Source organism: Capricornis sumatraensis, chromosome X (genome assembly GCF_032405125.1).
Source record: "Capricornis sumatraensis isolate serow.1 chromosome X, serow.2, whole genome shotgun sequence".
In the NCBI taxonomy this organism is placed as follows: Eukaryota; Metazoa; Chordata; class Mammalia; order Artiodactyla; family Bovidae; genus Capricornis; species Capricornis sumatraensis.
In genome coordinates this window covers 131,909,716-131,970,663 of record NC_091092.1, presented here as the reverse complement: position 1 = coordinate 131,970,663, position 60,948 = coordinate 131,909,716, and the positions used below count along the sequence as shown (strand labels likewise).

General features: G+C 40.4%; 1 protein-coding gene across 3 annotated transcripts; it reads right to left on the bottom strand.

Moving 5' to 3' along the window:
* Positions 1 to 547: 547 nt before the first annotated feature.
* On the bottom strand, positions 548 to 47,926 carry ACE2 (angiotensin converting enzyme 2). 3 transcript variants are annotated; one of them, XM_068962244.1, is made up of 18 exons: positions 47,741 to 47,926; positions 36,380 to 36,538; positions 34,760 to 34,850; positions 32,886 to 33,029; positions 31,457 to 31,569; positions 30,535 to 30,640; positions 27,561 to 27,658; positions 25,191 to 25,360; positions 23,257 to 23,483; positions 18,809 to 18,953; positions 16,886 to 16,984; positions 16,080 to 16,202; positions 15,496 to 15,668; positions 14,258 to 14,316; positions 9,108 to 9,205; positions 7,190 to 7,306; positions 5,198 to 5,392; positions 548 to 677 (listed from the first exon to the last, which is right to left on the bottom strand). In XM_068962244.1, exons 1-18 carry the CDS (start codon positions 47,924 to 47,926, stop codon positions 548 to 550), a joined length of 2,433 nt encoding a protein of 810 aa, XP_068818345.1. The 3 variants fall into 3 exon arrangements, with proteins under 3 accessions (XP_068818345.1, XP_068818347.1, XP_068818348.1); XM_068962246.1 differs by lacking the exon at positions 548 to 677 and adding an exon at positions 2,257 to 3,093; XM_068962247.1 differs by lacking the exons at positions 548 to 677; positions 9,108 to 9,205; positions 14,258 to 14,316; positions 15,496 to 15,668 and adding an exon at positions 2,257 to 3,093.
* Positions 47,927 to 60,948: the final 13,022 nt, after the last annotated feature.

Here is a 60,948-nt window from a genome sequence, read left to right as displayed (position 1 = left end):
ACTGATAAAAGATTCATTGTTACTGTAGATCTCAGCCACCTCAGCATTCATTTTTTTCTTTCCATATTGAGAACTTTCACCCTTTCACTTAAAGGAAACTAAAACTTTAGGGCTTCTCTCTGGCATTTCCAAATCACCAGCATCACTCCTCTGGCACTTTGGGGCCAGGATTAAGAAAAACAAGTGTCCCTTGAACACCGCACTGTGAGACGGTGACAGCAGATCTGATAACTACGGCCACTAAGCGACTAATGGGCGGGACACACCAGACAAAGGGACAATTCGCGTCCTGGGGGAGCAGAGTTGGCGTCACGAGATTTCACCACTTTAAAACTCATGAATTGTTTATTTCTGAAATTTTCTACTAAATATTTTCATATAGTGGTTGACCGCGGGTAACTGAAACCACCCAAAGTGAAACTGGGGATAAGAGAGGCCTACTGTAACCATTTAAAATCCTCCAGTCTGGAGCCTGGGGACTTCTGGCTAGTTTGATAACTGAACTTTCTCTTTCCGTCTTCTATCTTGACACAGAAGTACAGGAGTCCTATTTTAGCTTCTCAGGACTATTACTAAAAGGTACTGTAGCTTTCAAACTGTTCCTGGGAATGTCCACCTTCACGGCCTGCTGCTGAACCCTTAGGTTTTCATCATTTTGGAGTCCGTCATTGTCATGTCTGTAATGTCAAGAAGGGAGAGAGAAAGGTTATGTGAAGGGCTCTGTTACAGTGAAAAGACGCTACTGTTTTCTAGACAGAACAATCTCCCTTTAGAGATGTTCACACCCTTCCTCATTCCTCTCCCCCTCAGCTATTGTGAATGATTGTTCTTGGTTATTTGTTCCTTTTTTTTTTTTTTCTCTTAGCAGAGGCACACAAATCTCATGGAACTTTTGAAACAGCCACTAGGGCATTTATATGTTCAGTGAGCATTTATTTAGCAGGTACTGTGTGCCAGGTTCCTTCCTCCCCAAGAAAAAAGGAACAAATAATACAGCCCCTCCCCCTCAACAGGCTCATTGTCAGGAGTGGGTGCCAGTCTTTGCAGGTCTGATTCCATCCACCAGAGACTTGCACCACACAGACTTAATGCCCCCATGAGAAAGATTTCTCATGACCAAACTAGGTCTTCCTGGTCCCCCCTGCCAAAGGGTGTTTTTCTTTCTTCTTCTTATTTTTATATACTTGATCTTCTAAAGATGAAACTGAGCAGGACTCTATGGGACCTTCCTGGGGAAAGACACTCCCCCCTTTTCCCATCACCCTGCCTCTTGTTTGTAGAAAATCTTTAGCTTCCTAGACCTTCCCTGCATTCTAAAGGGCAAATTTCATAAGAGAAAAGAGAAAATGCAGAAACAAAGAAAAACAGTCAATCAAGACAAAATAATCATAGTTTAGCCATAAAGCAAAGTAAAGGAACTTTAGTTCCTCCTCAAGGGTTACAGATAATATCCTGAGCCATGTCCTTGAGCTGTTTGGCAGATACTAAGATCCCTACCAGGTGGAAGAACTTAACTGCATCCTGACCACCAGCACGTAGACCCCAGACCGGTTACAGCCAGAAGGTTGATGATGCTGACTCTTGAAATACCACCCAAGCTACCTCACCATCAGCCGATCAGAAGAATGTCCACAAGCTGATCAGGCACCCTATAACCCTCAGCTCTAATGTTGCCTTTAAAAGCCCTTTCCTAAAAGCGAGCAGGAAGTTCTAGTCTTTTGAGCACAAGCTGCTAGTTCTTCTTACTTGACTAAGTTACTCTACAGTATGCTGGTCACCACATAAAGTGAACTGATAGGTAGAGTTTGGATATTTTAATCTACATAATCCATTTTATACCAGTTTTCAGGTCTGTATTGGATTCTGTGCTCAGAACTGGGCCAGGGGCTCTGAGATTTGTAAAACCATTGCCAAGTTTGGCTCCTAACCTAAGAGTGTAGTTGCTCTTAACACAACTCTTTTCAACTGATTTTATTGAACATGATCACTTTATACAATAAAGTAACTGAACATTCTGGAATGCACTTCAAGACATGTGGGAGGTCGGGACACCCAGGCAGCTTTGTCCCTGAAAGTGAAAAGCAGAGAGAATCCACGGAAGGCTGAGCACAGAAGTACACACGAGACCACAGGAGTGTGTAAATCAAGTATTTATTGTCTTTGTGAGCTTTGTGCTCAGCACTACTCAAACATTATGGGTAAATACAGAAGATTCAAGAGATTGGGAGCCCACTTCAGAAGCGGCATTCAGTTGGGGTCCCCGTGCACTTCACACTTAGAGAGCAGCGGGAGCAAGTTCCTATCATGGCAGCTTGGGAGGGGGTCCATGGTGGCCCCTAGGGCTAGGGTGATGTCAGAAAGACGGTGGCCAAGCAGCTTGAAAGCAAAAAGGCAATGTCCTCCAATGGCTGTCTGGATTCTCTCTTCTGTAGCCCTGTCACTCTGAAGAAGGCATGTTCTGGTCCAGTCATGACTGGGGAAAATCACTAGAGTACTTAGATTAAGTTAACGTGAAGAGAGCATGTCCTCCTTTACACTTGAAGTAAACCCAAGTGAACAGTGCATGCCGGGCTCCACCCCGCAGCTCCATCCATTCACAGGCACGTCCTTAAGAGCCATCTGTCCAGATTCCACACACTTGCTCCTGCCCTGTATCCTTTTTTTCCATCTCCAGCAACACAATGGAAATTTCCATTTCCATTACCCCTGAACAGCCTGTGAGGCCAAAGATATACTGTCTCTATTCTCAAACAGAAACATCTCTTTAAGGAAATAGAAGTCAAGTCCTGAGGCAGAAACAAGTACTAAAAGTGATGCAAGGGGAGATGCCCTCTTCTCAGGCATGCCTTCTTTGGACAGCTTTTCCTGAACAGAGCCAGAGCTTTGACAGTTAATGACATTCTTATAATTGCCTATGTTCTGTATTGTGAAAGTAATATTTACATACAATAAAATCATCTCAAGAGGAAATAAAAAAGATTTTTCTAAAGCGAAGTCTGAACATCATCAGTATTTTGGAATCCTGAATTATTTTCTCCTTTATTCAAGTCCACAGATCCATAAGGATTTTCTTCACTGCTTGCTTGATTTTTCCTGTTAAATAAAGTGAACTCACCTTAATATCATGATCTTAGAGTGACACGGCCTCCCTTGGACTCCAATGGCCCGGGTATCTTTTCCATCTCAGCATCTTACCACCTGTACTCATTTGCATACCAGTCCCCTTTCAATGGACTGTGGGCACCCAGAGTGCATTGAATTCACTTCTTTAGCCCGATGATCAGTTGGCACGATGGTTGGCAGAGTAGGAGACTGGTTAGGGTATAAGCTCTGAAGTCTGAGAGTGGGGGCCTCTGTGCCTCAGTCTAACTATTCAGAAAATGATGGCAAATTTGTAAACTCAGTGAAATAATGCTGGCAGAGTACTCACAGTATCTGGCATATAATCTCCAATAAATATTAACCATTATTATTATTTTTAGGAACTCAGTGGTCGTTTAGCCAATCACTTCATTATAAAAACTTCTCTGCTAAATTACCACTTTCCAAAGTATGAAGGTCAGGATAGGCCCGCTTTGTACTACAACAACCAGCTTTAGAAACCGAGTGCATACCTTCATGCGTTACTGACTAGCTGTGCAAACTTGAGAGGGTTTCTTGGCCTCTCTGAATCTCTGTCTTATATATACATGAACATAATTACATAGTTATATATTATACAATTGCTGAATACATTAATGTAAGAAATACATAAGCAGTCTTATTTTTTTGTGTAGCTTCTATTAATGCAGTGTATAGCATGAAGGAGGAGCCCAAAAAGAATTTCTTTGATGAATGAACTTTGGAATAGCATCTCACATGCAAACCTGTACTATGAAGAAGAGCACTTCTCAAACTGTAATGTGCGTATGAGTCACCTGAGGGCCTTACTAAAATGCAGATTCTGATACACTGGGTCTCCAAAAAACTGATCATTTTTCAGAGTCACAGACTTATGGTTGCCAAAGGGGAAAGGGGGGGAGGGATAAATAAGGACTTGGGGATTAACAGATACACACTACTATATATAAAATAGATAACCAGCAAGGGCCCAGTGCATAGCACAGGGAACTCTGTACTCTCTAATAATCTCTACGGGAAAAGAGTCAGAAAAAGAATAGATGTGTGTACATGTATAACTGAATTACTTTGCTGTATACCTGAAACTAACACAACATTGTCCATCAACTATACAATTAAAAAAATTTTTTTTAAACTGACCATTTTTGTCAACTTTAGGAAGGGAACTTGGAAGCAAAGAGTGACAGGGAAACTCTATATATCCTTTTGTATTTAAAACATTTTTACTATATGAATATATTTTTGTCAATGCCTAATTTTAAAAATGAAGTTATTTGTGGAAACAATATAGTGAAGAAGACTAAGCAAAACAGACTAGTGCATATAAAAATTAAAGAACACATTTAAACAACCTAATGTGTACAAAGAGTTTTGTTAGGTGTTATAAAATATAATTAACCTCAATTACACAAGCCCAACAAAATAAACGCTGTCTCAAGATCAGAAAACAAATCTAGTGGCAGGGCACAACTATACATCAGGCCTCTGGCGATTTAAATCCACAGTGAACTTGGATCTTCAACTTGAGAACAATTTAGAGGGTGCCTGACCCATGAACTGAGGGTATATAGTAAGGCGTCCAGGCCATGGGAGGAGGGATGCAGAGGATTCAAGCATAGCAGTTTGGAGCAAACCTCAGAGCTCATTCTTGAACGATTTCACAGTTCAAATCCATCACTAATGCATTCTCTAGGATCACTTCTAGACCAAGGAGGACTCCTCAGTAAGGATAATTCCCCCGCCCCCAGCCCCTGCCCACCCCGAGCCCACTCACCACTGCAGAACTTGGAGTGCCTTTTAGCAGTAGGGAAATGATGCTGTGGCCAGGATGGAGTTTACTGGGGCATACCAGTAGTAAACCCCAGGCTGGAGATCTCCTATATGGTGGGGCCTGCTAGGGTGGTGAAGTGCTGATGAAATCTGGTGAACTTCTAGCGGGTGCACAAGAATGTTTAGCTGTGGAATTGTCCACATACGTAATTGGCTTGTACAACCTACCACTTACTGCAAATTTTCCTGTTAGTTTTCATGAAACTGTTCTGTTTTAGGATAAATAAGTCCAAGAAAGGTCACTTACTTCCTTTGATCTCGGATCCCAGTGAAGATGAGCACAACAATACCAATCACTACCACTCCCATCACGACCCCAAAGATAATCAGCCATATGGTGACAGGTGGCTCGTAAGGGGGTCCCAGCGTCGGCTGAATCCCCAGAAACTCCAGGCTGTTGTCATCCAGCTGGAAGGCATCATTGATACGGCTCCGGCACAACCTATTCCCAAAAGCAAAACACTCAGGCAAAAGAAAACGGTGCAGTGATTTACTGCCTATATCACTGTCTCCAAAAGGATTTGATAAGGCTTACCCGAAGAAGCAATGAAATCAAAAGTCAATAACCAGGTTCACTGACAGATTTGAGTTTTAACAATTATACCTCTTTCATACCGTGTGATCTAGATTAGGTTTGGAAACAGCTTCACTGGAAAATGAGGTTGCAAGTGTGGAAATGTGCAGATGGCTGGCATTTGTTCATTTGTGACTACTGTGTTGTAAAGGTGAAGTTGCATGTTTGGTAAGAATTTCCCTTCTGTTGAAGTATGTCTACAATGACTTTATATCAAATAATGGAAAAGGACAATCGGATCCACCTCTTCTACAAATGAATCAGGCCCTATACACAAGTCTCAACAGCTGCGTTTTCCAAATAAAAGGTGTTGACATTCTAATAAGTGACAGCTCTGGGGAGGAACACAGGGAAGGAGCCTTTGCCAAATTCTCCAGCACTGTGCTGGGATATGGCCGAATTTCATAGAGGAAAAAAGGATGAAGGTTATTTTTAAAACAAAAAACAGTGAAATGTTCAGTATTCCAGACTGAAAACCAAAGTGTCTGGCATCCCATTCTCCTGCCATTGAATACAGTGCAGGTCAGGAAGTCAGAGTCCAGCCAGAGAGAGAGCGATCCAAGCAGCAACCTCCACCTGAAAGAGTCTTGTCACTCTGGAAATAGGAAGTTTGAGGACTCCCCAGAGCTTGCAGGAATGCTGGGCTCCTTCGTGATGATCTCAGCTAGCACTTTCCCCCAAGACAAGTCTTGTGGAGGCAGCCACTGAGTGTGCTTGGGTTGTAAACCCCACTAAGCCAGATTTTCTAGGCCAACTCTGCCCGGCAAGTCTTGGTTCTGCTTCTAAAGACGACAAGCAGCCCAAGAGCACCGCCTAGTAGCATTCCCCATAGCAATGGTATATTAAGCCTTTTTTTCTTCTCTTTCTCCTTTTTTTAATGACAAGGGGAAACATCATCTATACAGCCTGGTGGGCTACAATCCACGGGGTCGCAAAGAGTCAGACACGACTGAGCGACTAACACTTACTTATTTAGTATCTAAGGAATCCTGTCCCTGCAGCCTTGTTTCAGACTTTGGTTAAATGAATTCTGCATCAAAGTCCCTACAGCAATGATGGCGACACCTGACCATGTACCCTCTGCATTTACCATTTTCCGGGCGTGCTGATTAGACTTCCTTCAGCCAGGACCTACTGCCTTTGCCTGAGAGCATTCTCAGGCTACAAGATTCAGCCCTATCCGCAGACCAGTAAGGCTGGGGAATTACTGTCCCCTGTATGCAGTTCTCAACCAGTGACTAATGGGAAGTGGTGAATAAATACCCCAGCTCTGATGGGACAATTCTGGTGCATCTCCCAGAATTCCCAGCAGAATGGAGTTCTAGCTGCCCACAGTGGTAACTTGCTCATAACATGTCAGGTTACCTTCCTTCCATTCTGTCTCCAGTCCACACTCAATCCATTCTTCCTGAGGTGACTTCCCAAATAAACCACTTACTTTCAAATCCTTGTCTAAGGACCTGCATCTGGAGAAACCCAATGAAGGCAATCCCCTTGCTATGCGATCCTTTTGGAATTAAAACCCAAGTTTTTCAGATGAGGAAAAACACGCAAATGACTCAGAACAGTGCCTGGCACCTTTAGGAACACACAAATCATTTCGTTACTGTTGTTGCATTGGGACCCCCTCACCCTTCTATCCTACATTTGAAAGTAAAATATCACCTGATGGCATTTTCAACTTCAGTTCTAGGAATGATGTCAGACACGTTGTTGGGTGACGTGACAAAGAACTTGAAGGAGATTCTTGGTTTCTTGTCACTCACCCACACGTTCTCTTCCCTGTGGAGAAACAAAAGAAACATTTTCCCTGGTGGCACAGAGGACACTGTGAAGAGAATGAAGACTTCTACTGCTGGAGATCGGGGGACAATCACAGGGTAGAGTGGAGAGCCCTGGAGCAGGGCCCGTCATGGGAGGATGTCACTGTCCCAATAACCTTGACACTGCCCAAAGCACATGAACTCAATTCCCTAAGGTGTGAGAACAAGTCTTGGCATGATTGGTTCTGCTACCATATAAGAACCACAGTTTTTTTCAGTGATAGAAATATTTCAAACAAAGCAGCAGAAGAATCAGCGAGGAATCACTGGTGACCCAGGATTGTGATAACATGGCGGGCAGCGATGGCTCCCTTCCGTGGACAGAGGCGGTGCCCTGATATCTTCCAACTGGGCCCCTCCTGGCAAAACTCGTCATGTTGCCCCCACAGGTGAGGGTGAGGAGTGGGGTTTATAGTAGGATGTGACAAGACTATGCTCTCACAGCTGATGAGACTGATCCTAATAAAATGCAAGGCAGGGACTTCCCTGGTGGTACAGTGGATAAGAGTCTGTCTGCCAATGCAGGGGACAGGGGTTCGATCCCTGGTCCAGGAAGATTCCACATGCCACAGAGCATCCAAGCCTGTGGCCCACAACTATTGAGCCTGTGCCCTAGAGCCAGCCAGCCCCAACTACTAAGCCCACATGCCTCGTGCCTAGCGACTGTGCTCTGCAGGAAGCAGCCTATGCACAACAACGAAGAGTAGCCCCCTGCCTGCCACCACTAGAGAAAGCCCACGGGCAGCAATGAAGACCCAGCGCAGCCAAAAATAAATAAAACAACGAATGTTTACTGAAAAAAACAAAACAAAAAAAGACCCAAGGCAGAGCACATGGTTCAGAGCGTTTCTCATGCAGAAGGAAAGCCAATGGCCTTAGAATGTCTTTGGAGGCACGCACAAACTTTCTTCTCGCCTTTCCACCCCCATGGCCCTGTCTGCCCCGACCGCATCTCCTGTCTTCTATTAGCTCACTCTGCTCCAGCCACACTGGCCTCTTTGCTGTTCCTTCAATAGGTGAAGGATTCTTGTTCCTCAGGATCTTTCTACTTGCTATTTTTCAAGCTGCAACATTTTTCCCCATGGTCTGCACCTCTGACTCTCTCTCCTGTTTCAGCTATTTGTTCAAATACTAACAAGGTCTTCCTTGACCATTTTAGTTAAAATGGAACCCTACACACATGTGCACGTGCGCGTGCACCCACCCACCCACCCACCCACACATACACACACACACACACACACACACACACACACAACTAGCAAGCACTCCCTTGCCCATTTCCTGTTGAACTGTTCTGCCTAGCACTTATCACCATCAAATTCTACTATATTTCATTTATATATTTTGTTGACTGTCTATAACACACACACACACACACACACACAAAACAGATACATTAGAATACAAGCTCAATGAAAGCAGAGATTTCTGCCTTTTGTTTGCAGTGCTGAGGGTGCATGAGAGCATTTGGGGAAAAGAAAGGGAGAGGAGAGAAAGTGTGGGGGGAAGAGGTGAGGAGAGGGCCATTTAATAATAACAAAGCTCTTCCATCTACAAGTCAAATAAGTCACAAGCGTCCCTAAAAAAAGGTGGCCCTAAAAAAAAAAAAAAAGGTGGCCCTAATTCCAAGACATTAATGAGGTTTAATAGTAGTTAGGAGGTTTTTCTCAATTTCACGTGAATAAAAGCTGAAGCATAAAACTTTCTGATCCAAGAGTAAGGGAAATACTGATTGAGAGCACAGCACATCAACTCACCCAAAAGGAATGGTCTCATTTTTTTTTAAAAAATACGTTCTCATGGCATATGCCACAGACGACCGGAACAAGTACATTTCGTTGTCATTCCATTCATACTGCAAATTCACAACAAAAACACTGCTCAGTAGAGATCATGGGGTCATTAAAACCTGATATTCCACAAGCTTTTTTTTCTTTGGCCATGCCATGCATCTTGTGAGATCTTAGTTCCCAGTCCAGGGATTGAATACACACCCTCAGCAGAGAGAGCTCAGAGTTCTAACCACTGGACCACCAGGGACTTCCCGACGTGTGTTAATTTTAAATTGTCTAATATGCCAAAGATTCTAGCTCTGCATAAAGTCGGTGATCCCCAACTTGAGTGTGCCCTGGCATCACCTGGAGGGCTTGTCAAATCACTGAATTCTGGGCCCAGGCCTCAGAGAAGACCTGGAATTCTGCATCTCTAACAAGCTCCCATGGAGAAGGCAATGGCCCCCACTCCAGTACTCTTGCCTGGAAAATCCCATGGACGGAGGAGCCTGATGGGCTGCAGTCCATGGGGTCGTGAAGAGTCGGGCACGACTGAGCGACTTCACTTTCACTTTTCACTTTTATGCATTGGAGAAGGAAATGGCAGCCCACTCCAGTATTCTTGCCTGGAGAATCCCAGGGACAGAGAAGCCTAGTGGGCTGCCATCTGTGGGGTCTCACAGAGTCGGACACAACTGAAGCGACCTAGCAGCAGCAGCAACAAGCTCCCACATGGTGCTAACGCTGCTGGTCCAGCACCAATGCTTTAAGAACCACAGGGCTCACTGGTCCTTTGAATTTAACTTAAAGTAAGCTGAAATAAGCACTCTAGGGTAGGTTTATAGATGGGAGTTATGTGTGCCATTGGTTTTGGTTAAAACATCCATATAATGTGGACAAGTATGCTGACCTTTTACTATTTTTATAGCAAGTTCTCAGATGTGTAAGTGTAAAAGAAAAAGAAACTTCAAGTTCAAAGGAAAAAATAGCTTTTTGTAGACAAGGTAATTCTTATTTTCCAGTGCTAAACCAATGGCTTGTGTAAAATTTGTGTAGTCCAGGAAAAACCTGTTCAAAGAGAAAAAAAATTCACCCTTTCCTCCAGTAGATGGCAGTAGAGATCATGAATAGCACAAAGCTTGCCTCTCTTCCCCCTTTTAGGAAAAACAATTATAGGAGATTAGGGTATATTGTCACCTTGCTTATTTAACTTACATGCAGCGTACATCATGAGAAACGCTGGACTGGAAGAAACACAAGCTAGAATCAAGATTGCCAGGAGAAATATCAATAACCTCAGATATGCAGATGACACCACCCTTATGGCAGAAAGTGAAGAGGAACTAAAAAGCCTCTTGATGAAAGTAAAAGCGGAGAGTGAAAAAGTTGGCCTAAAGCTCAACATTCAGATATGCAGATGACACCACCCTTATGGCAGAAAGTGAAGAGGAACTAAAAAGCCTCTTGATGAAAGTAAAAGCGGAGAGTGAAAAAGTTGGCCTAAAGCTCAACATTCAGAAAACGAAGATCATGGCATCCAGTCCCATCACTTCATGGGAAATAGATGGGGAAACAGTGGAAACAGTGTCAGACTTTATTTTTGGGGGCTCCAAAATCACTGCAGATGGTGACTGCAGCCATGAAATTAAAAGATGCTTACTCCTTGGAAGAAAAGTTATGACCAACCTAGATAGTATATTCAAAAGCAGAGACATTACTTTGCCGACTAAGGTCCGTCTAGTCAAGGCTATAGTTTTTCCAGTGGTCATGTATGGATGTGAGAGTTGGACTGTGAAGAAGGCTGAGGGCCGAAGAATTGATGCTTTTGAACTGTGGTGCTGGAGAAGACTCTTGAGAGTCCCTTGGACTGCAAGGAGATCCAACCAGTCCATTCTGAAGGAGATGAGCCCTGGGATTTCTTTGGAAGGAATGATGCTAAAGCTGAAACTCCAGTACTTTGGCCACCTCATGAGAAGAGTTGACTCATTGGAAAAGACTCTGATGCTGGGAGGGATTGGGGGCAGGAGGAGAAGGGGACGACAGAGGATGAGATGGCTGGATGGCATCACCGACTCGATGGACGTGAGTCTGAGTGAACTCCGGGAGTCGGTGATGGACAGGGAGGCCTGGCGTGCTGCGATTCATGGGGTCACAGAGGGTCGGACACGACTGAGCGACTGAACTGAACTGATGGTACTAAGTGAAGCAAGCAAGCCAGACAAAGACAAATCATAAGATATGGCTTATATGTGGAATCTAAAAAAATGATACAAAGAAACTTATTTATAAAACAAATAGACCCACAGACATAGAAAACAAACCTAATTAAGATTACCAAAGGGGAAAGGGGGGAGGAAAACATTAGGAATTTAGGATTAACAGACAGACACTACCATATATAAAATAAACAACAAGGACATACTGTATAGCACAGAGAACTATACTCAATATTTTTTAATAACCTATAAGGGAAAAGAATCTGAAAAATATATATGTATGTGTATAATTGAACAGATTCTGGGCCTCTGAAACAAACACATTTTAAATCAACTACACTTCAATTTGAAAATGTTACATTTTCAAAAGAAAATTTTAGCTGTATATAAAAAAAATTTCAAAGGATTGCTACATTGAGTCCAGCTTGATACCACTCATTTATTGGGAAAGTTGCTTTAATAGTAATAATAATATTATTACTATGGCTGTGGTGTTGGAGAAGACTCTTGAGAGTCCCTTGGACTGCAAGGAGATCCAACCAGGCCATCCTAAAGGAAATCAGCCCTGACTATTCACTGGAAGGACAGATGCTGAAACTCCAATACTTTGGCCACCTGATGTGAAGAACTGACTCATTGAAAAAGACCCTGATGCTGGGAAAGATTGAAGGCAGGAGGAGAAGGGGACGACAGAGGATGAGATGGTTGGATGGCATCACCAACTCAATGGACATGAGTTTGAGCAAGCTCCAGGCGTTGGTGATGGACAGGGAAGCCTGGCATGCTGCAGTTCATGCGGTCGCAAAGAGTCGGACACGACTGAGTGACTGAACTGAACATGGCGACTGATATTCTGGTTATTATTTCTATATTAAAAAAGTAAAGGCTAAGTTCTCAATATAGCATCGAAGATCCAGGTGGACTTTGCTATGAAGTAGCTTGAACTGGACAGTTATTCTGGCTAAAAGTATAACTCCACTGTCATCAAAGCAGCCTGTTGCTCTGTGAATGGGCCTCAGAATATTACACCATCTACCCCTCTGAAGACTATTTACTAATCCCTCACTGCATGGAAAGAGAACATGGGAAAAAAACATGTCAAGAAAAAAAAAGATAATTGAAAAGAATCCTGATCTACTGGATACTTTAAATTAAAATTAAATTTTATCAGTTCAAGGAAGAGCTAATAAAAATAGGACAGAAGGAGAAATAACCCCAGAGACAATGATTGCTAAGAAATAGGAACTTGAACTTTCAGAGTTTGAGAAGTGATACACCTCCATTTTATACTTGTTTCTTAAATCTTCATTTTTTACTTCTACTATGGGCTTCCTTGGGTGCTCAGTGGTAATAAATCCGTCTGCCAATGCAGGAGACCAGGTTTGATTCCTGGGTTGGGAAGATCCCCTGGAGAACAGAATGGCAACCCACCCCAGTATTCTTGCCTGGAGAATCCCATGGACAGAGGAGCCTGGAGGCCATGGTCCATGGGGTGGCAAATAGTTGAACATCACTTAGTAACTAAACAACAACAATGACAGGTTATTTATATTTAGATGTTTTGCTTATGGAGCCTTGGACAATAGTTAACTTCCCAAGAAAAGTATGGGGGTAGAAATGCCATCTTTGACTCTCTCCAGTGAAAAGAACAATTTTCTGTAGCACCTTGGACTGTTTTATCCAATAATGCCAGGTTGTTCTCTAATCCTGCAAAGCCTCCTGGGTGCCACACTTCCATCTATGCCTTTGATCTCCATCTGCCTGAGGCAACCCTCTCCTCTCTTTTTTTCCCCGAAACAAATTGCTTCAAACTGGATAACCTGAGACAGGTGTTTAGGAGAAAGCAATAGCTGATTAAAGTAATTCACATGACAGTGTAAGTAATCTGATTTTCTGTAAAACTTTTTGTTGTCCAGAAATGCATCTCTGCCTCAGTGGTTCTCAAGCTGTGCTGTAATCAAAATCACCTGGGGAACTTTGATGACTTGATGCCAGATGCATGCATGCTAAGTCACTTCAGTGATGTCCAACTCTTTGTGACCCTATGGATTGTAGCCTGTCAGGTTCCTCTGTCCATGGAATTCTCCAGGGAAGAATACTGGAGTGGGTTTTGATGCCACACCTCAGAGCAGTAAGTCAGAATCTCTGGGAATGGGACTGAAACATTAATATTTTAAAAAACATCCTGAATGACTCCAGTGTGAGCCAAGCTTGAGAAACAGTGGTCTGAATTGTTGCTTCCCAGTCTTTATTGTGTCTACAAACCACCTGGGGGGTTGTTAAAGTGCAGATTCTGATAAAGGAGGTCCAAGGCTGGGGATTAAGATTAAAACAAGCTTCTAGTACCTAGATGATTGACTAAGACGAAACAAAGCCAAACTGCCTACAATACTTCTGAAAGCAGTCTCTAAAAATATAAACATGTCCTCTTCCTCAAATACAAGCAATGGGGACTTCCCTGGTGACCCAGTGGCTAAGATTCCAGGCTCCCAAAGCAGAGGCCTTGGGTTCAATTTCTGGTCAAGGAACTGGATCCCACATGCCACAGCTAAGAGTTTGCATGCTGCAGCTAAAGATCCCACACGTCACAACTAAGACCCAGCACAGCCACATAAATATATTTTTTAAAAATACATTTTAGATTAGAGTGAATTGGGAGGGTAAGGTATATGATACTTTAGATGTTTTCTCACTGATCTTCATAATACCTTCAGAGTCACAAGGAAAACAGAGGCATAGCCAATTCAATATGGAATGTATTACTGAAAAAACCAACTCAAATGCCAGAGGCCAGAATCTAGGGCTTTTTAAGAGAACCATGTGCCCTTTCATCTTTTCAACTGCACTGAAATGGGCTTGTTGTGCCCTAAATAAGGGAATGCACTGAAAAGTCATAGATGTGCTATCTAGAATACTCACAGCATTTTTTCCAAGAGCTGATTTTAGGCTTATCCTCACTTTGATGCTTTGGTCAGAATCTGATTAAAGAGAAATAACAGACTGTTGTTACAGACAGCAGATTGACCACATGTGTTTATTTCCTTCCTTTCCCAAGATCCCACTAAAGTGATAGTAAAGGAATTTTGTAAAGGTATAAACACTCCTTTGGAAAATGAGAAGTTATGGAGGAGTGGTAAATGCTTTCCCAAGGGTCAGGAAGTCATGGTGTAATGTGTACACACAAGCAGTAGAGACCCCCAGAGAATCCAGGAGAGGCCTGGGATTCAGGTACAGCAGGGGGTGGGAAGAAGATACTGGACTGAAAACAAGGAAAGTGAAAATCTAGGTCTGGTTATAGCCACTTAGGGGAACAGCTGATGCTCCTACCCCATGAGTTCTTGCTTAGAAAGTCACTTGTAGGCCGTGCTGCAGCAAAACGGGAGGCAATTCATGAAAGAAGATATGGCATCCAGGAGGGAGAGGATTCAGCTCAGGACAGCAGCAAAGGGGTGACTTGGGATGAAAACTGTGGTCCAGATGGAGACAGGAGGACTCCAAGAGGGAGTTCTTTAGGGAAAAATGAGACTGAAAAGAATAGATACGTTGGAATAGTTGGAGAAGAATATAGCATAGACAGCAAATTAGGCATGCAAAAAAGTGAGGCAATAGAAACTTCAGGACAAACAAAAAGCTACATTTAAAAAGATATAAAATAGTATATTACTCGGTTCTGCAGGCATAATGATGCAAATGTTGGTAATTTCTTTACTAAAAATTACATTAAATTTCATTGGGAGAATGGGAAATGGAGGCAGAAGAGTAGGCAGAAGTGCATGTCTAAAACTGAGCAATGGGGAAATGACAACATAAACAAGCTGTTTAGAAATATGAATGTAACTGCCAGAAAGAAGAGGGGATTGCATTAAAATTGTTAAACGTATTTGCCTTTGAAGGGCAGGATTCACATACAGTGGGTTAAATATGGGGCTAGTAAAGCAGATTGAAAACAAGAAGGGGGGAGTTTTCACGTGTCGGGTACACAGTAGGTGCTCAACAAATGTGTTTCCTCCCAGAGAAAATGGCATCTGCCACCACAGTACAGGGGGTAAGCAGAGGAAGAGCACACTCAATTGTGTGAGTCCCATGAGACCAGGGCCAGAGGGGACTAGGGAAGCAGAAAAAGGGCCGTTAGAAACGCGTCAACGCCATCTACTCACATGGAGTCCATTCCGTGCTCCATCCCACAAATGAATTCCTGTTCTGCTCTTTCAGCCAGGTAAACAAGGGCTCAAAGTAGTTGAGCAGGGGTTTTACATCCATAGTCTTTATGCCCACAATATTTTCCAATGCTAAGGTCCAGGGTTCTGATTTTCCAAGGCGCAGCATTTGGCTACATTAAAAAAAAAAAAAAAAGCGGGGGAAGGTGGGTTCAGGGCCTTTGGATGGATTCCAGATGCATATCTGTTTACATGTACAATCTATGGTTACTCCTCTTTGGTTTGACTAAATTTGCTCCTGGCAAATAAGACAAGAAAGCATGGTAAAAGATGTATTCATCTTTCAATCTCCCTTCCCCAGAGAGCTCTATAGTTACGACATGGGGAGAAGAGGTGGCCTGTCTAGCCATCACAGGATCCAGGTTCCTGTGTGATCACAAAACAAACATTTAATTCATGGATGAAGACATTTTGAGTCCCCAGATTTTCTTTTTTGGATCAAAGAAATCAAATTCAAACCTAGGCATGGAAATGAGTAACATTAAATAGGATGAGAGGTTCAATGTTTTTGAAGCATCTCTTACAGCAGCCTCTGCCCAGCTTCAGTGGAATTTGAGATATCACATTTGAACAGGGCACCTTCATGTTTAGCTGTTTTACAAAGGGCTTCATGAAACTGGAATTGATAAATGGTCCTTGTGTAATACCTGTAAAAGAGATAAACAAACAAACAAAAAAGAGTTGTCCCGTGTGTAGTTTCTGTGGTAAAGTCATAGATTGGGACATATATTTAAATTTTGAGGCCCCAGCAACCAACGAAGTATCAGTTAAACCTCTTTTCACTCAAGAAAGACCCAAACACAAACCCTATAGACTCATCATACTTGCATTTATGTATCAGCTGATAAAAAGGCAGCATTATCTTGTTAAATGTGAGCTCACATTTGTATTGTGTTTTACCAATTTATAGCCTTTTCACATAACTGATGCCAATCAATCCTTTTGGCAAATCATCAATATTATTTCTACTTTACAAATAAAGAAACTGAGACTCAACAAATTCAAGATCTGGAGCCAATAGGTGAAGAACATAGATTTTGGGACTTCAAGTTAAAAATGCTCTATTCTGATTACCCTGAACTCTGCCAGTAACAAGGAGACAAACAAAAACATTTCTATTGCTCCCAAGGAGACTATAAATTCCCTGTTAGTGGAGAAAAGGATCTCATATAACTTTTGTTGAACTCAATACATCATGTTCAGTTACATAGAATTGAAACTGATCATCAATTTTGAGGTTCTAAGGGGGAGGGGAATGGAGATGGAGAAATTAAAGTTGTCACTCTGTCTACAAATTCTAGAAGTGAAACAGAAGAAAACTGTCACTTACCGGATGAATGAGTAATCTTCAGCCACATGGAACAGACACGCGGGGTCACAGTATGTCTCATCATGGGGCAAAGGCTCCACCACTCCGACTATCTCTCGCCTTTGGAGGAAAAAGAAGGTATATTAGCTGTGGGTCGCTCATTGACAGAAAGTATAGATGGTGCCATTGTGCAGTGCCATCAGTCAATGGCATTTTTATTGGAATTTGTGGTCAGGTGAAGTTGAAACAGTGTAAAGAATTACAGAATAAATCCCATCACGTAATCATCTCTGTTTTTTGTTACTTCAGCCAGTCTATACCATTGAAAAATAGCTGTATCATCAAAACACCAATTTCATAAAGTATATTATGTGACCAAAACCATACAGTGAAAGTCCTAAAAATTCCTCTCCTGCACCATATTTTATGGGCTCTTGGTAGGCAGAATTTTCTAAAATTGAAACCTCACTGATTCTTCTGATTGATCTGATTCTTCAAGGCCAGCTCAAATGCCCCCTTATCTGTAAGTCCTGCCCCTGACCCCAAGCACCTGCCACCACAGCAAGCCCTCCAGTTCGCTAGGCCTTCTCTAGCTCTGCCTCCTTTGCCATTTCTCTCTCTGTTTTATAATTATTCACATACAGCTCCTTCTTGCTCTGGAGACTTGAGCACCTAGCGGACAGGGCTGTGTTCTGGTCATCTTTATAGTTCCAGGGAGCCACAATGCCCAATGCTAAGAAAAGACTTCATGTGGACTTATTACATGAATAGAGTACAATGAATCATTTTAAGGGCCCGATCCCATGTACTTTTGGAAATAAACTAAAAGGGGTCAAAAATTTAATCAGGATAAAAAGGTACAGAAACCATGTATTTGGCATTGTTTGAATACATTTGTCCTTTCTGATTGTGGGATCATGATAGACATAATTTTGGTAATACTTAAATGCTAGAGACAGTTATTAGAGATGCTGTTTCCTTCCTCCCAAGGAGGATTTATGTCAACAGAAAGAATCTTAGCAGAATAGTGGCACTGACTTCAACTTATGGACATGGGGCTAAATGTTATAATTGTAGATCTTCACTCCAAAAAGGAAAAACAAAGAAAAATCATTAACAGGAGTCTGACTAATATGGTGGGGAGGTCGCTTTTCTTCCTTCCATCTTCTTCAGGAGTACTTTCATCATTATTTCATACGTGTCTGAGCCAGGCCCTGTGCAAAGCACTTGGGATATAGTGATGAATGACATAGCACTGAAACTATTGAAAGGCATCACCATCTGTTGCCCAAACAGGGCAGGCTTTCACTTGCTTGGAATTCTCTCCCTTCCCTTCCACGTACACCTGGTTAACTCCCACATTGTTCTCAAACCTCAGCTTGGATGCCTCTCCTCATCTGACTCACTGGCCAGGGCTTTGGATCCCCCCTTGGATGCTCACGGATCCCCACACCCTCCATCACAATTCAACACACTGCAGTGGTTTCATTTTCTACATCCCTCCATAAACTAAAAGCTCTTGGAAGTCAAAGAGAACATCAAAATCGATCAGCCTCAGATCCCTGGTGCAAACGATCAGTCTTGGATCCCTGGTGCTTTACCTACAATATGGGATTATTAATTTTTGTTTCAAAGAATGGACAAAATAAAAAATGAAAATGAACACAATTGATTACTTCCTAAATAATATCAGAGTTTAACGGGTGCCTCAACATGCAAGAAGATAGAGCATGAGAAATTTTGTCACTTGACCCTGCTTCTGAGGGGGTGGGCAAAGCCAAGGAAATGTTATCTGAGAAGAAGGCACCCAAATGGAGACTTAATAAAAAGCAAGTAGTTAATGTGAATGTGTATGTGTCTATACAGGCCACTTAGATGCTTTTAAATGAACAGCAAATTCATGAGCAAACATTTTACTGATTGCGTGCATATTCACTGACTTACTTCATCTCCCACCACTTTTCCATCCACTGCTGTTTGGGAATTTCACCCTTAAAGACCATCCACCTCCACTTTTCTAACATGTAAGTAAATGGTAGAGTTCCAACAATTGTAAGTGCTTGCTTGAGCAGGAAGTTTATTTCTGTTTCTGAAAGGAAAATGGGAAAGGATAAATATTAAGATAAGGATGACAGTAGACATTTTGTGTTCAATAATTTCCCAATCTCAAGATATTATTCCTCAAGATGTACTTACTATAAGCATGGTCACACGAGAAATATTGACAGTGGACATAATAATATGTATTTATTCATTTTCTCAGCTGAGGGATTTGAAGTAGGGTGAAGCCTTGGATAGAATAGGTTAAATAAATCCACAAGTAAACCAGGGAGGAAAAAAAAAAAGAAAAAAACAGCCTCCCTCCTCTAATTATCCAGTGGATAATCAGAAGTATCATGAACTTTAAATTTACTGATATCTTCCTTCAGTTCAGTTCAGTTGAGTCGCTCAGTTGTGTCCAACTCTGCGACACCATGGACCGCAGTATGCCAGGCCTCCCTGTCCATCACCAATTCCCAGAGTTCACCCAAACCCATGTCCATTGAGTTGGTGATGCCATCCAACCATCACATCCTCTGTTGGCCCCTTCTCCTCCTGCCCTCAATCTTTCCCAGAATCAGGGTCTTTTCAAATGAGTCAGCACTTTGCATCAGGTGGCCAAAGTATTGGAGTTTCAGCTTCAACATCAGTCCTTCCAATGAACACTCAGGACCGATCTCCTTTAGGATGGACTGGTTGGATCTCCTTGCAGTCCAAGGGACTCTCAAGAGTCTTCTCCAACACCACACTTCAAAAGCATCAATTCTTTGTCACTCAATTTCTTTACAGTCCAACTCTCACATCCATACGTGACTACTGGAAAAACCATAGCCTTGACTAGATGGACCTTTGTTGGCAAAGTAATGTCTCTGCTTTTTAATATGCTGTCTAGGTTGGTCATAACTTTCCTTCCAAGGAGTAAGCATCTTTTAATTTCATGGCTGCAGTCACCATCTGCAGTGATTTTGGAGCCCCAAAAAATAAACTCTGACACTGTTTTCACTGTTTCCCATTCTATTTCCCATGAAGTGATGGGACAGGATGCCATGATCTTTGTTTTCTGAATGTTGAGCTTTAAGCCAACTTTTTCACTCTCCTCTTTCACTTTCATCAAGAGGCTCTTTAGTTCTTTTTCACTTTCTGTCATAAGGGTGGTGTCATCTGCATATCTGAGGTTATTGATATTTCTCCTGGCAATCTTGATTCCAGCTTGTGCTTCCTCCAGCCCAGTGTTTCTCATGATGTACCCTGCCTATAAGTTAAATAAGCAGGGTGACAGTATACAGCCTTGACGTACTCATTTTCCTATTTGGAACCAGGCTGTTGTTCCATGTCTAGTTCTAACTGTTGCTTCCTGACCTACATATAGGTTTCTCAAGAGGCAGGTCAGGTGGTCTGGGATTCCCATCTCTTTCAGAATTTTCCAGTTTATTGTAATCTACACAGTCAAAGGCTTTGGCATAGTCAATAAAGCAGAAATAGATGATTTTCTGGAATTCTCTTGCTTTTTCCATGATCCAGTGGATGCTGGCAATTTGATCTCTGGTTCCTCTGCCTTTTCTAAAACCAGCTTGAACATCTGGAAGTTCACGGTTCACGTATTGCTGAAGCCTGGATTGGAGAATTTTGAGCATTCCTTTACTAGCGTGTGAGATGAGTGCAATTGTGTGGTAGTTTGAGCATTCTTTGGCATTGCCTTTCTTTGGGATTGGAATGAAAACTGACCTTTTCCAGTCCTGTGGCCACTGCTGAGTTTTCCAAATTTGCTGACATATTGAGTGCAGCACTTTCACAGCATCATCTTTTAGGATTTGAAATAGCTCAACTGGAATTCCATCACCTCTACTAGCTTTGTTCATAGTGATACTTCTTAAGGCCACTTGACTTCATATTCCAGGATGTCTGGCTGTAGATTAGTGATCACACCATTGTGATTACCTGGGTTGTGAAGATCTTTTATTTGTACAGTTCTGTGTATTCTTGCCACCTTTTCTTAATATCTTCTGCTTCTATTAGGTCCATACCATTTCTGTCCTTTATTGAGCCCTTCTTTGCATGAAATGTTCCCTTGGTATCTCTAATTCTCTTGAAGAGATCTCTAGTCTTTCCCATTCTATTATTTTCCTCTATTTCTTTGCACTGATCACTGAGGAAGGCTTTCTTATCTCTCTTTGCTATTCTTTGGAATTCTTCATTCAAATGGGTATATCTTTCCTTTTCTCCTTTGCTTTTCGCTTCTCTTCTTTTCAGAGCTATTTGTAAGGCTTCCTCAGGCCTTACAAATATCTTTCTTACCAGAGTTTAAAATGCTTTAACAAATTATATTATTTCATTTATCCTTTATTAGTGGTATAAATGGAGAAGGAAATGGCAACCCACTCCAGTATTCTTGCCTAGAGGATCCCATGGACAGAGGAGCCTGGTGGGCTGCTGTCCATGGGGTCGCACAGAGTAGGACATGACTGAAGCAACTTTGTAGCAGCAGCAGCAGCAGTGGTGTAAAAGGGCAGTGGAGCTCATATCTGTTGTATAAATGCAGCTTACTGGAATGTAACTGGGGGGTATTATCACTGTATCTCTCTAGTGTCTTTAAAAATGATTTACACGTAAAAAGTGCTCAGTAAACACTTTTGGAAGAAGAAAGGAAGAGAGGGAGAAAGAAAGAAGAAAAGAAGGGATGAAGGACTTTATTTTGTCAAATATAATTCACAGATCAGGAGCAGAGCCAAGGAAAGAAGCAGGAGTTTTGCAAACCAGTGATTCAATCATCTTTGCCTGCTGTCAAGGAATATTAAAAAATGATAAAACACTTTTCTGTGAATTGATTTGAGAATGATCATTTAAAATTAGGCAACAGGTGTGGTTACTGTGAAACCCCTTTCCTTTGTTGCTCACTTCTGGGAGGATACTGTTACTTGTCTATTACCCACTGGGTCTGTGCTTACACTTTTTCAGACATGATGATGGCTTTACAGTGACCTACTCCCAGGCACTTGTGAGATCATCAAGGTCTGGAGTCAGAAGTCAAGGCAAAGTGAACTGTCCACACAAAGGTGGAGCTTATGACCTTGACCGCATTGACTAAATAGAGCTGATGTTTATGTCCCAAATGGCTAAAATGAGGGGTGAGAAAAACATGGGAAAGAAGAACATATTTGGTTCTAAGTGTCCTTTTACAGGGCTTCCCTGGTGGCTCAGACGGTAAAGCGTCTGCCTGCAATGCGGGAGACCTGGGTTCGATTCCTGGGTCGGGAAGATCCCCTGGAAAAGGAAATGGCAATCCACTCCAGCATTCTTGCCTGGAAAATCCCATGGACAGAGGAGCCTGATAGGCTACAGTCCATGGGGTCGCAAAGAGTCAGACACGACTGAGTGAAGAATCCTCACAGAAAAAAAAATCTGGATCTCGTGAATATTTGTTGGGTTCCATCAAGTCTAGGCCATCCAAAGAGAAAAATGGTGCCTCGAATGATGGCCTGGATCTGAGGGGATGTTATGGGGCAAATTCATGCTTCAGCTAGATGAAAAAAAATGTTTCAGTCTCTTCCAGTCTTCGTATTCTACCACCTGCTCCCTAAGAACTCCCATAATATTCCCATAATATTATGGGAAAAGTTGTATATTAGGTCTTTGGTTCTGGTTCTGCCATGCTGCTTTTTGGCCTTGGGCTAGTTATTTTCCCTCTCATGCCTTCAGCTTGCTTCCTCTACAAAGTGATTTTTAGAATCTTTTCCAGCTCCACCATTGAGGTTTTTACCTAGAACTGGGGGAATTCAATCTGAACTCTGACACTAATTAGCTAGGTGACCTTGGATAAGCCATTTCAGTTCTGTGGGTCTGTTTTAACGTCTTTTTAAAAATCTTCTGGGTTTCCCTGGTGGCCGAGTGATAAAAAAATCCCCCTGCCAATGCAGAGGACACAGGTTCAGTCCCTGGGTGGGGAAGATCCTCTGGAGAAGAAAACAGCACCCCACTCCAGTATTCTTGCCTAGAAAATTCCATGGACAGAGGAGCCTGGTGGGCTACAGTCCACGGGGTCACAAAGAGTCAGACATGACTGAGCGACTAAACAACAACAACAAGTAAGATAAAATAAAAGTTTTCTGCTAGATGATTCTTAGAGTCCCAAGATCATTCACTTAGTTACCTCTTCTCAAAGACACAAAAACGAAAGTTGGCATGTTATGTTATATACTGTTTTTTTTTTTAACCAGAAGCAATTCCCAGTTACCCATAATTACATTATATTTTATATGGCAAAAATTAAATATATACTATGCAGGACAATAAATACCTTTGCCCATGTCAGAATAAAGAATACCCAAAAGAAGCCATGAGAAAAATGTTCATACCATTGTCTTCATAAAAATCAGGTGCCAGAAGACCAAGCGCTTTCAAATAGTGAGGTGTAGCTGCAGACAGTGACATGATCTCCCCAACAGCTTCATGGAAACCTTCATTAGCTCCATTTCTGAGCAGGTAGGGCTGTGCAGCATACGCCATGTCATACTGGATGTGGCCCATCTCGTGATGGGCTGTCAGGAAATCATCCATTGTGACCTTCGTGCACATCTTGATCCTGAACAAAAATGGGCAAGATTAACGTGAACCTCACTGAATTTCATTTATTCATCATAATAGTTATATGGGATTTCTATAGCATGGATCACATTTCCAAGATTTATTGACCAATGAATCTTGAGGACCTACCTTACATGTTCTAGAAACTGTTCTAGGTGTTCAATATAAAGTGATGGGCAGGACTGAATCCTGTCCTCCTACTCACAGACTAATAGAAAGGAAGACAGAGTCTTCTACTACAAAAACTGAGGCAAGTGCTCTACAAGTGATCAGCAGACATGGCCTTGTCCATAATGATGAGTAAATGTAGGCCTAGTCTTCTAGAAGCACCAGGAATGGCATGACTCAAGATGCAATGAGCAATCTGGACCTTGATTAAAGCACAGCAGTTTGCCAGGTAGATGGCAGGAAGGGTCAAGAGACTGACTTCATAGAAGTGCTCAATGAGGATGGCTTGAGAAAAGAATGGGAACACAGCCAGCAGTTTGGGACAGCTAGGACAGAGAAGCAGTAAAAAAAAAAAAAAAAAGGAGGGGGGAGGGACTAGAAATTGACATTTGGGAATCATTAGCATGTAAGTAGGGGAGTGGATGTGATGGCCCATGGAGCTAGTGTAGGATGGCAAGGAAAGAGGGCCAAGGACAAGCCCCAGGAAGTCCCAGGATGTACAGGGTGGAGAGAGGAAAAGGGGACGGAGAGAGAAGTCAAAGAAGTCCAGAAGGGAGGACAATGCAGACACTAGTGAAAAAAAAACACTGTCTCATGCTGCTGTGGCCCAAAGACTGCATTTGGCAATTAGATACCAGTCCTTTTCAACTTGGCAAGAGCAGTTTCAGGTAGGTGAGTGGAGGGGTCATATTCCAGTAGGTGCTGTCATCTTCTCACCACTCTGAGCACACCATCCCCCTGATAAATACCTTTTAAGGACTCCCACTGCTCAGGAACAAACTCAATCTCTTTTATACACCCAATATGACCTCTTTTCCTAATTTTGGTTTTTCTCTATTCTCTTTGACACAATTATAACAATAGGTACTTACTTAATGTCTACTGTGTGTAAGAGCCTGTGCTAGGAAGCTTATATACACTTCCTCATTTTTCAACCTTACCCTAGTACTGGAGTCAGTAAGCTCTGGCCTGCAGCTGGCCACTTGTTGTGATAAATTAGACTTGACTGTGACATGGCCCCAACCACTTGCTTCCGTACTGTCTCTGGCTGCTTGCATGCCACAGGGCAGAGACGAGCAATTTCAACAGAGACCTGCGAAGCCTAAAGAAACGATTTAAGTACTCTCTGCATTTCTCCTATGATACATACCAGATTTTCCATCCACCTGTCCTAGTTCACTCAGAAGAAAGAAACAGGGAGGGGGGATTAATGTCTGATTCATATATTTTATCTCCCATAAATCTTTGCACCAAGCCTTTCCTAATGGGGGCACCACCATACTTATGACCATGAAACTCTAATGAATGCATATTGTTTCAGACGAGGTAAACTGTCTAAAGGTGCACTTGAGGGCCTGATGACAATCCCCTTTTCCTCAGAAACCCAGATGTGGTCTCCTGGACTCCCAGCCTCTCTTCAAGGAAAATTCACTCCTCTCTTCCGTGCTCAGAGAATCAGACAAGGAATCCAAATTCATCCTCATCCCTCCATTGTCTCCTGTTCGAATTCTGGCAGTGTGAACGTCAGTCTCACTACCTGAAGTCACCCTTCCCCAAGTCCCACGCTGTGGGGTGGCAGACCACCTTCCGGCCATCGCCTGGCTCAGTCAGCATGGAGTTGTCCCAGAATCCTTGAGTCATGTAAGGAAGGCCGATAGACACGAAGAACTTCTCAGCCTCCTTGAATATCCTTTCTGCATCCCAGGACTGGGGGAAAAAAAAGAACAGCATTTAATTGTAGCATTAAAATCACAGCATTCTTTTTGTTGGGTATGTACAAAGGCATAGCCTTTCTGAAAGGCAATTTGGCAACATGTACAGACAGCTTTCACAGTGTTTATACTCTTTGTCTCAGTAATCCAGTCTCTAGGGAACTAACCTAGGAAATTTTCAGAAATTAGGTCAAAGAATTACATTTTAAATGATTTTTATTACTGTTTTTCAACTAAAATATATTTGACAAATTGTAAAGTGTTACAAAATGATTTTTAATAGAGGGAAAAGTGGAAAAAGCCTCCAGAATGGCTAAGTAAATAACAATGCCTTTGTGGAATAGAAAACCTAAATAAATTGGATTTATAAAGAATTTGTATTGATTTTTAAAAATAATAATGAGAAGATAAAATATGTAAAACACTTATATAGTATAATTTTAAAGAAGAAGTGCATTAAAATGTCAGGAGTAGACTGCGATTATATATGAATTGTTTTGCCTTTATGCTCCAGGTGTAAAGACAAGTAGTAATGACCTTCTATTTGCTAAAAGCTGTTCAACTCCAGACAACAACCCTTGATTGAGTTCATTCAGTGAACAAGGCCCTAGTATTAGGCTGGGGATTATTAGTGTCTGTGTCAGAGGAAGACACAAACAATAAAGCAAACATGAAGTCACCTGCTTTCGAAGTCAAAAAGGCCCACAAGAGACCCAGCAGCCAATGGGTAGCTGGGCCTTGGCTTCATAGTCTGTATAGGAACCTAAACTTTCAGAATATTCTGGAACTGCAGAAGGGCAGCAGAATGTGTCTGCTATTCAGCAAATCTTTCTGGGAACCAGTGTCCCTGGAGCTGACCAAGACTTCTTTGGAGATAAGGCCCATACATCAGTCAAACTAAATTTGTATAATTGGTAGATAGTTAATGAATCACTTTTTAGTGACACAGAAAACTTCCTCTGATCTTAAAAACCAGTCAAGTTAATTTCTTCTCTCATGTCTGCCTTGAAAATGTGAAACTGGGTATAAGAGACACTATGGATTGTTGTTTTACCTTTAAAGGCTTAACGTCAGACAATATTGCTATTGGTGACTATGGTATTCTTAAGGAAAATGAACGTATACCAAAAGAGTGTAGACTGGCAAGCACAGTTAATATCTGTTGAATGAAGAACGAATGGGTAGAAAACCAGACTGCAAATTCTGTGTTCCAACCTTAATTGCCACTGACTGGTTGTCTTTGTGACTTTGGGTGAATCATTTACCCAAGCCTCAGTTTCCTCACCTACGACATGGAACTATCACAATACCTGCCCTGATAGTCCCACAGATTTGTTGTAAACATAACATTAGGAGAGATGGTGGGTGTGAAAACACCATAGACAGGCTATGGAGGTACATAAAAATGAGCCCCTGCTGCTACTCAATTGCAAAAGGGCTAGAACAGCTGCAGGAGTTTGGGGGCTCTTGAAGCTTCATGTTTTCCTTCTGCTGTGGACTTATCTCAGGAATATGTTATGCAAGTGAAGGTGTTCATTGCGTAGTTGCTTACAGATTTAAAACTGTTCACAAGCAATGCATAAATACTAACGTAAATCACAGTGCAACGATTCGGAAAAATTTTACACAGCTAATAGATGTATGATTATAGATTCTACCCAGAATTGTAGAGTATTAGCTCAGTAAAGAAAAGCACATAATTACAGACATAATATGCTGTCATCAATGGAAGGGAACACAGAGAATTAAAACAATTATTCCAAGATGGTAACAAAAAGTTTATTTGCAAACCATTGCAGACTCTTAGGGTATCTTTAACAATAATGATTTTTAATATGTAAAAATCTCCTAAAGATATCCTTTTTTCCCCTATTCATAGAGGTTACTGACTACATAGCAATGACTAACTTTAGAAAGAATTATAAGCTCACAATTTCACATCTTATTGCTTAATGGAAAACCAGGTCATCTCCACTTTTAGTTACTCTCAGCAAGATCAATGCCATACTTATTCTAGGTACTAGATGTCACTGTCACTGTAAACTACTTTTCTATGAAAGGATACCTACATAAGAAATAAATTTAAAATTGCTTGAAAATTTTCTCATTTACATGACTTTATAACATAAGAAGAGAAAGGTAGCATAAAAAGGAATGAGGCTGAGGATTTAGTTTTCAAGGTGTCTTCTCCCTACCTGATTCTTCATTTTTTCAGTAACATCTATGCTTGGTTTGTGTTCAAAGGGGACTGTCAAAGAGTACAGATTTGTCCAAAATCTCCCCCACATATCACCTATTAAAAAAAAAAGATTTGTTAATATGTGATAAAGACAGTAGAAGTATAGACATGATTTTCCATAGCACATGAGGTAGGACTGGTAAACAGGCCATAGAGTATTCTAGATTTAATTTATTGGGTGGGCCAAAAAGTGATGTTACAGGAAAACATGAATGAACTTTTTGGCCAACTCAATAGTTTCTGTGCTTCCTTTCACTACCTCTTTTCCTCTTCTCTTATTTTATATTTTCAACATTCCCTTCTTTTACTGTCTCCTCTAAAAGGTTAAAATGGCAAGAGTGATGTGGTGAGGCAAACCTTGTTAGGGAATCATCCCTGTTTCTTTCATTTTAAATCACAATTCAAAGGCACAATGTATTAAATATATAGGACATCATAGCTACTATAGATTAGAAATAGGTTTATATAGTCCCTCATCCATGGGACAAAATACTACAAGTTAAACTGTTAGTAATCTATGATATTGAATTTAAGAGAGAGTATATAGACAGATTTGCTGTTGCTAAGGGGAAGAGGGAGTGGGGGAAGGATGGATTAGGAGTTTGGGGTTAACAGATGCAAGCTTTTATATATAGAATGAATAAACAACAAGGTCCTACTGTATAGCATGGGAAAGTATATTCAAGATCCTGTAATAAACTATAATGGAAAAGAAAAGTGACAGCATATAGGATGATCATTTAGGAAACTCTGCTAGTAACTAGTAACTAAGTTCCACTTTTATTACTATACTATAGTAATCTACTTAACTGGGTGACTTTTCAAACATCTCAAACAAATGTTAAACTGGATTCCAAGGCCAGAAACCCTAAAAGAGAAAATGGGTCTGGAAAAAAAAAATCAATGTAACAGCAGGACCAGAATTCTGGCACCAAAGGAATGGAGCAAAATAACTACCTGAAGAATATGCCAACAAATTCATGTTTTAGAAGATAAAATCCGATAGAGATAGACGCAAACTCCTATGCTTCAACTGTCAAGAAATAGCTATTACAGAAATATGTGATATATGACATCAGGTTGAAACACAGGTCACATGTAAAAGACCAAAAGGGGTCCAACAAACAGTATGACGTGGCTTCCAAAATGCAAATATCACCTTAAGGTAACTGAATAGAATTACAGTGTCTAGAACAAAGGAAGTCACAGCACCATCTTTATTCTATGTTGGTCAAACCTCAGCTGGAGTAACTGCTCAGTTCTAAGCATGATATTTGAAGAGGGACATCAATAAAGTTTTATTTTATTTATTTGCTTGTCCAAATGAGAACAAGTAGAAAAGTGAGATTTTTTTAAGAATGGTTGAAAGTCTGTGTAGGATATTTAACATACAAGAAGAAAATAGTGCATACATGATGACAATAATAATAGTAAAATATACTGAGTACATACTCTTGTGTCAGGAACTATGCTGTACCTTGACAGTGGTTGTTTACAAATCTCTAGAAGGCCATCTTGTGGAAGAAAAGTGGACATACTCTGGGTAACCTCAGAGCACAGAATTAGGCAGAATGAATGGGAGGCATGAGAGGAGTGTTGGTTCACCTCCACATAACGTAGGACTTTCTTGTAATTGGTACAGTGTAGTGATAGATGAGTCTATTTTGGAAGGAAGCAAGAGCCACTTCACGCCAGGCAGGTTTAAGCAGAAAATGAATTACCAAAGAATGGTTGCCAAAGACACTGTAGAGAGTATTTATATATTGCTTTAGAGGAAAAAGTCTCCACTGCTCCTTTGTCCAGATTCCCTCATGCTAAGAAAGAGGCTTGCCTATAGAGAATCAGCTACTAGCAACTTAGCTTGCCTGTAGTAGGCCTGCTGTGTATGCAGGACATAAACTTTCCAAACACAGATATTTTCTTTGGCCTAGGCTTTGAGGGTGAGGGAGAGGGGAGGGAGGGTGATCACTCTCTGGGAAGAAATAAAGGAGTTCAGTAAAGGGCCCCAGGTCTTGCCTGGTCTACCAAAGCTCTACAGCAGGATCCTGAGTGCTCTGAAGACTGTTTCTCCTCTTAAGCTAGGCAGCTTTCTTCATGAGGAGGATTTCATTGATTACCCATATGATTCCAAACCAAGTACTTTGCAGCAAAAGATACTGTTGCAGCTGAACAGTCAACTTAGGAAGCTTTCACTTAGGCTATACCTTAATTCTAGATAGCTTTTCTCTCACCCCTGACCACTCCCAACCAACTAAGCTTCTTTCGTCTGACAACATGATGCTAAAATCTCACCTCAAGGGTCAGCCAATCAAGCTGAATAACACAATTTAATTTCAGACCTCTCTGGTGGTCCAGTGGTTAAAAATCCACCCTCCAATGGAGGGGACACAGATTTGATGCCTGGTCCAGGAAGATTCCACATGCCATAGGGCAACCAAGCCTGTGTGCCCCAACTACTGAGCCCACGCTCTAGAGCTCATGAGCTTTAGTTACTGAAGCCCACGTGCCTAGAGCCCATGCTGTGTAACAAGAGAAGCCCATGCAGCACAACTAGAGAAAGCCCGCATGCAGCAAGGGAGACCCAGAACAGCCAAAAAAATTAAAAAATAAAAATAAACCTGAGGATCTTAAAAAACAAAACAAAAACTTTTTTTCCCCATTTTCACTCTCATTCTCTGGTGATCTTAAATAACCCCTTTACCTATGGATTGAGCCCAAACAAAACAACTCTCTGTGTATAACGTAAAGCAATAGAGGACAACTTAAAATGACTTTTCTGGTGAAGACAGTGCTTTCAAAATATGATTTCTATAATGTTACTAACTTCATTCACAGAATGTTTCAAAAGTTGGGCCTCACCCCAAAATAACAACCTTATTGGTGGAAACAGCAAAGCGCAAAGTAGACAAGGAATTCCTCGAGTTTCTTACCAAGCAAATGCGCAGGGAGGCATCCAGTAGGGCTGATATAGGAAGGGTAGGTATCCATCAACTTTGCCCTCACATAAGCGTGAAGTTGTTCATATAATGGTTTAATCTGAAAAGCCCAGGAAGACAGTTTAAGACCAAGAATAGCCTATTCCAATTTCCAATTCCCAACACTAAAAATAAGGGCTTCTTTAGACAGTAGAATTACCCTAAATTTTAATTTCTCCTCCTCTGAAATATTCTGAAGAGTTTGAAAGCATTCCTTCTTACCAGATATAGATGATGACTAGTTCCACTGCATAAAATAAAGCAGTGAACACATCTGGAGGTATACAAACACCACATGGAAGGTGTGCGTGCTAAGTTCCTTCAATCGTGTCTGACTCTGTGACCCCATGGACTGTAGCCCGCCAGGCTCCTCTGTCCATGGGATTCTCTAGGCAAGAATACTGGAGTGGGTTGCCATGCCCTCCTCTGGGGGATCTTCCTGACTCAGAGATCAAACCCATATCTCTTATGTCTCCTGCATTGGCAGGCAGGTTTTTTTTTTTTTTTTACCATTTGCACCACTTTGGAAGCCCCAATTGGAAGGCAGATGCAAAAAATATATATATTCATTTTAAGATGCTACCTACTTCCTTCATTTTTAAATTGAAGTATCATTTATATATCATAAGATTTACCCATTTTAAAGTATACAGTTTTGTGAGTTTTAATAAAAGTATACTTTTGGACAACCATCACTACTGCCCAGTTTTAGAACATTTCCAATATTCCCAAAAGTTTTCTTGTACCCATCTGCAGTCAACTCCATTCCCACCTCCAGCCCCAGGTGATCACTGATTTCTTTCTCTATAGTTTGGCTGATTATACACATTTAATATAAATGAAATCATACAATATGTGAACTTCTGTGTCTCGTTACCTCTGCAAAGGTACGTTCCACATCTTTCATCAACTGGTCACGGCTGTAGTCATAGTCCCCTGCCCCGGTCACCTCATAATCCCCTCTCCAATAGTCCCCGTAGTCCTCATAATCTGTTTTAAAAAGAAGAAAATGAGAACATCCGGAAAGAAAGAGATAAAGCATAGTATACACAGACTAGCCTTCCTGGGAGGTTAAAAAAATCCGAAGACCTGTCACATTTTTATCGGCCTTCAACTCAAAGGGATACAAATGAATAACACTAGCTAACGTGCCTGAAATTTAATTCATTATCTCATCTAATGAGCACAAAAACTCTACAAGATGGTCAGTATTACAATCCCCATGGTGCTGGGTAAGAGCTGGCTCTTGGCTGATTAAAGGATTCGTCCAAGGTCACACAACTGGTGAGGGTGAGAGGCGGACTCCTAGTCTCCTAACCCCAGGTCTCTACTCTCTCCATAGGTCAGTTAGCATCTTTAGCTTTAAAACATGTGATTGGGTCTTTAAATTCTCATTTTGTTTAGGGCCTTATATTTTCAACTGTAACCCAACCCCTCTTGGACACGGCCACAGTGGGCCCATCTCTGTGCTTCATGCAGTGTCTCGTTATCAGGAAACATGAGCTTGGGTCAGGATAACAGCTAATAAACTTTGTAAATGTATTTTCGGCATTTTAATGTTTACATGCTCACTGGCAATGAATGATCAGGAAGATGAGGAGAGAAGTAAATATTTGGATGGAAGGATGTGGAGATGGGTTCCAGTCTCCAGTTTGCCTCTGGCCTGAGAATATGAGTTTAAGCGGCAGTAGAGCACAGGACAGATGAAAACTGTTTTCCCTTCCTCAACCCCAGGGGGCAGTAAAGGACCAAAACAGAAATTTCCTCACAATGCCACGGCTTGAGCTCATTATTCAGGCAGGAGGATAACTTGAGTGATATGGAAATTCCTCCCCATGTTAAGATTTTGATGACCACAGTTTCCAGCCTAAAGTACTCTGATTTGTTTCTTTCTGGGACACCACTCTGAGGTAATCACACAAATGACCTTTGAGAATGAACTGTGGCCACATGGGAGTTTAAAGGAGAGACGGTATATCTCTGTCTCTCATCCTTTCTGGTAAATAGAATCTTTCCATCTGCAGACTACCTTAGGAACCCTCAGGAGCCTGAGCCCTTCCCAGACTACTGATTTGTTTGAGGCCTGGTAACTTAGTCTCTCTCTCAAGCCCTTTAAAGTGTAGAATGTCAATTCACCTTTCCTTATTCCCTAGTGGTCTCCTCTTGGAGACATGTAACCTGAATTGTTCAGCAGGTGATTAATTTAGGGATACCCCTTATATCAAAGGGCAGGCTTGGTAATTCATGAGAAATAGCCCCACAGCCCTATAGGGAGCTTCAGAACCGCCACAGCCCAGCAAACTTACCGTTGGCTCTAGCCATCTCATTTTCCAGGACCACATACTCTTCATACAATGGCCTTAATTGCTTGCCAACCTCAGCCCTCCAGCCTTCCCAAGCCCAGAGCCTCTGATCGTAGTCTCTGCTGTTTTCCATTATGTCATCCAAACCTATTATCACAAAGCACCCAAAGGGAAAAAAAAACATGCAGTTTTAGAAATTTTCATCTGTAAAGAATTGAAAGGCTGGCAAATATCAAGGTCATAAAGTTGTTCAATGAAATCTCATGATTCATTCATGTCCTCTCCCTTATTTTTTTAAATAAATTTATTTAATTGGAGGCTAATTACTTTACAATATTGTAGTGGTTTTGCCATACATTGACATGAATCTACCATGGTTGTACATGTGTTCCCCATCCTGAAGCCCCCTCCCACCTCCCTCCCCGTCCCATCCCTCTGGGTCATCCCAGTGCACCATCCCCGAGCATCCTGTATCATGCATCGAACCTGGACTGGCGATCTGTTTCACATATGATAATATACATGTTTCAATGCCATTCTCCCATATCATCCCACCCTCGCCCTCTCCCACAGAGTCCAAAAGACTGTTCTATACATCTGTGTCTCTTTTGCTGTCTCGCATATAGGGTCATTGTTACTATCTTTCTAAATTCCATATATATGCCTTAGTATACTGTATTGGTGTTTTCTTTTCTGGCTTATTTCACCCTGTATAATCAGTTCCAGTTTCATCCACCTCATTAGAACTGATTCAAATGTATTCTTTTTAATGACTGAGTAATATTCCATTGTGTATATGTACCACAGCCTTCTTATCCATTCATCTGCTGATGGACATCTGGGTTGCTTCCATGTCCTGGCTATTATAAACAGTGCTGCGATGAACATTGGGGTACATGCGTCTATTTCAATTCTGGTTTCCTCAGTGTGTATGCCCAGCAGTGGGATTGCTGGGTCATATGGCAGTTCTATTTGCAGTTTTTTAAGGAATCTCCACACTGTTCTCCATAGTGGCTGTACTAGTTTGCATTCCCACCAACAGTGTAAGAGGGTTCCCTTTTCTCCACACCCTCTCCACCATTTATTGCTTGTAGACTTTTGGATCGCTGCCATTCTGACTGGCGTGAAATGGTACCTCATTGTGGTTTTGATTTGCATTTCTCTGATAATGTGTGATGTTGAGCATCTTTTCACGTATTTGTTAGCCATCTGTATGTCTTCTTTGGAGAAATGTCTGCTTAGTTCTCTTTCCCATTTTTTGATTGGGTCATTTATTTTTCTGGAATTGAGCTGCAGGAGTTGCTTGTGTATTTTTGAGACTAATCCTTTGTCAGTTGCTTCATTTACTATTATTTTCTCCCATTCTGAAGTCTGTCTTTTCACCTTGCTTATAGTTTCCTTTGTTGTGCAGAAGCTTTTAAGTTTAGTTAGGTCCCATTTGTTTATTTTTGCTTTTATTTCCATTACTCTGGGAGGTGGGTCATAGAGGATCCTGCTGTGATTTATGTCAGAGAGTGTTTTGCCTATGTTTTCCTCTAGGAGTTTTATAGTTTCTGGTCTTACGTTTAGATCTTTAATCCATTTTGTGTCCTCACCCTTATAAGAGCTTCAAAATAATTCTGCAGAGAAAATAAACCACTGAGATCATTGAACTACTAACTTAATTAAACTACTTGAGTGTGACAGGATTTATAGTAAAGTTTTGTTAAAACTTAAAAGAGCATCCGTGTGCTAAAATACACACATTTGGAATTTTTCCCTCTTTGGATTGTCCATCTGAAAGGCACAACATCATCATCTGATGTTAATCTCATTTTTAAAGCTTGGAATAAAAAAAGAGTAAATTTTATAATCATTGCTCAAAATGAATAGCCCACCTGGTTCAAGTGCTAAGCACTCCTGTGTATTTGGGTCCAAAACTTTCCCAGTACTGTAGATGGTGCTCATTTTATTTAGAATCGTGTTCAACTACAAATTAAAGATAATAAACAATGTTAAAAATGGAAGATATACAAAAGAGAATGCTAATGTAGAGATGTCTTTTCAATCATGCAATTTTTTATGCCTCAAAATACAGAAGTTCACAGCTTCTTGGCCAAGTATCTTCTTTTATGTAGGGTTGGAATATCTCAGCTAAATTTTCCCATCATCAACTAGCATGGACTGCCTTTATAAGCATATGATAAATACATGTGGAGTGACTGGAAAAAAAATACAGATCTGCCCAAATCCCAAGAATGTTTCTCACCTACACATGCACAGAGTAGTGCGTTTCTTGTTCCATTCAGGCTTCACTGAGCATCTACTATGTCCTACACTCTGATAATTACGACATGAACCAGTCACTGGTCTTTAAGAGCCCCACAGACATGCCACAGCGAGTCATGAAATCAATGATTACATAACAGAGTGACAGATGCTACAACTGTCACCAGAAAGGTGTGGCAGGATGGGGGGAGCGGTTGAATCAGTAACTTGGAAATTCAGGAATGCCTTCAAAGAGGGGGCACATTAGAGCTATGTCTTGGAAGAGCAGGATGTCATACCCCTGCTCACTTTCATGCAGAGATGAACCCACTTGGAGAGTTGCAGTCAGTCCAAGGATACTGATAAAATGAAGCCAGCAACCAGGACTGACTGGTTAGGGAACTTGAAACCATCATATAAGAAAAAAATCAACAGATGGAAGGATGTTTTAGATTAGAGAAAAAAGCCTCAAATAGTTAAAAAGAAATCTGCCTTCCTTTATTTGAAGACTATTATAGGAGACAGCCATTTGGCTCCAGAAGGCAGTAGAAAGTGGAGGTAAATCGCTTTACGCTCAATGGAGGAAGAATCTTGCCATTACTTAGAGGGACCCACGTATGGAAATGATGTTTTAGAAAGAAGTGACTTGCCTATCCCTAAAGTGGTCTGAGCTGGGGTGGTTTAGCAACATTTTAAAGAAGTTGCAGAAGACAGTCAAGAATGAAAGGGGTTGGGGAGGATGAAATGACATATCGGGCTTCTCGAGTTTAGGACCGCTGATATTTTAGGCCAGACAACTGTCACTGGGGACTTCCTTGTGCTTTGCAAAGTGTTTAGCAACATCCCTCCTCACTAGAGGCCAATAACACCCTTCAACAGTTGTGACAACCAAAAATATCTCCAGACATTGTCAAATGGCCCTGGTGGGCAAAATCAGTCGCAGTTGAGAAGCACAGACATGGACTAAGTGCCTGGTCCTCAGGAAGGCGACCTCTGTCACTGCGTCTATGGACCGCAGAGCCCTGACTACCTAGCTTAATGATGTGTCCTGACATACCAGTGTCCCCCTTCACTCTCAAAGGATCCCAATTTGGAGGAGAAATTACATGATCGTCCCACCGAAGCACAGCACTCTTTCTATTCTGAGCATTGCTAGGTTTGCAGATAAAGTAAGCAGCCCCGAGTGATACTAATGTTTAAGATTTCCCCAGTATTTCCATGCTTGGGATCAGTGCTAGCACGTCACATACTCGTTTGCTCTTCTCTGCCGAGAGCACTGAGGTCCCACTATGCTGAAGGGCCTTCAACTGACGCTTGAGTGTGAGATTCTGAATTTCTTCGAGTGAGTACGTTCTGGCCATCTGGGACTGTTCTTCATAAAAGGCAGACCATTTGGCCCTGGCTTCATTCTGAAATGACAACAACGAAAAATGAAGCTGAAGTTAGAATGGGACTGTTCAAATAGAAGATACAGGCCAAAGAACATCTGGTGGAACATCTAATATTTCCTGAGTTATTTAATTCTCTACTTTGCTGAAGGTCAAGGTTTAGGTTAAGCGTGACCAAGCCACTCTTGGTCACTCTCTCTTCCTGGACTTTTGCTTCGTTTTCCCAAGGGTCCTGTCCCCAGAACTGGAAGTGAATTCTCCCAGATGATTTATGTTGTGGGGTCCTGGAATGTACGGCCTTAGCACTGTGACGTGGGTGAGTCGCTCAAGGATTCAACGATGAACACTCTAAAGGGAAAGCCCAGCAGAGCTCAGAGCGCACTTCCTGAGAATACAGCTTCTCATGGTGATGAGAACCATGAGAAATAACCAGTTTGCAGGAAACTCCATAGTACTGTGATTTACCAGAGATTCTGATCTTGAATTTTGATCCCCAGTTCAAGACTGCCCTGAACACGGCCATTTGGTAGCCATGGTGATTATCCACTCACCAGAGAAACCAAGAAGCAGGTAGTGATAGCAGGGTTCACTTGCCCCCATCTTGACTTCTCCATATGCATCCAATGCAGTCTTCTCTCAGTGGACAAGCTCACTTCCATTTATCAAAGGGTAAAACGAGCAACCCCTTTCTACACTGTACTTCTCTAGACTATAAAAAAGAGGTAGCATATGAGGCACGTAAGAACTCCATTCCTCGAGTCAGACACCTCTAACTAGCTGTGTGACCTTGAGCAAATTACTTAGCCTGAGTCATGTTACCTTATCCATAAAATGAGAGTAATAGTAGAACTCACCTCAAAGGGTTGCTGAAAGGACAAGAAAATTTAACAAATAATAAGATGCCTCTCAGAGTCCCTGATACATCCTAAGCACTAAAAAATGGTAGCTACTTTATCACTTACAGAAAAAAAGTCCTTGTCCTTAAGCTGCTTATTGTTTTATCAAGCAGATAAGATACACATCATGAATGTTTCATTACTGAAACATAAAAGCCTATGATTCCATATAAACTCTGAGTGGGGCCAAGCAATTCCTGTTACAGGGACCAGATTTGGCAAGGAAATGGCAACCCACTCCAGTATTCTTGCCTAGAGAATCCCATGGACGGAGAGGCTTGGTGGGCTACAGTCCACGGGTCGCAAACAGTCGGACACGACTGAGAGACTTCACTTTCACTTTCCTGGAGGAGGCGGAACTTAAGACAGATCTTAAAGTAGGCAGAAAACAGACCGCTGTAGAGTACTTTGCAAAATAATTTACCTCATTTGATTTTCTTAACAATCCCAAGAGACAGAAAATTATTCTATTTCCATTTTTCGTATGTGAAGAAGGAGCTAAGAAAAATGAACAGTAGAGCCAGCAACTAATTGCCAGCGTCTGAATCCTGGATCCTGAGGCGCGCAGACTCTAAGATGGTTCCCAGGACCCCTACTTCCTGGTGGCACACCCTCCTGTGTCTCCCTTCCCTTGAGTGTGAGCAGGACCTATGACTCACTTCCAACAAGGAGAATACAGCAGAAGTGAAGGATATACATGTTTATGTTAGATAAGATTGTTTTGTTTGTTTGTTTTTAGCCACACAGCTTGTGGGATCTTAGTTCCCTAACCAGAGATCAAACTCGTTCCCTCCTGCAGTGGAAGCACAGAGCCCTAACCACTGGACAGCCAGGGAATTTCCAAGGCTATCATTTTTATCTTGTTTGAAGAATCTCCCTTGCTAATACTGATGCAGCAAGATGCTATGTTGTGAGCTATCCCATGGCTAGGGCCACATGGTGAGGAATTCAAGATGGCCTCTGACTGACATCCTAAGGAGCATACGAGGATCTGAATGCTACCACTAACCACATTAGCTTGAAAGTGGATTCATCTCCGGTTAAGTCGCAGATGAGACCACAGCTCTAGCCAGGACCTTGATTGTAATCTTGTAAGACTCAGAAGCAGATCCAGCTAAACTATGCCAGGAGATAATAAATGTGTGTTGTTTTGATCTGGTAATCTTTTACTCAATAGATAATCTTTTGTGGTAATCTTTTACACAATAGATAAATAGTAGAGATTCCAAAGCAGGACTCCAGGCATGACTGCATTTTCTAGATTAAGAAATTTTACTTTTATCCTGTGAATACTAGGGAGTCACTTATGGGTTGCAAGCAGGTGTGTGACATAATGAAAGTGGTTCATGAAAGGTGCAGCAATGGATCATACAAGAGATGAATAGAATAGTCACAGTGAAATGGAAAATGATTTCTCTTTATTGAGCACACACAACCCCTTAGGAACTACTCTTCAATGAATCTGCACAATCTTGTGAGGTAGTTGGGATTGTCTCCAATTCACAAATGAGGCAAATGAAGCACAGAGCAGGTAAGTAATTTTGACTAGGTCACACAGCTATTAACTGGAAGAATCAGGGAATCAACACAGATATGTTTGCCTCTAAAGCTAAATGCTCTTAACCACTGGCTGTAGATTGGATTCAACACATTCTAGTCTTCTTTGTACCATGTCTGAATGAGAAGGAATGAGCTATGGAAAGAGGAGTTTGGTCTATAGCACAGATTCATTTACATAACCCACCACCCATCTCTCAGCCCCTACCCTTTTTCATCCAATCTAGGATGATTTACAGCAAAATTTCTGGTAAAATTTGATCCTAAATTAAGAGCATTTTTTATTTCAATCTCCCTTGGAGACAACCCAGAATCCCCAAAAGGCCTCAGTCTTAAAACATTTTTAAAAATTATAATGTATGTGGGAACTTTGAGGATATCTGTTTTATTTATCATTATCATAAGTGTTATACTTTGTATCACAAAAACATTATGTTGTCTTGAATTTTGGCCCCTGAGGATACACTGTTCCATCTCAAGCTGTTCTTTTTAATCTTTTTTACAATTTATTCCATATTCATACTATAAGGTACCCATGCCTAAATAAAACTGACAGCTAAGCAGTTACACAGAGAATCAAAGTCAGTTCATACATACCAACCAAGTCACTTAGATAATGCTTGACAGCTATATGTAATTTTTGGATTTGAATGATGAATGAATTAAAGCATAGACAGTTACTTACATAGCTACAGGGTTCAAAAAGAACCATTACAGGTCAAATAAACAGCATCCCATACTGCCTCTGTGCAAACGCAGAAGAGCAGCAATTAACACAGCAAATGCTTCTGCAGCCATTGATGGGGGCTTGGGGTCAAGACACACATTACTCAGTACAATCACAGGAAGTTAAAACCCTCTCTGACCCGCTATGTATAACTGTAGTGGATACCATATTCTCATCCTATTGAGAGATGCTTTGTCATTTCAAGGACTGAAAATATAAAATCCTAAATTACACTTTGTGTGTCTGTTAGTTGCTTAGTTGTGTTCAACTTTTTGCGACCACATGGACTGTAGCCCACTAGGCTACTCTGTCTGTGGGATTCTCCAGGCAAGAATACTGAAGGAGGTTGCCATTTCCTTCCATTCCAAAAGATATCCTGTTCTTTTTGGCCCTAATGATATGCAAGTTAAATATGATCTCATTATGCTTTTAGATGTTTTCATATGAGCTTCATCTTAAGTCATAGGTCTTGTGGTCTCTATCCAAATTATGATAGTTTTATTTAAACAATTAAAATGCTTTTGTGATAAGTTATTTGAAATGCAAAAATTAAAATTTCATCTTTTTTTCTATGCCTCACTATCAACTCCTAGGCTATTCTTTCAGCAGTCTCTAAACCATTTCTTTCCCTGTAGGTATGAGAGTCTCCTGAAGACAGAAGATGAAAAACTGAAAGGAACCTTAACATATAGGCAGTGACTTGGCGTCCAACAAGTTCCCAGGGAACCCTCCACCCTCAGGCCCCATGTATTGGCCCTGTATCCAGACATAGCTCTCAAAACCACATCAGATTTAAAGATGAAAACTGCCTTGATTACTTTTCAAATAGGTCCAGATATGTGCATATTTTTAAAAACACTTATTCCATTCGACAAAGTAAGGAATTTAAATTATAAGAATATGAATTCTATTGCTTTGTCTTGAGAATCAAAATTTTATTTTTTCTTTTTCCAGATGGGAGGAAGCAATGTGGCTTCCAAACATTTTAAGTTTAAAAAAATTTTAGTTTATAGGGAAAAAAAACCTCACTCCTGAAATTAGGTCCTGCCAGAAAGTGGCCCACCAGATATATATTTGATATATTTCATAATAAAAATGTAATATAGTATAAATAACATAGCAAATGTCACAAAAACCTCTACTCAGGTTTTTAAAACGTTAATACTTTATAATAGTTGCTTCAGACATATTTATTTAGTGGTTAGAGTCAATAATTTCATATTATATACTCAAAAGTTGCTAAGAGAATACATCTTAAATGTTCTCAAATGGTAATCATGTGACATAATGCAGGTATTAGTTAAGACTACTGCTACTACTGCTACCATATATCAGTGTATCAAATCAACAGTTTGTATACCTTAAACTTACACAATGTTATATGTCAATTATATCTCAATAAAGTTGAGAAAAAAAGAAAATCTCTCTGCTTTTTTCACTTAGCATTACTTATTTTTTCCAGTTTTTCAAGTATACATTCCTTATTGATCTTAACTGCTGTATAATATTTAAGTATATGACCAAATTCAAATTTAATAATTTCTCATCTATGAATGTTTCCTGTCTTTAAGTAATACTTTTTTACCATATACATCCTTGTATTAGGTTAAATCATATAAAATTGCTAATATTTAATTTAAATCTGCAAATATATAAAGTTTCTTGAGTACACAGGTGAGGCTCTCCAGGTGGAATTCTTGGGAGTGAAACTGATGGGTTAAAGCAAGTTACAACTTCTACAGATACCATATTTTGGCAAATATGATTTGATGTCAATTTGGTATTTCACTATTAAAATAATGTTATCCTGATTATTAGTCAGGTTAAACGTATATATGAGGTATATACATATATATATTTATTTATTTGAATTTCTTCTTCTATGCATTTGTTGCTCATATCTTTCCCCCATTTTTCTAGTGAATTTTTGTCTTTATCATTTAGTAAAATTTCTTTATATATCTTGGCTGTCAACCTTTTGTTAATTATATGTATCAAAATGTTTTCTCAAGCTCTGCTTCTTGTCTTGTGTGTGTATGTGTTTATGATGTCTTTTGGTGCACAAAAGTTTGTTTTTAATTCTGATGAAATTTATTTGCTCAGCCTTTTCCTTATAGATTGATCTTTTTGTCTTTTATTTAATAAACCATTCTCAACTAAAACTCATTTAGTAAACCATTTCCAACCGAGACTCACTTAATAAACCATTCCTAACCAAAAGTCACCTATATTTTCTTATAAAAGCTTGACTTGCTTTTCCTATTTAATTTTTGGTCTATCTTAAATTTATTTGTATCTATTGCATAAAGTAGAAATGCCTTGAGCTTTGGATCTAAAAAGGGTCCCTACAGATTTTTTAATTTCCTTCTTTTTTCCAGAGCTCTAGGAACCTGAATTAATTTTTTGGCTCAATATTCCTGCACCCTGCTAGTAGTGTAAATTCAATTTCCACACCTATTAAAAAACCTCACAGGGGAAACCTGATTTTGATCAAGTCTTTAGAGCAGGACTCTGCCTACTATCTGTTTTTATAAATAAAGTTTTCATATTCACACCTATTTATGTATTGTCTATACCTGCTTTTGTGTTACAATGGCAGAGTTGACTGGTCTACAATAGCAGGACTGAATAGGGACTGTAGGGCTCAGAAAGCCTGAAATATTTACTACTTGGCCTTTTACAGAAAAAAGTGTGCTGACCTCTGTACCAGATCTATACATTTGTAGCAAATACAAGGGTCAAAAGAGCATGTTAAGCAACATTATGGGAACACAATCAGCCAATCCAGTATGTGGGAGTTTCTCTAGGAGCAACAACTCAATTTTTCTGCAAATAAATTACAAAAAAAAATGAGGAAGGGCTCTATAGACTGAAAGAGACTTAAAGTACATCTGCCAAAATGATCAAGAGAGGACTTTGCTAGATCCTGATTAAAACAAACCAGCTGAATTTTTAAAATGAGATATTAGGGTACATTTGTATATTGCCTAGATAGTTGATTATATTGAGGAATTATTGTTAAGTCTTTTACATAAAACATATAGTTATTCCTTCAAAATAATCCAATAAACATGGCGTCGGGTAGAAAAATAAAACAAGATTGGCCGAAGTGTTGATAATTGCTGAAGCTGGGTGATGGGTATAAGGAGATTCAACATATTAGTCTTTCTTCTTATATATGTGCTTGAAAATTTTTACAATAAAAAGTAAAGTAAAATCCATATAATGGAATACTATTTGGCAGTAAAATGGGACAAAATAATGATACATGCTACGGCATGCAAAGTGAAAGAAGCCAATCACAAAAGACCACCTAGTGTATAATTCCATTTATATGAAAAGTCCAGAACAGGCGAATCTATAGACAGAAAGTAGATTAGTGGTTGCTGAGAGCTGGGGGGTTAGGGGAAGAAGAGTGATTGCTAATAAGCATGTGCTTTCCTTTTGGAGTGATGAAAATGTTCTAAGATGAGATAGTGATGATATTTGCATAATTCTGTAAATATACTAAGAAGCATTGAATTGTATACTTTAAATTGGTGAATTTTATGGTACATAACCCAGGTGGTGCTAGTGGTAAAAAACTTGCTTGCCAATGCCAGTGCAGGAGATGTAAGAGACACAGGTTCAATCCCTGGGTCAGGAAGATCCCCTAGAGAAGGGAATGGCAACCCACTCCAGTATTCTTGCCTGGGAAATCCTACGGACAGAGAAGCCTGGCGGGCTACAGTCCATGGAGTCACAAAGAGTTGGACATGACTGAAGCAACTTAGCACACAGTTATATCTCAATAAAGCTGTTGTTATAAAAGCCCTTAATAGTAAAAGTAGAGAAAAAGAAAACCCACTTTATTCCCTAGGTCCTAGAACTAGATCTGAAACCCCCATGGAACTGCTCCAAACCAAAAGATTGAGCCAAAATTAAGTGTTTTTTCTTTTGCCCAGTTACCTGGCACACACTGAGAAGCAGCAGTAGTCCCTGGCCACTAGGCTGCCCTCCCTGGGTGTAGCTGGTGGCCGCCTGGCGTCCTGTCAGAGTGCTCAGATCAATGAGTGTCAAATCTGGATGGCATGAAACATGTCATTTTGAATTGCTCAAGTTCAGTTTTACCAAACTACATCACTCAACTGGGACATTATCAAGTTTTCATGACAAAGGAAAACTAGTATGAACAATACCTCCAATGCACTTGACTCCTGTTAATCCTCCACATGTGGAACTTATCCACTCACCACTGTTATCCACTGAAAAATCTTGACTGGGCCCATCTACTATCTTACATTTATGAGATAAAAAGTAAGTGACTTGCCCAACGCATCACAGCCAGCTTAGCAGAATCAGGATAGTATCAGATTTCCTGAATTCCATCGTATCTGCATCACACTGACCTTTCCCCACCCCTGTACCTATGCGTAGGTGCCTACATATCTTGGGGAGTGTGGGACAGACTCATTGCCGACAGGGTTGAAGTCTGCGTTCTCTCCTTGGGTACAGAATAGCAGTTTAAAATGACCCTGCTCTGGGTTCACTGTGCCCCCGCCCTAAAGACAGAGGAAAAGGTCCAGGAAGCAGGTGTGCCCAAGGGCTCTAGGGGCCCTGACCACCCAAAGGGTAAGTGTGGGCCTTATGCTGTCTCTTCACGGCTTCTGATAACAAGAAATATTTATGAAGTGTTCTGAGACCTCTGGGGCTCCAACAGGGCAGTCTTCAATGCTCCCTTCACAGTCGTGCCCACAGGAATTGGGGGCAGCTGTAGTAGCTACTGCCAAATACTGGAACAAAGAACCAGGATGCCCCGGCCAGTGGCAGGATCCTTTCACTCTCTTCTAGGGGAAAAAAATTGTCCAGGGACCTCCCATGTTGCCAAAGAGCTTCTGACTTTGCAAAAAAAAAGAAACAAAAATCCTTTGACTTACAAAGGACTCTTTCAAAAATCAAACCAACAATAAATGCACAAAAGTAATGTCATTTTACTGAGAAGAGAATTACAGTTTAATTGGTGAATGCTTGATCTCAAACATGAGAATTGTATTTGCTCTAAAGCAAGTGTCTGGTAATTAATTTTCATTGAATTTCTGAACTATGTGGAAATCTGTTTTGAACAAAGTTTTTTTCCTTATATCTATCTGATGGACCTCTCCTAAACAGGGAGCTTTGGGGACACTATACTGATCAAATTCTAGTGCCTTCTATTATTTTAAACTATTCTCATGACTTGATCTAAGAATTGCCACACTAGGTCGATTGGCTGAGAAGCCCAATACTCTGACTCTGAACGTTATACCAAGGGATAATTATGAAATGACAGATTGCCCTCAATAATGTGACCATAATAGGATATGAACATACCCATGTCATACAGCCCAAATTTCTCTTCCTATATTAGTTATCTATTGCTACAATAGTACTACATAACAGACAACCCAAAATCTCAACAGCATAAGTGTTCATTGTTTGTGTGCCTAGAATCACTGAGTGTTGCCAGGCAACTCTGCTAATCTTGGCTGGATCCTCTTAAAACTCTGGGGGATTAGTTTCTGCCAGGACAACTATTCCACACATCTCTCACTCTTTACCTGGTTAATCCAGGCATGTCCTCATGGCAAAGGCAAAGGTGCAAAGGAAAAGTCCCATTGTTCAAGTCCTTCCACACCTCTACTTCTGCTAACAGCCCATTGGTCAAAGTAAGTCACATGGCAAAGGACACAGTTACGTCATCTTCAGTGAGATGGCACTGTAAAGTGACATAGCCTTGGGCATTGATACTGAGGAAAGTAAAGAACTGGGCTCATAAATGCATGTCTCCCCCACAGTGGATCCACAATCCTTACATTTGCTGAAATATTTCCAAAACCTATTTATAGTTTTCAATGTCTCACTTTCTCAGATTAAAGAATGGTCTAGATTTACAAGTCTTACCAGTTTCACTACCTGTAATAGAAACAGCACCTCCTCCTATTTATTGTAAATTTATCTCTTTTGAGCTTTCAAAGGCACCACCTTTCTAATCTGAAGAGAGTTGGCCAATACAACTGGGAACACTCTATCCTTTCTTCTTCCATCTCAGACTCATGTTGTTTTTCTTTTTGAGTTAGGCTTTGTAGAGCTAATTCTGTTTTCCCTTCTAACTCTCTCTCATCCCCGTAAATCACTCCAGTGGCTCTTTTCTTGGAAAACATTCTCCATTTCTCCAATTCTTTCTGTAAGCATGGCCATCAGCAGTGGACCATTATCTCAGCTTCCTATTCATCTTGGTACCTCTTGTAGCACCAGCTGCAGTTTCCGTTTCATTAGGGGATCTCAATAAATGTGATAAGAAAACAGATGAGCCATTGTCCTCCCTGTCTATTGCCTCCTCCCCAGGTAAATCCACACAGATGCACTACTGCGCTAACTCGCCCTTCATCGCTGCTGGATGAAGGAGATACTGGGCCCCCTGCTTGCTTCCTGTATTTGCATATTTTCACTTTTCTTTAAAGGGCCCATACTGTCTGCACTTTGACTACCCTTCTTGGACTTACGCCCTTTCATTTCTGCCTTTCCTCTAATCAACCAGTGCAATTCAAAAGTGATAGCACTTAATGATCCAGAGATGATTTCAACAAACATCGCTACATCTCCTTCTGTAAAATGCCTTCTCAGTATCTGGACACTGAACAGAACTGTTACACATTTTTTCAGCAATTAGAATTCCCTCTCACATTCACAGCAGCGGTACTGTATTGTTCTCCCAGGCCCACAAGCATTGAGCACACTTCTGGTGGTTTTGTGTATCAACTGTTGTCACAGCAACCCTATGAAGCAAATATGAGTATTAGGTGGCTTTTCACAGGCAGAAAAACTAAAGCGCAGAAAGATTCATTAAGTAGTTCAAGTTCACCCAGGTAGACAGCGGTGGAGCCAGGATTTGGACCTCGGCAGTTTGACTCCAGAGCTCTTAGGCACAATGCTGGCCTACCTTCAACACCACCTATGGACCATTTGACTGAGAATGAAAACAAATGCACAGTGCACATCAAGATCAAATAAAACACTAGAAAAAAGCAAACATGAAGAGATGAAGAACGGTAAGACCAAAATATGAGACAAGAAAAAAAAAAAGGTCTCCTATGACAACACTGGGCTGTCAAAATCTCCTGGATCTCTTAAAGCTTTAGAAAAACTGTGGCAGGGGGTGGGGGGGGGGGGGAATCTCCTGGGGAATTCACATGAAGCAGCAGATCTCAGACTGAATCTGTCCAGAATATAGAATCTGTCCAGTGAGTGGCAGTGATTTAACTTAAACCTGTAACTGACTATTTGAAAAAATCAGATTTGAACTACATTTTTGAAAGAATGCATTGCTGGACAAATGTCACAAAAACTTTCCTTAAATAATGTCACTCCATTTCCAGCACTGCTTTGAGATATGTGAGGGAAGGAACTTCCTAAATCCTTGCACTTGTCAAATAGTACATCTTGCTTTCCCAGAGCATTCTGAGATCTGTCAAAACTGGTTTGATTACAGGTTTTCTTGGAGGGCTCTGTGGATCTTGTATGCTCTGGAAGTCCCTCAGAACTCCATGACAATTAAGGAAGGAATTCCCAAGTCCAGCCTCACCCGACCCCTGGTAATCTTAATTACTAGCGAGTTCTTTCACTAAGCCTCCAGCTGCATATTTTTTCAGTTAATAGATGATTTGTAGAGAGTCTTTAGATATTCCTGTTGACATTGTAGGCTTGAGGAAATTATTAACTGAATAACTTATGGCATTTCTGTGACATGCTTTGAAAGCCTGACTATGATAAGAATTATGGTGGCAAATTTCTAAAGCATGTTCACCAAGAATCTGGACTGAGACCAGTGAATTATTTTGTAACATTTTTTCAAATAAACTCAAAGGTCAATTTTTCAGTCATCTGGGACTCCAGAATCAGAAATACTGAGGCAAACATCCAATCTCTCAGCTCAGAGCATTTGTTTGATTTCCCTTTTCAGTTTCCTGGGCAGTAAGCTGATTTTTAAGAAGCAACCAATACCCCTCTGTAGCCATGAGGACTCACCATCTTTTGGACATTCTCATCGGTAATATTGGTGTTATAATTCCAAGAAGCAAGTGAACTTTGATAAGACAGGTCTTCGGCTTCATGGTTAAACTTCTCCAAAAATGTCTTGGCCTGTCCTTCAGTGGTGGATTGAGCAGCAGTTACAGCAACAAGGCTGAGAAGGAGCCAGAAAGAGCCTGTCATCTTTCTCTGTACGCCAAGATCCCATCCACTGAACAACTTCCCTAGAGTAAAACCTCCTCATGAGATTTACTCTCTATCAGCCTTTGACCTTGGGTTGGGCACTGAGCAGGGAAGATGAAAAAAAAAAAGGAAGAAGAAGAGAAAACTGTAAACAATCTGCTGAACCAACATAAAACTCATCCTGGAGAGGCCAGATATGTAAACAGATTTTAGAATGATTTCTTAGAGCAAATCAAATAAACAAATGTTATTCATTAATCCTAGAGAATCACAGCTCTTCTTGCATTTTTATGGCCAAATCAAAACTTGTACATTTGGTTAATATGTTCCTTAAAATCTGTTAAAGATACACTGAAGATATTAGGATTTTACAGTGACCAATGAACTCTTGTATTAGGAATCTTGGGGCTGATGTTGGGGACTTAGATGTTTTACAGACAAGTCCATTAATAATCACTTATTTTTCCTTCCTTTTTAATTTTAAGCTCATATTCACAAAAACTCTCCACTTGGATAATACTTTCCTTTCCTAAGTAAACAACTTTGCTCTTGTCTTTATAGAATTCATTTTTTTCTGGTAAATTTTCATTTCCAGGGCCATTTTTTTGAATTATAAAACTACCCTTCACTCCACAAGTTGAGTCTCCTGATTTAACTTGGAAAAACTTCAAAAGGGTCATTTTTTATCTCTCAGATGATCACTGTGTGCCTCCATCCCTTTCACTTACTTACCTGTTCAAAACTCCGTCAAGCTCACAAGGAAATCAGAACGCCACCACATGCTATGAAAATCAGAGAGTGTCCATGTCAGTCCTGGTCATCCATAGCCATGGATCATGGCATCGAATTCAGAGAGATTTCAGTGGTTATCCTGTAGAATATCAGGAGTTAGACCAGTATCCTCATTCCCAGGCTATAGATATAAGTGTTACAGATAAAAGAGACGAGCCGCTTTAAATGGCAGGGCTTGTGGGCCTGCTTGGCTGTGATTATGAAACTTTCACACAGGGAAAACATTTCTTCACCCAGAAAAACAAGTCTTCCAGGTCCAGGTGAAATGGCAGTAACGAGGCCTTTAAAACAAACTTTCCACTACTTCCCCTTATTCTAACATTGTACATATTATTGTTGAAAAGCAAAAAATAATAAAGCAATTGTTTAAAGTGCTTTGCATTATAATATCTCATTGAAGTAAACCTAGAGGCAAACATTTTTATTGCCATTATACAGATTATGAAACTGAGGCTCAGAGAACTTAAATAAATGTGCAAACCTCACTCACACAGGAAGCGGCAGAGCCAGGATATGAAGGTATGCCGTCTGAGTGTACACTATAGGCCTTTAGTGCTGTCAGTAGTCTAACAGCAGTCATGTAGGTACGGATGGGGAGCAGCACAGGGATGTGGGCCTTCGAGGATGATGATGGATCTGGTTCGGCCACGTCAAAAAGAGGTGGATTCTTACTACCCTTGATATGAATCAAAAGACATCATCTTTCTAAGACATAAAGTAATTGACACATTTAAGCAAGTATGATCAAGAAGGTTAAAACAAAGTGAGCTGGCAGGGATCAGTGCAGTTTCAGTCAAACTCCTCCCACATTCAAGGAAGCTGAGATCCACTCGCTTCTCACAGCATTAAGAGAAAAACCGGTCAAGAGAAAAGAGGGCAGTGTGTGAGGCTCTGAACAAAGAGGCGGGATGTCACTTTAATAAAAGCTGAAATACAAGTCTACTCAGGTTGCTTCCTGAATGAAGCTCTCAGATTCAGAAAAAAAAAAATGGGAGTAGTCCAACTCCAACACATTGAGGCAGAAAGTCAGGTGAATGCAATCGAATTGAAATAGAGAAAGCAGGATATGAAATCAGAAAGCTAAAAACAGATGAACAAGGAGCCTAACACTGAGGCAGGAAAATTCTGGCAGCCAAGAAATTTTGAGGAGTGAGGGAAATGGGAGAATTTTGTCACAGTAATTCTGTAGGAAAACTAGCTCGCAATGGCCAACTGTAAGCAGTGACTAATTACTGAAATTTTTGTTGACTCCCTACTGAGAAGATACTCATGTTCTGCTAGCTCCCCAGAGGTGTTCTCTCAGCCCATTCTGAAAATGGAAAGAATCCACTAAAGACCCAGAGGATGGGACCCAGAAAAACAACTTGCCAGACGAACAGATTCTTTGTTAAAGAATGAAGAACTAGAAAAAAAGTAGAATGGAGACTGAGGAAACTTACTCTTCTTTTCAAAAGGATAGAGGGAGAGTTTGGTTGTGACATCTGACAAAACTATAAAATATCATTTTTTAGAATGTGGTTTGTACTTGGAAAATATATATCTTTAATCTCAAATATATATCTAGGGATTCACTAGGAACAAATCAGATGCTGCCTGACTCATTACCTTTGTATCTTCCATTTCAATAAGCGATTTAACAAAATGTGAAGTTCTATGACTAGATCTAAATGTCCCCAAAAGAACCACATAGCACAGAATCAAGCAGTCCCCTGATCAACAACAATTCATGTTGACGACAACAAAAGTCTCGAGTCACATATATAAAATGGATAAGCAACAAGGATGTCTTATATAGTATAGGGAAGTATATTCAATATCTTGAAATAACCTATAATGAAAAAGAATCTGAAAAAGAATATATATGTGTGCGCATGTGTGTGCGCATGCGTGTATGCTATGCTTAGTTGCTCACTTGTGTCTGACTCTTTTCTACCCCATGGACTGCAGCCCACTAGGCTGCTCTGTCCATGGGGATTCTCCAGGGAAGAATACTGGAGTGGGTAGCCATGCCCTCCTCCAGGGGATCTTCCCGACTCAGGGATTGAGCCCAGGTCTCCCACATTGCAGGTGGATTCTTTACCATCTGAGCCACCAGGGAAGCCCAGATATGCGTGTGTGTGTGTGTGTGTGTGTGTGTGTGTGTATGTGTGTGTGTATAAAACTGAATCACTGTGCTGTACACTAGAAACTAACACAACATTGTAAATCAACTACACTTCAATTTTTAAAAAAGAATCTTGATTTAACAATTATTTATTGGCTACGTGCTATATGCAAGGCACTATTCTAAATACTGGATACACACTAATGAATAAGACAAGAAAAGTTCTGTGGATAATATATGAGGTGAGGTAGCAGGAAGAAACAAACAGCTGGTGGTAAATGCCATGGCTTTATAATAAGTAGGAAAGCAGGGTGGTAAGCGATGGGGTGGGGATGACAGGATGACATTTGAGCAAAGACCTGGAGGAAGAGATGAAAGCCACACGGATATCTGAGGGGAGTCTGTCGTAGGCAGAGGGAACTGCGAGTGCAAAGGTCTCAAGAACATCAGAGGCCTTTATGGCTGGAGCCCAAAGTGCATGGGGAATGTGGCAGGAGGTGAAGATGGATAGGAAGCTGTAAGGAGGGCCTTAAAGACAACTGTAGGACTTTGGCTTCTATTCTTGAGAAATGTGGGAAGACATTGGAGGGCCTCCAGCAGAGAAGTGATCCGGCAACTGTTTAAACAGGATCACTCTCACTTCTGGTTAGAGAACAGACACTGAGGGAGTATGGCAGAAGCAAGGAGGTCAGTCAGGGAGCTGCTATAGATGCCTTGTCAAGCGAGGCTGAATAAAAGCTTAACATGAGCTATCAATCCAACATGGCTGCATCCAGAGGAAAATAAAGAAGAGTGAAAGCAAGAACCTGTTAGTTGCTCAGTTGGGCCTGATTTTTTGTGACCCTATGGGAAGGGTAACCAACCCACCAGGCTCCTCTGTCCATGAGATTCTGCAATAAGTAGGACTAAAATAACGTTATCCGAAGCACGGTGCATACGTGAGAAAGGAAACCCAGCAAAGACTGCTCTCCTCTGTCACAGGACTGTCATTTAGAAGACTTGGGTAGCTTAACGGATTGACTCTGCCACTAATTAGCTGTATGACTTTGGGCAGATAATACTTAATATTTCCCTCATACTTAATTTCCTTATTTCAAAGCTGATAATAATAGTATAGCCATCTCACAGGGACATTGTATGTGTTCTATGAATGAATACAGAGAAAAATGACTAGGAATAAAAGTCACTCAAAGTGTGCAAAGCTATGTAATAATTAGGGGACATTGAGAAGTGAGGCAGATGGGAGATTCAACCATAAGAGTTCTGAAGGAAAACTGTCATATTCTGAGAATAAGTGTGCACATGTGAGCAAAATGAAAAGGTACTGCTCTGATTTTTACTAGTTTTGCATTTTTAACCATTTAAGGTAGGTATTTTCCTACAATATATTCCATCCTAATCAGAATGTTGCCTGAACATTATTCTATGTGTCCTTTTTTTCTTTCCAGGTGACTCAGTGTCATCATCTTGGACAGCATTCACTGACTAGGCTCCAACATGACAACATCTTTGGGGTTGCACATTAAATGGCTCCAAACAGCTTTATTGCTATTAACTTTGCTGTCTCTGCAGGCTCTGAATTCGGTGCCACTTCTTGAAGAATGCACTTTGAGTGGCCCTGCCCATTGCAAATTCTCTTTCTGTGTTTGATGTGCTGTATGCTGAGAACTAAGTAAGAACCAGACAACCATGAAGTTCAGTTAGGACGCTCCCTCTTCATAGGCTTGGACCTGAGGGTGGGTCTTCATCTTGCTCGAGCAAAGTGCATAGACTTTGAGATCCATATTTCCCTTACTGCTCAGCTTTCTATCTGCTTCCAAATGAGTAATAAACGGTGAGGTCTCTAAATAGCTATAGCATAAACTTCCTCTAGTTTTCCAAGTTGAGACGATAACTTTGGTCAGAGAAAAAAGGATGTTTTGCATAATTTCTTATCTTAAAATTGATAGAGTAATGCTTCTAATAGAAATAAGAAAGGATATCAGGAATATAAAACAGAGGGAATTTAAAACTGTACATGATCAAGAATGATTTGCCTTTAGTCCAATTGGTTTCAACCACATATTTATCACACAAAGTGAATTTATAAGTACTTTACTTAAAATAAACAATAAGTTGACTCTTTAACCCAAAGGAAAAGCTAAAGCTCTTTCCTGTTTACATTCTAGCTGCATAGCTGTCCCGTTTTCTTACAGATAGAGCAAAGATAATCTTCATTAACCAATTGACAAATGTTTTCAACAGACAGAGTTCAAGTTGTAAAAGTCAAACTGTGGATTCCAGGAAGGTTATACTGATTATTTGTCTGAATTTATGATAGTACAGTGCTTGTCATCTAACCCACATTTATTCCCACACCCAAACTGTACAAAATAGCAGGTAACACTAGAGCCCCTAGTATAAATTTATATCTAGGGCCTTAGAAGCAAAACTTGAACCGTTATCCTAAGTGAAATGGGACTCTATGGTAGAGTTTGAACAGAGGAGTGACACCATATCATTTATATATGAAAGAATCACTCTGGCTGCTTTATGGAGAACAGGTGGCTAGATTTTGAATACAATTTGAAAGCAAAACCAGCAGGATTCTCTGGGGAATTAGATGTAGGCTGTGAAAGATCGAGAGAGTCAAAGATTATCCCAGGGTTTTTGGACTGAACAACTAGAAGGATGATACTGACATCAATTTAAATGGGATGGTTGCAGGTAAAATGGTTTGGAGGGAAGACTAGGAGTTTAGTTGAGGTCATGAGAAATCCAAGTGAGGGTGCTGAAGAGGCAACTAGATATACAAACCTGCAGTTTGGCAGTGAAGTCGGGGATGAAGATATAAAGTTTGAGAGTTGTTATCTAGAGATGGTTAGTCAAATAGGTCTTTTCAGTTAAGACAAAGAGGAAAGGGTCTTACTTATTCAGGATTCTGGTGTGCTGGCAAGTATGACTTAGTCCAGACCTCAGGAGGAAAACGGGATGGATTAAGAAGGAAAAAAGTTACTTCAAATAACCCTCTCTAGGAGAGCCATGTGTGGACTGTTCAGGGAAGTGATAAAAGGGAGTACCACAATTCTCAACTGCTTTATAGAAGAGTAGACTCATCTCAGGAGCACAGGATGGTTGAGTTGAAGCAAGGTGCAGGTGCAGAGAAGGCAGCTGACATGATACATAGTCGAAGCCAAGTAGCTTAAACCCAGTCCAGGTCAATGCTGAAACACGGGTGGACGTTCAAAGCATAGAAGACTCCATTTGCAGCTAGCTCCTACCTGTCTGCTGGAATCTGAGGGTGACTGAAGACCTTTACACTTTGGTTAATATTTCCTCAGTTCAGTTCAGTTGCTCAGTTGTGTCCAACTCTTTGCGACCCCATGGACTCCAGCATGCCAGGCTTCCCTGTCCATCACCAACTAAATATCTTAGGATAAGCCTTCATCCCTACTGACCTCTACTGTAGTCTGTCAATTGAGTGTAACAGCCATATTTTCTGATCCAGCTAGAAATGCCCAACAGTAGCCGTCTTTTTGAAGTCTAGTAGGTTTATCTTGGAGACACATTGTACCCTTCCTACCTCCTCTTCTAAGGGATGTATCTGGTGTAGGTCATCAGGGTGGCTTGGCCAGGGCTAGTTACCTTGGCCAGGTCAGAGAGATGTGGAGTAGATAAATCACATTATAAATCCTCAAGGGCCTAACATCTGAGGTTCATGGAGGATCAGTCTGGAAGTCAAAAGTTGAATGCTAAAAGCTTCAATCTCTTGCCTACATAGATACAAGCACTTGAAATTATAAGAACTTTTCTGAGACTTCAGAATCTACCATTTTTTAAATAAAAATATCTTGGCTTTTGATGAAATGTCACCACAAATACATAAAGGCTGGAAGCTCAGCTGAGTAAGAGACAACTATCTCATTCTTTGTCATTAAAGATCCTCCCAAGGTTTGCCGGCCTGTCATCAGTTTCATTAGGAATCTTCTTTGGCTGGAGAAACATGTCAGATGAAGTATGCCTAGAAAGCAGACACTATATAACATAAATCCCAGGACAGTCTTGCATTTTTTTCTAGGACAGTCAGAATGTGGTAGATATTAATAATATTCATTTGGAAAGAATCAAGGTCTTTAGGACCTTGGAACTTGGACCATGCCATTATGTTACAAGATGTTAATTTTGGATCTCAGATATTCCTGATATTTTGACATTGCTTTATATGAGGTTAGGCAAAGCCTCAGAGATCTGTGCAAGGATAAAATCACCAAGCAATTGTGAATATTGAAAATTTGAGAATACACTCAAACTCTCATAGAGTATCTTTCTCTGTTCACTCTTTCCCCTGGATTTTCTGATTGGTATTGTCACAAGCTTTTTTGCCTCTCCTATTGTAAAACTGGAATTTCCCTAAAATTAGCTGGGGAGCAGGAGTCAGTTATAGCTTGCTGGGATGCTTGATCTTCTTTCAAAGCTGATTCAGAATCCTCTCTGAATTTATTTGGTCAAGAAGTCTTTATGGCCAAGTTCCATACAAATTCAACATGAACCTGAAATTTGGGGACAGCGCCAACTCTTCCATACAATGTTTCTGGATGATCTAGGATGCCTGGGAGCATGGGGCACTTGAGAGACATTTTTGATAGTCCAGATCTATGCCTACAAGGAACACAGTCCTTGGAAAACTTGGAGAAGTAGTAGGGGAGGGCCAAAATCTCCAAGGTTGGGATTTCAACCTGGCACTCTCCTAAAGAAGAAGCTGCTGGTAATCAAAACCCAGAAGTAACAAGGCCCAAGACAAGGTAAGGCCTTAAGCCAGGCCCCACTGCACCCATCAGTGAGCATTAGGCATTGGCAAGCCAATATCCTAAAGAGCTTCACTGGGGGCACGAGCCCCTGACAGATATGGAGATGCTGTGATCCAGCTGCCAACTAGAATAGCCATAGGGCAAAGGTAGTGGCAGAACAGAAAAGAAATTACTCAGTTTTGTTTAATTAAGAGAGGAGAAGAGCATGAGGAAAATGAGAAAGAGGGAGAGAGAATGCTAGGGCATTAACTAGATAGCACACAGGCCTGTCTTTACAGATTACAAATCATGATTAATATTTATATTCCAGGGACTGTGTTAAGCACTTTAGAAGAAGTATCTTCTTGAATCCTCACTGTTACCCTATGGGTAAAGAATCATGATGATCTCCACCTAATAGGATCGTGAATGAAGATTTAAAGAGGTTAACTAAAGAGCCCAAGTCTGTTTAACAAGTAGAGGTGCCCACATTTTAACCCATTTATTTACCATGATGCTCAACTAATCAGGGAGAGGGCTTTGTAAATATTCACTACAAGATATTTGCAGTAGACTACAAAACTACTTCTTCAACACCCTTTATAATGTAACTGTGCAGTTTCTCCCAACAAGATATATAGTCTATTTCCCTTCTTCCCTTCTTCTTCTTCCCTGCTTTGGCCAACAGCATGTGGTAGAAATGAAAGTGGGCCACTCCATTCTTTCTCTCTCTCTCTCTCTCTCTTTTTCTGAAGGCTGAGTAGCTTACCAAGTGAACAACCTGACCGAAAGTCCTGTAGAATGAGGGACCAATGGAGCAGATAAGACAACCAAGCTGAGGCCATCCTAGACCAGTCAGCTCCCAGCCTCCCTGGCAACTGACTGCAGATGCATGAATGAGAGCAACTAAAACCAGAAGAACTTCTCAGGTGAGCCCAGAAAAAACTATCAGCCCATAGAATCACGAACTAAACAAATGGCTACCATTTCAAGCCACGGAGTTTTAGGGTGGCTTTTTGTGTAGCAAAAGCTAACCCACACAACCTCTCAATAACTTCACAAAGGTCTTTCCAAATTCTCTATTCAGTTATGAAGCTCTTGGATTGCAAGTAAGAAGACACTCTTACTCAACTGGCTTTAAACAACAAGGAAAACATATTAATTTTCATGCAAATGAAAGACTATGATGTGTTAAATCCAGAGTTAGTTAATTTAGTGTCTTATTGATATCATCAAAGACCCAGGTTTCTTCCATCTTTCCACTGTGCACCCTCAGAATGTTGGCCTCTGTTCTGATTAAAGCTCCCCTTGGGGTCACAAGATGGCTACACTCATTTCAAGTGTCACATCCAGAAATGACAATATGGAAAAAGAAGAACAGTTTCTTTTTGTGAATCTCTCTTTTTTTAATGACTTTTTTTAAGACTAAGGAAAGCTTTCTCAGAGGACTAGCATAACTGACTTAGACTAACAAAGGTTTACATCTGATTCATGCTGGAAAATGGTAGACCTCCAGCTCAACACAACTATGTCTTAAGAGAGTATGAGGGAATGCCTTTCACATACTTAATCTAGGTCACGCTATTTCTGGGACATTTTCTGTAGAGATTTGAGTAATAACTAACCCTGTTTAGACATTTATATGTCTGCATTTGCACTAGTCTCAATAACAAATAGGAGAAAGCAGGAAAAAATAAAATAAAATATCAGTACAAATAATTAGCCCTGAGTTTAAAATGACAGGAGAGAAACTAACACATAAAGCATTTACTATAGATCACCTTACGGAGTGTTCACAATCTATGTTTGTGGAAACTGTTACTTCTAAACACTCAGCATGATCAGTAACTAGCTCTATATGACCCAGTAAGAGAACCAGGGTAAATCTGCCAGTGTGTTTTTCATTTCAATTCCTGTCTCTTTCCATGGGATGTTCAGTTCAAAAGTGCCAGTAAGATTATTGAAGAAGAAGATAATTACAATTTTTAAAAATAGATGAAAATGATGCTGTACTTCTGCCTTGAAATTTGTTGACGTCAATGTGTAGGAGATATAATCCAGACAGTTCTGTTACTCCCAAGAAAAGGAGAGGAGGAAATGGGTTGAGAGGACACGATGGCAAGAGTTCAAGTTTAGTCCTAAGGGAGAATCACTTGACAGTTGTCAACACTGACATAGACTATTGAATCTTTGTCTCTGGAAGCTTTCACAGGCTGAGGAAGGTTTAGGAGGGTTTAAATTTGACCTTGACAGAGGTCAAAGCTGGATGGTCAGAGCTCCAGTCAAATGCTGCTCTGGGAAAAACAAAAAGAAAGAAAGGGAATGAAGAATGCCTACAGGAATAATGGGACACCATTAAGAGAAATAATGTCTGTATCATTGAAATTGCAGAAGGAGAAGAGAGGGGCAAAATGGTAGAAAGACTGTCTAAAGAAATAATGGCTGAGAACTTCCCAAACCTGGGGAAAGATTTGGACATCCAAGTTCTCAAAGCTAATAGGTCACCTCCAAAATTTCAATCCAAAACAGTCTTTTCCAAGACACATTATAATAAAACTAAGTCAAAGCCAAAGAGAGAATTTTTTAAACAGCAAGGAGAAAAATTTTCTCTTATACAAGGGAATCCCCCAATAAGGGTATAACCATATTTTTCAGCAAAAACCTTTTAAGCTTGGAGAGAAAATGGGATGATGTATTCAAAGGGCTAAAAGAAAAAAAAAAAAAACTACTAGCCAAGAATACTGTAACTAGCAAAGCTGTCCTTCAAAAATGGAGGTGAAAAAAGTAGAGGAAAAAACGGAGTTGAGATACAGATTCTCTAACAAACAAAAGTTGAAGAAGTTCATTACCACTAGACCTATCTTACAGGAAATGCTGAAAGGAACTCCTCAAGCTGAAATGTATGAGTGCTAATTAGTAGCATAATATATAACACACTGGTAAAGAATTTAGAATACCCTAATACTGGAATATAGTGGTGTGTTAACACTTAACTCTAGCATAAAGTTGAAAGGACAAAATTAGTTAAAATAGCTATAACTATAATAATTTGGTTATGCATACACAATATAAAAAGATGTAAATTCTGACATCAAAACCATAAAAGGGGAGAGTTTTTACATGTGATCAAAGTTAAATTGCTATCAGTGTAAAATATTCTGTCATCACCATATGATGTTGTATGCGAGCCTCGTGGTAACCATAAAAGAAAACCTACAGTAGATCCACAAAAGATAAAGAGAAGGGGGTCAAAGCACAGCACAGGGAAAATGGTCAGCTCATAACGGAGCACAGCAAGAGTGGAAGAAAGGAACAAGAGAACCACAAAACAGGTAGCAGACAATGAATAAGATGCCACTAAAAAGATGGCAGGAGTAAGTCTTTACCTATCAATAATTACTTTAATTGCAAATAAATTGAATGCTTCAATCAAAAGACACAGAACAGCTAAAAACAAGACCCAACTATATGCTGCCTACAAGAGATACACTTCAGCTTCAAGGGAACACAAAACAAAGGGATGAAAAGAGATAATTCGCTCAAGTGGAAGCCAAAAGAGAGTAAGGGTGGCTATACTTGTATTAGAAAAAAATTGACTTTAAGTAAAAAATGGTAACAACAGACAAAGAAAGTTATATAATAATAAGAGTCAATTAATCAAGAAGATATGATGATTGTAAATACATGTGCACCCAACATTGGAGTATCTAAATACATTAAGGAAATACAGATCTGAAGATCGACAACAATGTAATTATAGTAGGGACTTCAATACCCCACTTTCAGCCATGATCGATCATCCAGGCAGAAAATCAATACAGAAACACTAGACTTGAACCATATTTTAGATCAAGTAAATCTAATAGACATATAAAAAAAATTCCATCCAACAGAAGCAGAATACACATTCTTCTCAAGCACACATGGATCACTCTCCAGGATATATCATATGACAGGTCATATAACAAGTCTTGGCAAGCTTTAGAAGATGGAAATCATACCAACATATCTTTTCCAACAGCAGTGGTATTAAACTAGAATTTAATAACATTTTATGGAATTTATTATTCCATAAATAAATTCCATTTATGGAAAATTCATAAATATGTGGGAAATAAACAACACACAACCAATAAGTCAAATAAATATAGAAAAAAACATCTTGAAACAAATGACAACGGAAACACAACACATCATTCTCTTCTAAAAGACATTCTCCACCCCCCGCCAAAAAAAAACATACAAATGGCCAACAGGTACATGAAAAGGTTCCCAACATCACTAACCATCAGGAAAATGCAAATCAAAACCACTATGAGATATCACCTCACACCTTTTTAAATGGGTACCATCAAAAGGCAAAACGTGGTACTGATGAGGATGAAGAATAGGGAACCCTTGCTCACTGTTGCTGGGAATGTAAATTGGTACAACCACTATGGAAATCAATATGGAGGTCCCTCAAAAAATTAAAAAACACAACTACCATATGGTCCAGCAACTGCACTTCTGGGTATAGATCCAAAGAAAATGAAAACAGGTTCTCAGAGATATCAGCACTCCTGTGTCTACTGCAGCATTAGTCACAACAGGCAGGATATGGAAACATCTGAAGTGTCTGTCAATGTATGAATGGATAAAGAAGTTCTGGAAATATAGTGTACAGTATGGTGACTATAGTTAACAATACTGTATATTTGAAAGTTGGTAAGAGAGTAGATTTTATAAGTTCTCATCCCAAAAAGAAAAATTGTAACTATATGAGGTACAGGTGTGTTAACCAACTTTATTGTGGTAATTATTTTGCAGTATATACATATAAAAAATCATTATGTAGCATACCTTAAACTCACACAATGTTATATGTCAATTATATTTCAATGATGCTGGAAAAGAGATGTGATATATATATATATACATATATAAAATAGCTATATATGTGTTATATATATATGCTATATATATATATATGTGTTATATCATATTCATATTAGACTATTATTAGCCATGAGAAAAAAAATCCTGCCATTCATGACAATGTGGATTGACCTTGAGGGCATTATGCCAAACAAAATAAGTCAAACAGAGAAAGATGAATACTGTATGATCTCACTTATATGCGGAAATTTAAAAAGTTGAGTTCAGAAAAACAGAGGGTACAGGGTGGTTGCTAGGGGTTGGGAGTGGGAAAAATGGGAGACGCTGGTCAAAGGGTACAAATTTCTGGTTATAAGACAAGTTCTGGAGATTTAATGTAAAACATGGTGATTATAATTAATGATTCTATACTAAATACTTGCAAGTTGCTGAGAGTAAATCTTAAATGTTCTTATCACCAAAAAAAAGGAGATTGTAATTAT

Coding starts and splice junctions, on each gene's coding strand:
- ACE2 (XM_068962244.1), bottom strand. CDS start 47,926: ATGACAGGCTCTTTCTGGCTCCTTCTCAGCCTTGTTGCTGTAACTGCT. Junction 14,317..15,495: donor GAGCACGGAATGGACTCCAT/GTGAGTAGATGG, acceptor CTCTTTAATCAG/ATTCTGACCAAAGCATCAAA. Junction 9,206..14,257: donor CAGCTCTTGGAAAAAATGCT/GTGAGTATTCTA, acceptor GTGAATTTGCAG/TATGAATGGAATGACAACGA.